General features: G+C 50.6%; 4 protein-coding genes across 6 annotated transcripts; 2 read left to right on the top strand and 2 right to left on the bottom strand.

Moving 5' to 3' along the window:
* Positions 1–10,296: 10,296 nt before the first annotated feature.
* On the bottom strand, positions 10,297–13,258 carry LOC140903230 (mast cell protease 1A). The gene is made up of 5 exons (XM_073324183.2): positions 13,180–13,258; positions 12,926–13,073; positions 12,612–12,747; positions 11,837–12,088; positions 10,297–10,428 (listed from the first exon to the last, which is right to left on the bottom strand). The coding sequence occupies exons 1-5, from the start codon at positions 13,238–13,240 to the stop codon at positions 10,297–10,299; spliced, it is 729 nt and encodes a 242-aa protein (XP_073180284.2). The 5' UTR covers positions 13,241–13,258.
* Positions 13,259–22,286: 9,028 nt separating this feature from the next.
* Positions 22,287–23,446, bottom strand: LOC140903405 (mast cell protease 3-like). Its single transcript, XM_073324689.1, has 3 exons — positions 23,357–23,446; positions 22,838–23,089; positions 22,287–22,421 (listed from the first exon to the last, which is right to left on the bottom strand). Exons 1-3 carry the CDS (start codon positions 23,444–23,446, stop codon positions 22,287–22,289), a joined length of 477 nt encoding a protein of 158 aa, XP_073180790.1.
* Positions 23,447–34,052: 10,606 nt separating this feature from the next.
* On the top strand, positions 34,053–39,492 carry S1PR4 (sphingosine-1-phosphate receptor 4). Its single transcript, XM_073324172.2, has 2 exons — positions 34,053–34,141; positions 35,223–39,492. The coding sequence occupies exon 2, from the start codon at positions 35,305–35,307 to the stop codon at positions 36,586–36,588; it is 1,284 nt and encodes a 427-aa protein (XP_073180273.1). The 5' UTR covers positions 34,053–34,141; positions 35,223–35,304; the 3' UTR covers positions 36,589–39,492.
* A 7,971-nt stretch (positions 39,493–47,463) lies between these two features.
* On the top strand, positions 47,464–68,003 carry NCLN (nicalin). 3 transcript variants are annotated; one of them, XM_073323724.2, is made up of 15 exons: positions 47,464–47,724; positions 52,893–53,083; positions 53,310–53,454; positions 54,255–54,349; positions 54,702–54,782; positions 54,994–55,097; positions 55,929–56,017; positions 56,863–57,002; positions 57,610–57,788; positions 58,091–58,178; positions 58,286–58,324; positions 58,437–58,597; positions 59,438–59,491; positions 59,580–59,658; positions 61,746–68,003. In XM_073323724.2, the coding sequence occupies exons 1-15, from the start codon at positions 47,544–47,546 to the stop codon at positions 61,803–61,805; spliced, it is 1,686 nt and encodes a 561-aa protein (XP_073179825.1). In that variant the 5' UTR covers positions 47,464–47,543; the 3' UTR covers positions 61,806–68,003. The 3 variants fall into 3 exon arrangements, with proteins under 3 accessions (XP_073179825.1, XP_073179824.1, XP_073179826.1); XM_073323723.2 differs by having other exon boundaries at positions 58,434–58,597; XM_073323725.2 differs by lacking the exon at positions 47,464–47,724 and adding an exon at positions 48,046–48,205 and having other exon boundaries at positions 58,434–58,597.
* The last annotated feature ends 838 nt before the right edge of the window (positions 68,004–68,841 follow it).

The following is a 68,841-nucleotide window of genomic DNA, read 5'->3' as shown; positions in this document are numbered from 1 at the left end:
GTTCCCACCCGGCGCCCTATCCTCTCTTGCGCAATCAAGAGCTTGACTCCCGCCTCCGACCACCCATGAGACCAGCCTCCATTGCCCATTTGTTATGCTGTCAGATAAGCCCCTTTGTGCTTTCTCCCCTGCTGCCCATCTCGCATGGGAGGAGTGCCCCATAAGCTTCCCCAAAGCCACCTCATCGCTCCCCTTCCAACACCTCCTCAAATTCTCCTTTGGCATGATGCTTACACAAACCTCGACGATACGGCTGCCCAGCATGCTGACCGAGTAAATACCGTCTCCTTTGTTTTCTTGTCCTCCCCTGTTCATCTGGCTCTTGTCTTGGACTAAGCTCTTTGGGCCAGGGCCCATCTTTTTGTTCGGTTATTGTACAGGGCCTAGCGCAACTGGGTTGGGGGTCTGTGTCTTGGGCCGGTAGGTACTACCACAATACAAATCTTCATCCAAGTCATGCTCTACAGGGCGGGGGTCTGTGCCCTCCATCCCAACAGCAGAGCCCAGATGATGGACCTAAACTGGCACCCCTGATCCAAACTCTGGGGAAAGGGCAGAGCCAGCTCTGCACATTGTGTCTTCAGCTCCCTTCTGGCATAAATTATCCCTGACCACGGCCAAGCACCAATCCTCACATGGTGCCCAGAGGTATGAACCTGGAAGTGAATATTAGCCCAACAAATCTGTTACCTTCAGCAAAAGGATGTCATTGGCTCGAGGACATTCTTTGTAGTCGGGGTGCAGGTGATAGCTTTGAACCACAAATGTTTGCTGGCAGTCCTCTTGCTTGTGGATATTGAGAGCTCCTAAGGTGACTGTCAGGTTCCTGAAATTGGCAAAAGCAAATCAATCCGCAATTGCTTTTCCTTTTCTGGCCTGCTCTGTAACCGTGTGGCAGCTGGTTCTGACACCCACCCACTAGCTGCCTAGAAAAACTGCTGCAGCCGTAAACCAAAGGAAACCTATTAACCAGCCTAGGGATTTATAGATAATGAACGTCTGTGAGCTGATTGCAAAGGGCCTTAAAGTGAGCACATGTTCCCCTTACACTGCCAGAGTAACTAACGGGTCCTTAATGCACTTGGGAATTGGGCCTGCGTCTGGGAGTTTGGGCATCAGGACGCCTGGGTTTTATTCCTGACTCTGCTGCTGACTCACTGTGTGGCTTTGGACACATCACAGCCCCTCCGTGCCTCAGTTTCCCTGGCTGCAAAATGAGAGTTAAGGGTATTCATCTGAGGGTTAATTAGCATTTGTAAAACCCTTGCAGGCTACAACAGGCAAAGCGCTATGCTGCTGTAATTAACCTGTGCTGGGTGTGTCATTGAGCGGGGTCTGTTTCCACTGGAGTCCCGCAGGGATTGGTTCTTGGCCCTGTGCTATTTAACATCAGTGACCTGGAAGCCAGCATAAAACGATCACTGATAATGTTTGCAGACGGCACAAAAATTGGGGGAGTTGTAAAGGCCCAGGAGGGACAGGTGGCTGATTCAGAGTGATCTAGGTTGGCTGGTAAACTGGGTGCAAGCAACCAATGTGGTTTTTAATATGGCTAAATGTGTCCATCTGGGAGCAAAGACTGTCGGCCATACTTACAGGAGGGGGGAGCTCTAGCCTGGAAAGCAATGGCTCTGCAAAAGACTACGTTGGGGCGTGCTGAACATGAGCTCCCAGTCAGTCTGTATCCAGAAGGGCTAATGCAACCGTAGGATGTATAGACAGGGGATTCTCGAGTAGGAGTTCAGGGGTTATTTTACCTCTGAATTTGGCACTGCTGCGACTGCTGCTGGAATCTTGTATTTGGTTCTTGTGCCCATAATTGAAGAAGGGTGTTGATGCATTGGAGAGGGTTCAGAGAAGAGCCACAAGAATGATTAAAGGATTGGAAAACATGCCTGATAGTGATAGACTCAAGGAGCTCCATCTATTTAGCTCAACCAAGGGAAGAGTAAGGGGTGACTGGATCACAGTTTATCAGTGTCTACACAGGGAACAAATATTTAATCATGGGCTCTTCAGTCTAGCAGGGAGAGGTCCAACACAATCCAGTGGCAGGAAGGTGAAGCTAGACACATTCAGACTGGAAATAAGGAATAATTTTTTCACAGTGAGAGCAATTAGCCACTGGAACAATTTACCTAGTGTCGGGGTGGGAAGTGGATTCTCCTTCACAGACAACTTTTAAATCTGCTTCAAACAGATCTGCTCTAGGGATTATTTTGGGGCAGTTCTTGGGTCTGTGCCATACAGGAGGTCAGACTAGATGATCACAGTGGTCCCTTCTGGCCTTAGGGACTATGAATCAATAGTTATAAATACTTTAATAATTCTGCAGTTAAGCACTATAAAGCGTTTTCAGATAAAACCAGATGAAAAGGCAAATCCTTCCTCCAACACGTGGCCTTGGTCTGGTGATCTCCCACCAGAGAGAATCTCCCTGCCACTCCCAGCTCTTTAAGTCAAAATGGGACCACTTTGTGGGTGCACTGTGCTCCGAATGTGAAGGAAGTAAGGGAGGGCAGAGATGAGTTACAAGCCTTTGAAGGATGATGCTCTACAGTAGAAGGTTTCAGATTGGTTTGGTTTTGTGTTTTCTTTTTCCCCCAAACAAGATTGATTTGGTGACACTGAAAGATTTTTGCGAATGTGTGCCCATTTCAGTGAATTGTTTTGGCCAACAGAAGCCCGAAAAAGTCCAAGTGTTCTTCAGTTCGAAAATGTCAAAACACGTTTTTTCGATTTGGGGGGAAGTCAAAATGACTGTTAGAGTTTTATTTCAATTTTATCACAATATGCAAACACCTGAAAATACCTCTCAACATCAAAACATTTTGTTTGACCCAATTTTTTTTTGAGAAAAATTCTTAAAAAATCATTCAGGTTGACCCGAAATGACTCCTCCCTGATCCAGCAAATGCAAACATGTGGATTTTTAATTCAATCTTGTGAATATTTTTTGGAGCCTGGCTCATCGTTTCTGAATGGTTGGCTGTTGTTTGTCAGTGTAACTTGTTTGTTTTACACGAAAAAAACAGAAAGACCATCCTTAAGCATTGTTCCCCACTAAATTTGTATAGCATCTCAAACCATCCACACGGCATCTGTGCAGGGGGGGTTTAAAATCTTAAAAGCAACTTTCCCTGCTCCCCTTCAAAGCTTTTTTTACCAAGCCCTGGTCTACACTAGGACTTTAGGTCGAATTTAGCAACGTTAAATCGATTTAAACCTGCACCCGTCCACACAGTGAAGCCCTTTATTTCGACTTAAAGGGCTCTTAAAATCGATTTCCTTACTCCACCCCTGACAAGTGGATTAGCGCTTAAATCGACGTTCCCAGCTCGAATTTGGGGTACTGTGGACACAATTCGATGGTATTGGCCTCCGGGAGCTATCCCAGAGTGCTCCATTCTGACCGCTCTGGACAGCACTCTCAACTCAGATGCACTGGCCAGGTAGACAGGAAAAGAACCGCGAACTTTTGAATCTCATTTCCTGTTTGGCCAGCGTGGCAAGCTGCAGGTGACCATGCAGAGCTCATCAGCACAGGTGACCATGATGGAGTCCCAGAATCGCAAAAGAGCTCCAGCATGGACCGAACGGGAGGTACGGGATCTGATCGCTGTTTGGGGAGAGGAATCCGTGCTATCAGAACTCCGTTCCAGTTTTTGAAATGCCAAAACCTTTGTGAAAATCTCCCAGGGCATGAAGGACAGAGGCCATAACAGGGACCCGAAGCAGTGCCGCGTGAAACTGAAGGAGCTGAGGCAAGCCTACCAGAAAACCAGAGAGGCGAACAGCCGCTCTGGGTCAGAGCCCCAAACATGCCGCTTCTATGATGAGCTGCATGCCATTTTAGGGGGTTCAGCCACCACTACCCCAGCCGTGTTGTTTGACTCCTTCAATGGAGATGGAGGCAATACGGAAGCAGGTTTTGGGGACGAAGAAGATGAGGAGGAGGAGGAGGTTGTAGATAGCTCACAGCAAGCAAGCGGAGAAACCGGTTTTCCCGACAGCCAGGAACTGTTTCTCACCCTAGACCTGGAGCCAGTACCCCCCGAACCCACCCAAGGCTGCCTCCTGGACCCAGCAGGCGGAGAAGGGACCTCTGGTGAGTGTACCTTTTAAAATGCTATACATGGTTTAAAAGCAAGCATGTGAAAGGATTACTTTGCCCTGGCATTTGCGGTTCTCCTAGATGTAGTCCTAAAGCCTTTGCAAAAGGTTTCTGGGGAGGGCAGCCTTATTTCGTCCTTCATGGTAGGACACTTTATCACTCCAGGCCAGTAACACATACTCGGGAATCACTGTAGAACAAAGCATTGCAGTGTATGTTTGCTGGCATTCAACCAAAATCCGTTCTTTCTCTCTCTGTGTTATCCTCAGGAGAGTGAGATATAATTCATGGTCACCTGGTTGAAATAGGGTGCTTTTCTTCAGGGACACTCAGTATAGCCCATTCCTGCTGGGCTGTTTGCCTGTGGCTGAACAGAAATGTTCCCCGCTGTTAGCCACAGGGAGGGGGGAAGGTTGAGGGGGTAGTCACGCGGTGGGAGGAGGCAAAATGCGACCTTGTAACGAAAGCACATGTGCTATGTATGTAATGTTAACAGCAAGGTTTACCCTGAAAGAGTGTAGCGACTGTTTTATAAAATGTGTCTTTTTAAATACCGCTGTCCCTTTTTTTTTCTCCACCAGCTGGATGTGTTTCAATGATCACAGGATCTTCTCCTTCCCAGAGGCTAGTGAAGCTTAGAAAGAAAAAAAAACGCACTCGAGATGAAATGTTCTCCGAGCTAATGCTGTCCTCCCACACTGACAGAGCACAGACGAATGCGTGGAGGCAAATAATGTCAGAGTGCAGGAAAGCACAAAATGACCGGGAGGAGAGGTGGAGGGCTGAAGAGAGTAAGTGGCGGGCTGAAGACAGGGCTGAAGCTCAAATGTGGCAGCAGCGTGATGAGAGGAGGCAGGATTCAATGCTGAGACTGCTGCAGGACCAAACCAGAATGCTCCAGTGTATGGTTGAGCTGCAGCAAAGGCAGCTGGAGCACAGACTGCCACTGCTGCCCCTCTGTAACCAACCGCCCTCCTCCCCAAGTTCCATAGCCTCCACACCCAGACGCCCAAGAACGCGGTGGGGGGGCCTCCGGCCAACCAGCGACTCCACAACAGAGGATTGCCCAAAAAAAAGAAGGCTGTCATTCAATAAATTTTAAAGTTGTAAACTTTTAAAGTGCTGTGCTTAAAGTGCTGTGTGGCATTTTCCTTCCCTCCTCCACCACCCCTCCTGGGATACCTTGGTAGTCATCCCCCTATTTGTGTGATGAATGAATAACGAATGCATGACTGTGAAGCAGCAATGACTTTATTGCCTCTGCAAGCGGTGATTAAAGGGAGGAGGGGAGGGTGGTTAGCTTACAGGGAAGTAGAGTGAACCAAGGGGCGGGGGGTTTCATCAAGGAGAAACAAACAGAACTTTCACACTGTAGCCTGGCCAGTCATGAAACTGGTTTTCAAAGCTTCTCTGATGCGTACCGCGCCCTCCTGAGCTCTTCTAACCGCCCTGGTGTCTGGCTGCGCATAACCAGCAGCCAGGCGATTTGCCTCAATCTCCCACCCCGCCATAAACGTCTCCCCCTTACTCTCACAGATATTGTGGAGCACACAGCAAGCAGTAATAACAGTGGGAATATTGGTTTCGCTGAGGTCTAAGCAAGTCAGTAAACTGCGCCAGCGCGCCTTTAAACGTCCAAATGCACATTCTACCACCATTCTGCACTTGCTCAGCCTGTAGTTGAACAGCTCCTGACCACTGTCCAGGCTGCCTGTGTACGGCTTCATGAGCCATGGCATTAAGGGGTAGGCTGGGTCCCCAAGGATACATATAGGCATTTCAACATCCCCAACAGTTATTTTCTGGTCTGGGAAGAAAGTCCCTTCCTGCAGCTTTTGAAACAGACCAGAGTTCCTGAAGATGCGAGCGTCATGCACCTTTCCCGGCCATCCCACGTTGATGTTGGTGAAACGTCCCTTGTGATCCACCAGAGCTTGCAGCACTATCGAAAAGTACCCCTTGCGGTTTATGTACTCGCCGGCTTGGTGCTCCAGTGCCAAGATAGGGATATGGGTTCCGTCTATGGTCCCACCACAGTTAGGGAATCCCATTGCAGCAAAGCCATCCACTATGACCTGCACATTTCCCAGGGTCACTACCCTTGATATCAGCAGATCTTTGATTGCATGAGCTACTTGCATCACAGCAGCCCCCACAGTAGATTTGCCCACTCCAAATTGATTCCCAACTGACCGGTAGCTGTCTGGCGTTGCAAGCTTCCACAGGGCTATCGCCACTCGCTTCTCAACTGTGAGGGCTGCTCTCATCCTGGTATTCATGCGCTTCAGGGCAGGGGAAAGCAAGTCACAAAGTTCCATGAAAGTGCCCTTACGCATGCGAAAGTTTCGCAGCCACTGGGAATCGTCCCAGACCTGCAACACTATGCGGTCCCACCAGTCTGTGCTTGTTTCCCGAGCCCAGAATCGGCGTTCCACAGCATGAACCTGCCCCATTAGCACCATGATGCATGCATTGGCAGGGCCCATGCTTTCAGAGAAATCTGTGTCCATGTCCTGATCACTCACGGGACCGCGCTGACGTCGCCTCCTCGCCCGGTATCGCGTTGCCATGTTCTGGTGCTGCATATACTGCTGGATAATGCGTGTGGTGGTTGATGTGCTCCTAATTGTCAAAATGAGCTCAGCGGCCTCCATGCTTGCCTTGGTATGGCGTCCGCACAGAAAGAAGGGGCGGAACAATTGTCTGCCGTTGCTCTGACGGAGGGAGGGGCGACTGACGACACGGCTTACAGGGTTGGCTTCAGGGAGCTAAAATCAACAAAGGGTGTGCCTGTACATCAAGGAGTATTTCAGGCAGGACTGCACGGAGGGTTCCAATAAGAAATGGTGCACCAAAGTTATCGTTGTTATTGGAACAAGGAGGTTAGCCTGGCCTCTGATTGATACATGGCTAGATTAACCTCGCTGCGCCTTCTCTGTGACTGACTGCAGTGTGATCTAGACAGGGGAGGAGGAAAATGAGTACAAAACAAATCTGGTCTATTTCTTGTTCTGACCCACTCCATCTATCCTTTACATCTTTGGCTGGCAGCAGACAAAAAAGGCGCGAAATGATTGTCTGCCCTTGCTTTCACGGGGGGAGGGGGGGTGGGAACGGGGTCCTGACGATATGTACCCAGAACCACCCGCGACAATGTTTTAGCCCCATCAGGCATTGGGATATCAACCCAGAATTCCAATGGGCAGCGGAGACTGCGGGAACTGTGGGATAGCTACCCACAGTGCAACGCTCCAGAAGTCGACGCTTGCCTCGGTACTGTGGAAGCGCTCCGCCGAGTTAATGCACTTAATGCACTTAGAGCATTTTCTGTGGGGACACACACACTCGAATATATAAAACCGATTTCAAAAAAACCGACTTCTATAAATTCGACCTAATTTCGTAGTGTAGACATACCCCAAATCTCCCTCCTTTATCAACCTACTTCCATTAGGGTTCTGGAGATAGAGGGAGCTAGATCCCCAGCTGGTATAAGTCTGCTTAGCTTTACTGAAGCCAAGGGACCTAGGCTGATCTACACTAGCTGTGGATTTTGCTGATGATTGTGAGGGAGGATGGGTGACTTGGGTGGAGCCTGAGAGTCTTAAACGTTGGGGTTTGGAGATAAAGTTATCAGCGATGGTTGTGATAAAGTTGTCATGTCTACATGTTGATTTTTCCATGGTGTCTCATTGTTTTTGCTGATACAGACTAACACGGCTACCCCTCTGAAATCTGCCATTTAGACTGTTATCAAAAGCCATGTGCCTTCTCGCCACTCCTGTGTTTGACTGACAGCTTTAAACCCAGTTAGAAAGGGATGAGTTTCGCTCTGTGGCACACGAGTGCCTCTAACTGACCATGTGGTAGATAGTGAGGGGCTCAGATGGGGGTGGGGTGGGTAACGGGGTCCAGATCATACCCCAAGTTCCTAGTCCACTGTCTTGTCTCTAACTGTGGCTAGAACCAGCTGCTTCAGAATAAAGCGTAAGAAACCCAGTTTTTAGATAAATTACCCCAGTGAAGCTTCTTCCTATCCCCCATGGTTAGCGCTGGGCTAGAAACTTTTTTACGAAATGGAAGCTGAGAAAGGAAAACACCAAGATGTCATGATATGCAATGAAATCATGCAAGTTGGTAAAGCTGGACCTGCTCAGCACTGGCCTAACTCTGCTCCGGCAGTGGGAGTTTTCCTCCTCTCGAGCTTTTTCTAGCAGCGATCAGTGACAAACCCAGGGCCACAAGAAAAGCACAAGGAGGCAGCGGGCAGTATGTGAGAGGGTCTGTATCTAAACTGAACGGCAAAGCTAATCAGGCGGCAGGTTTCAGAGTGGTAGCCGTGTTAGTCTGTATCAGCAAAAACAATGTGGAGTCCTTGTGGCACCTTAGAGACTAACAAATTTATTTGGGCATAAGCTTTCGTGGGCTAAAAGCCACTTCATCAGATGCAGGGAGTGGGAAATCCAGTAGCAGCACATGAAATCACAGCTCATGAAAAGAAGGGAGTTGTCTTACCAAATGGGAGGTCAGTCTAACGAGACAATTCAATTAACAGTAGGATACCAAGGGAGGAAAAATCACTTTTGTAGTGGTAATGAGAGTGGCCCATTTCAAACAGTTGACAAGAAGGTGTGAGTAACAGTAGGGGGAAATTAGTATGGGCAAAATTAGGTTTTGTAATGACCCAACCACTCCCAGTCTTTATTCAGGCCTAATTTGACGGTGTCCAGTTTGCAAATTAATTCCAGTTCTTCAGTTTCACGTTGGAGTCTGTTTTTGAAGTTTTTTTGTTGAAAAATTGCCACTTTTCGGTCTGTTATCGAGTGACCAGGGAGATTGAAGTGTTCTCCTACTGGGTTTTGAATGTTATAATTCCTGATGTCAGATTTGTGTCCATTTATTCTTTTGCGTAGAGACTGTCCGGTTTGGCCAATGTACATGGCAGAGGAGCATTGCTGGAAACATGATGGCATATATCACATAATCAGGTGGGTTACACATTCCCAGCAATAAGGACCAGGAACACCTACAGACTGTGCCCTTCCCATTTGCAAAGTTCCCTCTAGACAGGAGATATTAAAGGCTGCATAGTCTGGAACCAGAAAACCACATGGGTCTTTTTCAGTTCTCCTGGGGCACTTCCCCCTGTGGCCTGGGAAGTGGAAAGAGGGCTGTTCTCCTTTGGGCTGAAGTGCTCATTTACACCCATGCAACCCACTGAAATCAAAGGGCCTACCCCATTGCAACTGGGAGCAGAATTTGGCCCTTTGTGTTTATCTGGAGAATGATCAGAAACCCACTGAAAAGGGACGTTGTGAAGCTGGAGAATGAGACGCTGTGAAATGCAGATTGGCGTTTATTTTTTCAGGCTTGTTACATGCCCAGCATCGCAGCGAGCGACAGAGGAGGAATGGAGCAGTGACCGGGGTGAAGGGGGTGTGAGAACATAGCGTTGGGGAGTTGGGGACTGGCCAGGATTCAGACTCCTGCTGCTGCATGCTTTTGCTGGACCCTTTCCAGCCTCCGGATTTCTCTCCGCTTTGGCTCTGACAATGTGGCACCAGCTGAAATTGCCAGGGAGAGAAACTCCTCTGTAAACCCAAGTGAAGCCCAACCTCAGCCTGGGACTGAACCAGGGAAACAAACCAGGGAACGCCCAGGAGGGAGCGAGCACAGGTCAGAGCCTTCCCCTCCAGGTGGTCCAAAACCACCTCCTTGGACCAATTTCAACCCTCTTCAGTGCCCCCTGCTCTAGAATTATCTCTGGCTCTGCTCTGATGGTCTAGGCACATGCCGGAGACTGGGCAGCTGTGCCCTATTTAAGTCAACTGGGACAGAAGGAATCCTGAAGACCCTCAGAACAGCAAAGCCCCTGGCTCGTATTGAGCCTCTGCTTCTTCAGGGGACCAGTCAAGAGACTATTCACTCAGGGGGCTGAAAACTTGACATTCCTCTCCTGAGCCAACAGAACCCAGGTGACAAGGGACCTGCTGGGCATGCAGGCCTTCAGAGCTACAGTAACAAGGCCATAGAGGCACCCAGAGAGAGTCTTGTCCCCTACGGTTTCATACAACACCAGGAAGGGAGAAAAAGCCAGCGGATGCAGTATAAGGGAAAGCAGCACGGGTCTCCAAGGCAGAAGATGCTGGAGGAGAAGCTGGAGCATCTCCCTCTCCGGTCCTCTAGCCCATGATCTTTCTGATCCACGGAAGGTAGTTGGCAATACGGGTGTAGACGGCAGGAGGGAAGCTGTAGCCAAAGGAAACAATTCCCTGTGCCACCCCGTTGCAGATCAGAGGCCCCCCGGAATCCCCCTGCCAAACAGAGAAGAGGAGAGACTTCAGAGGCCCTCCAGACACAGGGCCAACTTAATCCAGGGGTCAACCCGTTGAGTTGGCTGCTCTGTGCAAAGCCAATGTGGTAGCCCCATGTCACAGGTACTGCAATCACTGGGTAAGACTGCGGCTCACGAATGATGTTCCCAAGTCAGCATTACTGCGACATTGCAGTTGCACCAGTGTAGGGTGTCCAAACCCACCCAGAACCCTAGGTCAGTGCTCCCAGGGCTAGCCCGTCCTGCTGCGGCTTCACGGCTGTGGTACCCGAGTCAGCTAAATTAAAGCCAGCTCGGCTACATGTACACCTGGCGGCGATCGCCCCCCTGTGACCGCGGCAGAGACGTACCCGCCAGCATGGCCCAGAGCGGTCTGGGCGAATGATGGCGTTTTCAGCTTGCGCCAGTTCCAAACAGCAGCAAGGGGGAAAAGGGTCTTGGCGAAATGAACCATGTCCTTGGGGTGTCGAGCTTTTTCAAGGAAAACGGAGAGGAATTTCTGAAGGGCGAGGCGTTTTGAATCGAAAAATCAAAACGTTCTGTTTTGAAAAGGTGTTTCAATTTTGTTCAGAAATTTGGGGGGGGGCAGGGAGGGAGTTGTTTTTTTCACCGAAACCATTGTGTGAATTTAACACAACTTTGTGCAATGTTTCGGTTGACCTAAATCTGCATGATTTTGCCAATAAATAAATAAATAAATAAAAACGGGGGTTGAAAAATTTTGCCCAGCTTTCCTGTAGATGGGACTCATGAAGGAACCCGTCGGTGTCGGGCCATATGCTTCCACAGATCTCCGGGCTCAGCAGAAAACCCTCCTCCAGGAGCTGAATGCAGGGTTTGTGTCAGCCTGGGTAGCAAGAAATAGGGTGACCAGACAGCAAATGTGAAAAATCGGGACGGGGGTGGGGGGTAATAGGAGCCTATATAAGAGAGCTACCCAAAAATCGGGACTGTCCTTATAAAATCGGGACAGCTGATCACCCTAGCAAGAAACCACATGGGGGAAACCCTTACAGGAGACACATGAGCTGGCAGGAGATTTGCATCCATGAAAGTCCCTCCTCTTAGAGTTCAGAGTAACAGCCGTGTTAGTCTGTATTCTCAAAAAGAAAAGGAGGACTTGTGGCACCTGAGAGACTAACCAATTTATTTGAGCATAAGCTTTCGTGAGCTCCAGCTCACTTCATCAGTATGCATCCGATGAAGTGAGCTGTAGCTCACGAAAGCTGATGCTCAAATAAATTGGTTAGTCTCTAAGGTGCCACAAGTCCTCCTGTTCTTTTTCCTCGTAGAGTGGAACCTAAGTAGCTTGCCTGGCAGTCCCAGCCCAGGAGCTGAGGTCCCGGTGCCTGTACTTCCACCCGGTTGCCGGTGTTTCCAGTACTGACCTGGCTGGAGTCCTTGAGGTGGTGGAAGCTGCCGGCACATAGCATGCCATCGTTGAGGTTGGGGTAGATGCTGAGGCATTTCCTGCGGCTGTAGATGGTGACGTTGGTCTCAAAGAGCCGGTTGGTGACCCTCTCTTTGTCAATGTAGCCCCATCCTGCCATGCTGCACCTGGTGTCGGTGGGGACGTCGCTGCTGGTCTTGGGCAGAGGGATGACCTGGATGTATTTATTCAGCTTGGCCTTCGCTGTCAGCTGGGTGGGAGGAAGAGAAGGAGTATTAAGCCCCAAGCAGTAGTCAATGGAATCTGGAGGCAGGGGTGAGAATGGTTCAGAGAGAAGATGTCCAGTGGCCCCACCTGGCCAGGTGATGGGAGAGACTGAGCAACCTACAGCATCAGGCCCTGAGCACTTACACTAACTAAGCAGCCTAGGGGACAGGAGGGAGGCAATACTGGAGAACATGCAGCTTGCAGGGGATGTGGGACAGTGAGGCTGACACTGGGTGATCTATTCTGAGCGGGGCTGAGTGCTCCTGACCCCCAGGGAACTCCAGGAAAGTTGAGGTTGCAGGATCTGCCCACGGTTTCCTTTCTCTGGCTGGACCATCTCAAAATAATAAAGCCCAGTTTGAAAAGTGAGCTTTGACTTCTCCCCACAGCACAAGACGTAAAATTCTCTCTCTGTTCTGAGCCATCCGCACTTAGCCCCTCAGCCCCCCCGCTCCCCCGAAGCAGCTGTCAGGGGGACCTCCCACCGCTGCAGACAAGTCACTTACCTTTAGCAGCAGGATGTCATTAGCTATCAAGATGTCGTTGTATTCAGGGTGGTTGTAGTAAGTCTCAACCCCCAGCACCTGCTGAGACTCCTCTGGCTTATGGATATCGTGAGCTCCCAGGATCACGGTGATATCCCTGAAATGGGCAGGAGACAGCGTGGGTCACTTTCCCTGGCACAGCCCCTCTCCCCTCCCCGAGCAATGGGGGCAAGGATGCAGAGACATCTGGCTTCACACAGACTGCAGACGAATCCTGCTTTAAAATTTATTTTGTCAATCAGTGTGAGAAGGACAAACCCGGCGACGGTACCTACCCCATGCAGTGAGCGGCGGTCATCACCCAATCCGGGGCCACCAGAAACCCCCCGCAGCCGAAATCACCCGAAACCTTCAGAGCTGCCATGTAGGGTCTGGAGTGGGGCTTGGCTTCATGCCCCCCAACAATCTGATTCCGCAAAGCACCTGAAAGACACACGGACTCCTGATCAGGAGGTGAGGGGATGGCTCCTTTCTCACCTTGTGCATAGACCCTGGATAGTCACCCTAGCCCATGGCTTCCTCTACTCACCAGCATGGGCCAAGGGGTAGGACAGGGAAAGCAGGAGCAGGAGACATTGGGGCCGCTCCATCTCTGAGTTCACAGCTCCTCGGGTCCTCTTCCAGGCTGGGCGCCAATCTGAGCCTCCTGCTGTCCCATGGCTGGTTTTATAGCCTCAGACCAATGAAACTCGGAAACCAGGAAACCGCCTGCGCTGGGCTGATCTAAATGATCCGGGCACAATCAGATCCTTGTGCGTCTATCTGCTATCTCCTCTCCGCTCGCCTCTGGTCACTTGCTTCAGATGCTCGGCAGCTGGCCCGATCACCAAGTTGACCACTTCTGGGGGGGTGCAGGACAATGCATCTCCTGTTCCCAGCGGGGCAGCCAGTCAGGAGAGAGCAGTCGCTGTGTTAACGGGCCCTGCTTAAAACAAACACAAACCTGGCTCCATAAAGCACCTTCCCCAGGATCTCAGGGCTGATGCCCCAGCATGCACTGTGCTCATGATAAATGCCCCCCCCCCCATCGCTCAACACTGGGCATGGGGTTTTCCTGTGGGGCATGGAAAGCATGGGGCCTACACAGTGTGCGACAAGGAAGACAACGTTTGCCCAGTGATTGGGTGCAGGTGTAACCTCCGCAGTGAGTGTGTTATAGGGTCATGTGGTGCCCGATCCACTTCCTAGCTCAAGCTGCGGCAGCTGGTGCTTTTCGCTCCGGAGGTCTGTGATGTGCTGGCGAAGAGGGTGGCTGTCACCCGGCCAGCAGGGGATCTTCTGGGGCTAGCAATGGACAGATGGAAATGTGCTCTGTAGAACAGGCCCCAGTAGGCTGGTTAGATTGGAGTGGAGAGGCCTCGGTCCTTCTGTACCAGTCCTATCCTATGTCTATAGCACGTCTCACAGGCACAGATCAAGGCACTTAAAAAGGCAGGCCAGTACCGTTATCCCCATCTTACAGATGGAGAAACTGAGGCCCGGGAAGCGGACGTTACTTCCCCAAGGTCACCCTGGGATGATGCAGTGCTGGTGTCAGCAGAGATTACATGTGGGTGCAAGGAAAAGGCTACGCACTGGGACCAGCCCTCTGCAGTGAGCAGGAGTCGTTCCCAAACGCTGGGCCGGCCGTGTCCTCTATTCCCAGGAGCAGGGGATTAAAAATGGGCTGGATATGGGCAGAGACATGGGGTTAAGTGTGAGTCTCATGCCCTGTCAGCCCCCATTTGCTGCATGTGGGGTCTTCAGCTCACGCTGTAGCAGCTTGTGTGTTTAGCACTGTAGGTGCCGAGTTCAAACCTAACGCGTTGACCAAGAGGGTGGTTGTCACTGTTGTAACCCATTTGGAACTTGCAGTGGGTGCAGCACTGGTCTGGGACCCAGGAGACCCTGGTTCTGTTCGTGGCTCTGCCACTGACCTGGCTGGGTGACTTTGGGCAAGTCACAGCCCTGCTCTGTGCCTCAGTTTCCCCATCTGTACAATGGGGATAATAATATTCACCTCCTTTGTAAAGCACTTGGAGATTCATGGCTGGGATGTGCTAGACAAGAGCTAGGAGGTGGCATTATTATTATTATTTTATTATTTATTAAGACCTATGACTGAGTAGTTTAAATTGTTCCCTTGCGTGTGTCTATGTTGAGTTTCATCTCCCGTCAGGTAGCCAAGTCCTGAAGGAATTCCTCATGCTCCCCCTTACTCTGGGTTAATCTCACTCGTTCTGTGGCAACACCCGGTGTGGCCATCTCATTATTAACCCTCTGGTGCAGGCTGTTAATAAACGATGTGGCCTGCACCACTGCAAAGTCCTGCGTCGTGGGAAACCCCGCTCCGCTCCTCTCCCTCTGAGAACCATCTGTTCGTGTCACGGACCTCGCATGACGGCTGGAACCAGCAATAGCCGTAACCATTCATGTGAAGAGCACGAGAAGGTGGCGGGTGGTGTGGGAGAGGATCTGTATCTCCTTTCAATCGTGACGGGTTCTGTGCCTTCCTGGAGATAACGGTCAAGAACACCAGCCGCCTGAGAGTGTCCTTTCTGCTGTCATACATTTTTCCATTGGGCAGAAGGCGCTAACGGCTGCCCAGTCTGTAACCAAAAACCACACAGGCCTTTGCCATTTCGTTGGGGGCGGGGGGGGGGATACTTCTCTCTCTGCGGAGAGCCCACATAAAGCTCGTGCACCGCTTGGCTCGGATGCTATCGTCACAAGCGCGGTATTGGAAGAGGAGAGACTTAAGGCCTTGCTTAGGCCGAGAGTTTCTGTGGAGACGCCGTGAAGGGGCCCGATTTTCAGCAGGTAACTGCTCGGCAGTCTGTGAAAATCAGACCCTTCCAACTGGGCTCCCAAAGTCATTAATCTTCCTTGGAAATCTTGGCCTTAATGTCCTGAGGTTGATGGCGTCAGTGGGACATGGAGGAAGAGAAGATGCTTCTCCCCTCTGCGCTCCACCCCGGACGCCGCTGAGTCCATCCCTGGCATCTGCCCAACAAGAGCAGCAATCCGAAGCAGGAGCTACCAGAAGAGGCTCTGTTACCTCCTTCCCACTGCAAACACCTTCAGCAGGAGGACAGTTAGCTGGCGCTGCTTGCTCAGTGCCTGGTCTGCAGGGGCTTGATTCAGCCCATACCCATAGATCCCAACAGGAGCTGGCTCAGACCCTAGGTAAGAAGAGGACCTCAAGTCTTAGCAGACAGGGAAGTTGTCTAAAGAGCCCACTTGCCTAGAGCTCTGCTCTAGGTTCAGTGTCAGACCCTTTGAGGGAAGGGTCTCTGGAATTATCCCTGGTTCAGTTTTGTGCCGTATTCTCTGTGGGGGGTCAATGGGGCCATAGCTGCATTTGACATCAGCTGAGCGTGTGGCTCTGGGACTCAGTTTTGTGACCCCTTGCCAAGATGGTCAGGGAGGCAACCCTACGCTCTGGGAGGTCACTAAACCTCTGATTGCCAGAAGCTGGGACTGGATGACTGGGGATGGCTAACTCAGTAATTGCCCTGTCCTGCTCATTCCCTCTGAAGCCTTTGGCAGTGGCCACTCTTGGAGACAGAATTCTGGGCTACTTGGGCCATTGGTGTGACCCAGTATGGCCATTCTCACATCCACAGGTACAGACAGAATCCTGAACCCCCCTGCTAGAGACCCTCATGTCCTCCAGGGGACCAGTCAGGGGACTCTTAACTCAGGGGATTTAAATATTTAAAGAGCACATTTTGCATATCTCTTGGCAGGCTAATGATGCCCCCCCTAATCTCTGCTCACACAAGGGTGTGTTTGTCCCCAGGGAGAAGAGCCTCTTCCTCTAATGATGATATTTAAGAGCGGAGAGCCTGTTAGTTCCTTGCCCTGGGGAGGAATTAGGGGCCTTGTTTTATCCCTGTAGCTTCATACAACACCCCTAAGGGGGGCGCACACACACAGAGCAGAGGCAACATCAGGAAAGCAGCACAGGTCTCCAAGGTAGCAGATGATGTAGGAAATTGGCACCTTTCTTTCCTGTCTTCTATCCCACGGCCTGGAAGGGAATGTAAGTCAATTGGAAAGTATAGGGAACTATACACACTGCTGTGTCTGTGCACATGGTCCAGCCATTATATAGGGCCCTCTAACAGGCTGATCTGCCCCTTTCAATGCCTGGAGCCAGCCAGCCTTCTTCCATTATCAGACCCTGCTGAGAAGGGGGGTCAGGGGCTTTCTATGAAGGGCTCAGAGAGTTATAGGTGGGAGAGGCGCTCATGGAGCATCCTTCTTTCAGCACTGAGAGGCCATGGCAGAAGCTTGTAGGAGCTGTAACTCAGGGTGGTCAGAGGAACTGCTTCTGTTTGGCATTTCAAGAACACAGCTGTGTCCTAAGGCAAGGGCCTGGGAGGCTCTGGCTGTGGCGTGAGTTGGGGCTGGGGAGTGTTGTAATAATTGGGGCCGAGCAGACCCACCCCGATTGGGAGCTGGCCTGGGAAAGTTGGAAGAAGGTTATAAAGTGTTCCAATCCCCGGTTGCAAGAGTTGATGGGAGAAGGGTGACAGAAAGACTAAGTTAGACCAAACAAAAAGGCCGACTGGTCTAACTGAAGGACTGGGCTAAGACCATGGCTGGGGAACAAGAGGTATGTGGGACCAATCAATGAACCACAATTGGTGTGTTGGAAATTAGGCCTAAATGGTGGACAAAATAACGAGACGATTGGTTATTCCACCCCTCACTCCCTTCTGGGGTCCTTTAAAAAATAACTTTGGAGACAGAGAGAGCTGGCTGGCTGGGAGACAGGAGAATGGAAGGAGCAAATGAAACCCTCATGGCTGCTATTCTCACCATCTCCTGGGACTCACTGTGACACCGTTAGGCCTTTGTCATCCTGATCCTGAGACGGGTCTTGGCTAGGACTGGGGGAATAATGGATTTTTTGGTTCGCTGGCAACCCTGAAAAATAACATAAAAGTTTTTGTTTTGGGTTGAACCGAAAACAAATTTTTCAGTGAATCGCAAAGTTGGAGAAATGCCATGTCAGGCTGAAACAGAGCGTTTTGTGCAGACACAAAATGGTTTGTTTGGATTTTGGGCATTTTGACCAAATATCCTAGTGGGGAGGGCACTGCCTTTTTATAGCCTTTAGCCCAGCAGGTAGGGAACTCACCGAGGCTGAGGGAGACCCTGGTTCAATTCTTCTCTCTGTCTGATGTGGGGTCTTCCATGTTGTAGGAGCATGTCCTAGCCACTGGACTACAGGTTGGCTCAATCTTGCTGGTTGAAGCTGTTCTGTTGGGCCAGGGAAAAAGAGCACAGATGACTCTATAGCCTAGTGGTTACAGCCCGCCGTTAAAACAGGGGAGACCCACGTTCAAGTCCCTGTTCCGATGACTAACTATTTAGGGAGAGTAGAACAGCTTCAAGAGAAGGGACTGAGAGTGAGGTTTGTGCCGAGAGGCCGTATCTGACCCACAACAGAGATACAAGGGGAGCCCTTAGATAAAACTCCAGCTGCATTTTGGAGATAAGAACTCAGCCTGCTGCAAAGTGCTGGCCACTCAGCGCGGTTCCTCCACGTGTGCTGATCGCCCGCTTGCCACGGGGATTGCTGACGGCTGCCCCTGATTGCTACTCATAACCACAGCGGTCAGTAGCTGGTGGTTTCACAGCAGAAGTGGAGGTTGTTGGGTCTGACCCATCCTGTTCATAAGCCTAGATCCCTAAGGGAACACACACGTTGCCAGGGCTGGATTTAGGCAGGGTCTGGGCTTCAGACTTGGAGAGTTTCCCCCCAAATCAGGGAACGGACAGAGGCGGAGCAGCAGGTAGGAGATGTGGGGATTTGATGTGGGAGGAAGATCAGAGACTCAGGAACTGGAGGGCGGCTGGCGGAGCCCATCTGTAGGGGCTGGGAGGAAGAGTCTGTTTTAAGGTGGGTGAGGCAGCAGGAAGCGGGGCGGTTGTTGAGGGAGCATGATTGAGCCTGGCGGGAATGGCGACAGTGCTGAGAGAACGCTCTCCAGGCCGGGGAGCGACTGTGCCCAGGAAGCAGGGGAAAGATGGGAAAGGCTCTGTGGCGAAGGCCAAACTTCAGACAGAAGGTACTGGGAAGCAGACAGACAGGCTGTCAGGGAGGAGGGGGCTGGGCTCAGCTGACCTGGGGTCCAGGCTGCGTGGGTTTGTGGAGGGGCTGGGGCCTGGAGGGTTCTTAGAGGAGCCCTGAAGAGGTGGGATGGCCATTGAGGCAGAGTGCTGTAGAGTGGCTTCTGGCCAGGGGGAGGTGCTCACGAGGCAGTAAACGGTCAGGGTACTGCACAGCCCTATGGGTGACCATGGAAATCCAAATGGGAAGCTCAGTTAAGTGTCAATCCTTCGCTACAGCAACGCCTGCTAGCCCAGTCCTGGGCTGGCACACCCCGATCCCGCCCCACACCGGTCCTCTGACTCTGCTCCTGGGCTCCCCACACACATGGCTGTGGTAATGCACCTCAGCCCTCCTGACCCACAGCCCCCTGCCTGCTCCGCTCTTGTGACAATTGGGGTGGGAATCTCTCTGTTCACCATGTCTGGATTCTGGTGGCTGCCATGAACTTCTTGTTATGGAATTGTTGGAGTGAGGAATGCCTCTGGGTGGATGTGGAACCCACCAGCAGCTGCAGCAGGTACTTACTGGGCCAGGGACAAGGCCGCGTCGTTAACCTTAAGATCTGTGCTCTGAGCAGACAATGGTCTCATGTACTAAGGGGGTTGCCAAATCTCTCTGGTGAAGTGGAGAGTGGAAAAATCACCGTTAGTAGCATCTAGAGGACCATATTGTGCTGAGTGCTGTCTGAACTTGCAGTGAGAGAGATGCCCTGCCCCAACCAATTTACAGGAGGGGAAACTGAGGCATGGAGCGAGGTGAAGTGACTTGACCGAGGCCATGCACCACTGAGACCTGAGCCAGGGATAAAACCCAGAGCACCTAGTCCCTAGACCAGTGTCTTACCTACTAGAACAGCAAGCATCTTCTGCTTCAGTTGGGAGGAGAAACTCTAACCACAGAGAGGTGTGCCTCATCAAAAGACACAAACAACTCTGTGGGGTTTTTCGGCTGCAGGCACAGCCCTTCCGTTGTGGGGCAGGAAGTGCTACCTTCACCTTGTATTCATCTCAGGACTGTGTTTACACCAAGCCCTCCCGGCCCACTTCCTGCTGTTAGAGCCGATTCTTCTGTGTTGATCAGTTTGTCACCAACAGTTAAAAATCGTGTCCTGCCAGGGCAGTGAGAACAAGACAGATCCTCTGCTGGTGCAAATCAGCTCTGTGGGGTTACGGCCATTTCCACTGGCTGAGACTCTAGCTCGGTGTATTAAGAGTTGGGGCCTGTTGTGTTAAGTTTGATGGAACAAGGGGGCCCAGAGCCTCCAGAGTGTTAACGTGACCCTGTCACTGTACAATAGTAAAGAGTTAAACAAGTCTGGAGGTCAGAGACCTCGGCCTGCTTAGCTCCGTGGCAGCACAATTCATGCCAAAGTTTGCAAATGTCTTGAGCAGGCTGCATAAAAGAAAAAGAAGTGGCCCGAGACATAAAGCCCTTTTTGGAAGGGAAACAGAGCGATTGTACAGACCTAACTTAGCCAAACCCTACCAGAGTCCCCTTTTCCGAGAGAGGGTGTTGGTCAGTGTCTCTTATTTTTGTCAGACAGCCTTTCTTGGGAGGATGTTGGGGGAGGAAAGGGTTGATGTGATGGATGGTCACTCTCCCTGCTTTGGACAAACAGACGCAAGGGGGAGAAGTGGCAGGGGCGTAAAAGTGGTGCATCCGATGAAGTGAGCTGTAGCTCACGAAAGCTTATGCTCAAATAAATTGGTTAGTCTCTAAGGTGCCACAAGTCCTCCTTTTCTTTTTGTGAATACAGACTAACACGGCTGTTACTCTGAAACCAGCCTTTGTGGCCATTCTGAAGATCCGGGCTGGCTGCTCAGTCCCAGATGGTGCTGAGTCCCTCAGGGCGGCTCTTCTCTGGGCTCTGGCTCGGTGTCACCTGGCTGGTCTGATCCCTCTCCCTGGCTGGTCTTTCTCCAGCTGGGCAGAGCTGGATGGGCCAGCTCATCTTGCCGCTGGGCTGGTGTGGCGTAGCTGGTCTCAGAATCCGGGGACAAGCTGCGAGAGGGAGAGGCGACAGGAGGCAAAGAGCCGGGGGTGGAGAGGAACACAAAAGGGAAGGGGAGAGAGAGCAGGTTGTGTGCGTCTCAGGCTGGAGTCTCCACAGGCGCGGTGCTGAAACAGCCCTATTGTGCTGAGCTCTGGGAGTCCTTGTGTTCTGGACAGTGTGTGCAGAATCCCCTTTCAGGGCTGCTGCAGGTCCCGGGATGAGCGTGGGGAAGGCTAATAAATGCGTACATGGCAGTAGGTGCATGGGGTGGGAATGGGAGGGGATCAGGGTTTGGCTGATCCGAGCCCTCTGGCTATAAAGGAGACCCAGTGTACTCTCTTTTCTTTCTGGTTTCAGAGTGGTAGCTGCATTCGTCTGTATCAGCAAAAACAACGAGGAGATGTCCTTGGGACATCTTAGATGCTTTTGTGGGCTAGAACCCACTTCGTCAGATGCATGGAGTGAAAAATACAGTAAGCAGGTATCCCTTTTACAACAATGAGCAGAAACAAACTTCAAAATAAGGCAGGAGACTTTACGAAATGCAGGAGCTTGTTTATTGTCACTCTAGCACTGCAGGGACATAGAAGGAATGGGGCAGTGAGGGGGAGGAAAAACAGAATGGGGGAGGAAATGGTGTTCCGTCCCACCAGAATTTTCAAGGTCTGTGGGGGGAAGGCCCGTCTCAAATTGGGGTGAGTAGTGGGACTCTTGCGGATTTTTTCAAACTGATAATCTGCAATAAAAAAAATCAGATCTGGTCAATGGAAGCAGTTTGGTTAATTTCAAAACATTTCATTTTTTGTTTCAACCCTTTAAAAAAAAAAGGTGCCTCGCCTCGCCTTGCCTTGCCTTGCTTTGCCTTGCCTTGCCTTGCTTTGCCTTGCCTTGCCGTTAATTCAAATTTCAAAATGAAAAGTGGCCTCAACCCCAAACCCAAATGAGCCATCTAGAAAATGTCAAAATAGCCAGTTTCCGCAATCCAGAAAAAAAGACAACCCCTAATATTTTCTGTTGGGAGCGTCCTCAAAGCCAGCCCTGAGCCACAGACCCTTTGGGTTTTGATGAATCAGCATTTCCCGACAAAAAGCCTTTGAATTGGGTGTCTGAACCCCATCAAAATCCCTGTGCTTTGAAATGCTCCCCGGCACGGTGGGATTCGTGTGTGTTCTGAACCAGGAGGGGGCTGCTTGGCTGAGGAAAGCTTTGTTCCAATCTGTTTGGGCCAAAGCTGAGTTCCTTGCCATGTTTTCGCTCCCTCCTCACCCAGGCTAACCTGGGAGGTTTGCCCGCATGCAAACTTGGCGAGGGGCTCAGGATTAAGCCCTGTGTGTTCTTCCTGCGGGGAGAGGCGGGAGAAAAGTTCTGATCCACTAATGATGGTATTTAAATGTAGAGGAAAAGGCAGCCCAAAAGGAGGAGTTGGTGGGCATGGTTATCCCTATAGTTCCCTGTAACACCCCGGGGAGAGAAAAGCCAGTGACTGCAGCATAAGGAAATGAAGATGCTGGAGAAGCTATAGCATCTTCCTCTCTGGTCACTGCCCCATGGTCTTTCGAATCCAGGGCAGGTAGTGGGCGATGCGAGTGTACACCGAGGGAGGGAACTGGAAACCATAGGAGACAATCCCCTGGGCCGCCCCGTTGCAGACCAAAGGGCCACTGGAGTCCCCCTGAGAAAGACACGGGGAAATAGGGTTAAGTAGAACATAGGCACTGAGAAAGCGCATTGTGGGCTAGCGGGCACGAACGCAGGATACAGAGCCACTGATGGCTACTTCCAATCCTGGCTCCACCACCGTGTGACCCCAGGGGACTGGCTCAATGGCCCTGGTCTTGTGTCTACTAGGGAATATCTTTCAGGGGCGTGCGCAAGGGCGGGGAAGCTCTGCTGGGGCAGGGAAGAGTCAGCTCCTCTGGCTGCAGGGGGCACAGAAATAAAACGAGGACAATGTTTCTGAGTGCCCCTTTGGTGCCTCTGTGGCTCATGAGTGAAGAGGGCCATTAAGGTGGCTGGGGATGTCCCTTCCCACCCGCTGACCTCAGGGCAGCATGGCTGGGGAGGACGGGAAGGGATGGAGAGACGTACGTAGTTGACGTCAGTGCACTTGTGGTAGCTGGCCGCACAGACCATGCCGTCGCTGAGCTCTGGGTAGGATAGGAGACATTTCCTCTGGCTCAGGACAGTGGCATTGGTCTCGAAGAGCTTGTCCATTGCTACCTCTTTGTCAATGTAGCCCCATGCCGACACGATGCACTTGGTGTCCACGGGGATGTCGCTGCTGCTCTTGGGCAGGGGGATCACCTGGACGTATTTATTCAGTTTGGCTTTGTGGCTCAGCTGTTATGGGAGGGGAGCCAACATGTTAGACCCTGCAGGAGATGAACAGGAAGGTTTTGGGGTTTTGTTTTTCCAGGTGCTTGCTCATCAGGAATCTGCCTGGGAGCAGGATGTAGAAATGGGGGTGATACCAGGTTGGAGGTTGAGCCCCAAAGCTAGACATGTCCTGACAGTCACCTTCTGATGTTGGAACACCCACATCCTTGGGTTGTGTGATGCCAGCCCAGGGACGGAGACTGGGCAGCGTCACTTTCCTTGGCCAGCTACTTCCCTAGATGGCCCGTGCTCATCCACTGGGAACGGGCTGTCCTGGGATTGCGTCATGATGTCACGCCTGTGCGGCCACAACAGGTCCATCGGCGTTTGAGTCTGCGGAGCCCAAACCCGTGAACGTGCCACCTGGTCACCTCTGTGCCAATCCACAGAGGGCGTGAATAATGCTGCCCTCACTTAGCCTGACCAGATGTCCCGATTTTATAGGGACAGGCCCGATTTTGGGGGCTTTTTCTTATATAGGCTCCTATTACCACCCCACCCCCTGTCCCGGTTTTTCACACTTGGTGTCTGCTCACCCTTCCCTCGCTACAGAACCGCAGCTCTAGTTACAGCAGCCCGTGAGGTTTGCTCTGGTTCAGTCCCTGCTGTGGTAGTCGAGAGGGCGGCTGTCACACAAGGACAAAGCCCAGAGAGGTGGATCTAAATACCAGAGGCCCTCTGCAGCAGATATAACCTACAAACCCTAAGAGTATGTCCACACTGCAATAAAACACCAATGGCACTTGGGGCCTGGGGCAGCTGGCTCAGGTGCAGGGCTAAAAATTGCAGCGTAGAGCAGGGGTGGGCAAACCCCCGAGGGCCACATCTGGGTATGGAAATTGTATGGCGGGCCATGAACGCTCACAAAATTGGGGGTTGGTGTGTGGGAGGGGGTGAGGGCTCTGGCTGGGGGTGTAAGCTCCGGGGTTGGGCTAGAAATGAGTTCAGGGTGCAGGAGGGGGCTGGGGCAGGGGGTTGGACGTGTATGGGGGAGCTCCAGCTTGGGGTGCAGGCTCTGGGATGGGGTTGGGGGTACAGGAGGGTCTCTGGGCTGGGACCAAGGGGTTTGGAGGGTGGGAAGAGGAGCGGGGCTGGGGGTTGGGGAGCGGGAGGCGGTCAGGGGTGTAGACTCTGGGCAGTGCTTACCTGAAGCAGCTCCCGGAAGAGGCGTCATGTCCCCCCTCTGGCTCCTACGCAGAGGTGCGGCCAGGTTGCCCTGCGTGCTGCTCCATCTGTGTCCCCCCGCCCTCGGAGTTGACTCAGAGTCGCCTGCTCGGGGTGGGGCGGGGGTTTGCCATGCACCTCCTCCCCATCTCCGGCACAGCAGCCGCCTCAGCCTGCCCCCAGCGCCGCTCCCTTGTAACCGGCAGCGGCAGTGGCAGGCGAGGAAGCGCAATGGGGAGCTCCAGGGTGGCCGCCCACTGCCCAGGGGGCAGGCAGGGACGCTCCGGGGTTGGGGGAGAGACCCAGCCCCAAACATTGGTGGAGCCGGGCCCCCTCCCGGGCCCTGAATTTGCTGGAGCGCAGGTACCACGGGCTCATACAACTCACCGCCCCTGCAGCTCATGGCTTCCTCTACTCACCAGCACGGGCTGAGGGGTAGGACAGCAGGGAGAGCAGGAGCAGGAGACATTGGGGCTGCTCCTTCTCTGAATTCACAGCTTCTTGGGTCCTCTTCCAGGCTGGGAGCCTCCTGCTGCCCCAGGGCTGGTTTTATAGCTTCAGACCAACGGAAGTCGGAAGCCAGGAAACTATCTGAGCTGGGCTGCCCCTGCTGCATCTCCCATCTCCTCCTGCCTAACCACTGAGCAGCACGCGCTGCCATCTCATGCAAACTCCCCATTTCCCGTTCCCCTCCTCCCGGCAGGTGCGTGCCTTGCTATGTTGAGACCTACGCAGTGATTTCTTGACCCCTACTGATATCTCAAGATATAAATGACTAATGCACATCCACCCAATGCTGCTTGGGTGATTAGGGGGATCGGAACCAGGGACCTCCTGCATGCAAAGCAGGGGCCACAACCACTTGAGCTAAAGGGTAAGTTGCCTTTGTTGTCAGCAGTATCAGACTCCTCTACGGAGCAGTCACTAGAGGTGGCTGAAGACCCATCCTGGAAGAGGAAGGGTTACATACCCAGGTCTTTTTGTGGAGCGGGCAATACAAAGGCTTTTCCAAAGCTTGGTGCCAGTGGGATTTTTCTATGAAACATGCCCTGACTGGAACGAGGATGGACAGGTCTCAAGGGAGAATGCAGTCAAAGATGCAGATTGCTGGTAAAACTCAACCAAAGGTTCGTGTGACTTATGTCTGCACGCACACGTTGCTGCTTGAGAGCCTGAACAAGTCTGAGACTTGCCCCTGGCTCTTGTGAGCAGATGCCCAGTTATCAAGGCATCAAAAGCAGATTGTGAGATTGGCTTGAGAGGAAAGGACAAGAACTGAAACAGGTGATAAGGAGGAGCCCTGAGATAACACTCAGGCTGTGTTTGCAGAGACAGGGACTTGGAGCATCACCGAGTGATGAGGACGAAAACTTGGCTCCCACCCAGGCCGAGCTCTGGAGATGCTAACAGCTGCTTGTGACCGTTGCCCATCACTGCATGTGTCGATTCCATATGGCTCACAGTTGGGTTGGTGGATTTATTGCTTCTCGGAAGAGCAGAGTTTCTCCATCACGTGAAGCCAAACATGAGCTGTGCTGGCCACCTGAAGCGGCGTGGATCACCGTCACCTTCAGCCCCCAACTAAAACCCCTCCAACGCATTATTAAGGATCTACAACCTATCCTGAAGGATGACCCAACACTCTCACAAATCTTGGGAGACAGGCCAGTCCTTGCCTACAGACAGCCCCGCAACCTGAAGCAAATACTCACCAACAACCACATACCACACAACAGAACCACTAACCCAGGAACCTATCCTTGCAACAAAGCCCGTTGCCAACTGTGCCCACATATCTATTCAGGGGACACCATCAAAGGGCCTAATAACATCAGCCACACTATCAGAGGCTTGTTCACCTGCACATCCACCAATGTGATATATGCCATCATGTGCCAGCAATGCCCCTCTGCCATGTACATTGGTCAAACTGGACAATCTCTACGTAAAAGAATAAATGGACACAAATCAGATGTCAAGAATTATAACATTCATAAACCAGTCGGAGAACACTTCAATCTCTCTGGTCACGCAATCACAGACATGAAGGTCGCTATCTTACAACAAAAAAACTTCAAATCCAGACTCCAGCGAGAAACTGCTGAATTGGAATTCATTTGCAAATTGGATACTATTAATTTAGGCTTAAATAGAGACTGGGAGTGGCTAAGTCATTATGCAAGGTAGCCTATTTCCCCTTGTTTTTTTCTACTCCTCCCCCCCCCCCCCCGACGTTCTGGTTAAACTTGGATTTAAACTTGGAGAGTGGTCAGTTTAGATGAGCTATTGCCAGCAGGAGAGTGAGTTTGTGTGTGTGTGTGTGTGTGTGTGTTTCCGGGGGGTGGGGGGGTGAGAGAGCCTAGATTTGTGCAGGAAATGGCCCACCTTGATTACCATGCACATTGTAGGGAGAGTGGTCACTTTGGACGAGCTATTACCAGCAGGAGAGTGAGTTTGTGTGTGTATGGGGGTGGGGGGGTGAGAAAACCTGGATTTGTGCTGGAAATGGCCCACCTTGATTATCATGCACATTGTAGGGAGAGTGGTCACTTTGGATGAGCTATTACCAGCAGGAGAGTGAGTTTGTGTGTGTGGTTTTTGGAGGGGGGTGGGGGGTGAGAGAACCTGGATTTGTGCAGGAAATGGCCCACCTTGATTATCATACACATTGTGAAGAGAGTGGTCACTTTGGATGGGCTATCACCAGCAGGAGAGTGAGTTTGTGGGGGGGGGAGGCGCGGAGGGTGAGAAAACCTGGATTTGTGCTGGAAATGGCCCGACTTGATGATCACTTTAGATAAGCTATTACCAGCAGGACAGTGGGGTGGGAGGAGGTATTGTTTCATGGTCTCTGTGTGTATATAATGTCTTCTGCAGTATCCACGGTATGCATCCGATGAAGTGAGCTGTAGCTCACGAAAGCTCATGCTCAAATAAATGGGTTAGTCTCTAAGGTGCCACAAGTCCTCCTTTTCTTTTTGCGAATACAGACTAACACGGCTGTTACTCTGAAACCTGTGGATCTCTATGTGAATCCAGGTGGGAGCTCAGACTGGGATTCTCAAAGGAGACTGACTAGAGGCCCAACTCCTGTTGAATTTCAGTGGGGCCTGGATCCCGAATTCCCCTTGAAAACCCCAGCCACATTCAGTAAATGACCTGGCTTACTGGGAGGCAGATTGTGCTGCTGGGGACGCACGGGGAAATCTGGTTTTCGGGGGGTGACTGACAGCAGAATCTGGCCCTGAGGATGGAGACATTTTGAAGTAAAAATCAAGTCACAGTGGATCAGACACAATTATTAGCAGACATAAAACAGCACCAGGAAAAAGAGAGGCCAGGCTGTGGCTGTGTTTTCAAAAGGAGACCCCAAAGGCCTTTTGATTGTCCCGTAGCCAAGGGACTACGGTTATCATTTTAATTTGTATTACAATAATGCCTTAAGGCCCTGGCCCTATTGTGTGTGGTGCTGTACATACACATAGCAAGAGGCTGTCCCTGACCCAGAGAGCTTACCGTCAAAGCAGACAAAGCGTGGGAGGGGAAACTGAGGCACAGAGCGGGGGAAATGACACGCCCAAGGTCACCCAGCAGGTCAGAGTTGGGAATAGAATGCTGGTCTCCTGACTCGTAGCCCATTGTCCTAATTACTAGGCCACACGCCTCCCCAAGGGCAGGCCCGCCGACAGCAATTCCGGGCCCCAGGGCAGAATGGTCAATGGCCCCCCACGCATGCACAAGCCGCGCCTGCGCAGACGCGGTCCACCTGCCATTTGGGCGGTGAGGCGCCTGTACTGATGGTGCCCTGCCCCTTCTCCAAGGCCCTGGCCCCTGCTCCCTCCATCCCCCCCGCCCCCCCCGTTGCTTGCTCTCCCCCACCCTCACTCACTTTCACCTGGCTGGGGCAGGGGGTTGGGGTGAGGGGTGCAGGCTCTGGGAGGGAGTTTGGGTGCGGGAGGGGGTGAGGGGTCGGGCTCTGGGAGGGAGTTTGGGTGCGGGAGGGGGTGAGGGGTCGGGTTCTGGGAGGGAGTTTGGGTGCGGGGGGGGTGCGGGGTGCAGGCTCTGGGAGGGAGTTTGGGTGCGGGAGGGGGTGAGGGGTCGGGTTCTGGGAGGGAGTTTGGGTGCGGGGGGGGTGCGGGGTGCAGGCTCTGGGAGGGAGTTTGGGTGTGGGAGGGGGTGCGGGGTGCAGGCTCTGGGAAGGAGTTTGGGTGTGGGAGGGGGTGAGGGGTCGGGCTATGGGAGGGAGTTTCGGTGTGGTAGGGGTGCGGGGTGCAGGCTCTGGGAGGGAGTTTGGGTGCAGGAGGGGGTGAGGGGTCAGGCTATGGGAGGGAGTTTGGGTGTGGGAGGGAGTGTGGGGTGCAGGCTCTGGGAGGGAGTTTGGGTGCGGGAGGGGGTGAGGGGTCAGGCTCTGGGAGGGAGTTTGGGTGCAGGAGGGGTGCGGGGTGCAGGCTCTAGGAGGGAGTTTGGGTGCGGGAGGGGGTGAGGGGTCAGGCTATGGGAGGGAGTTTGGGTGCGGGAGGGGGTGCGGGGTGCAGGCTCTGGGAAGGAGTTTGGGTGTGGGAGGGGGTGAGGGGTCGGGCTATGGGAGGGAGTTTGGGTGTGGGAGGGGGTGCGGGGTGCAGGCTCTAGGAGGGAGTTTGGGTGCGGGAGGGGGTGCGGGGTGCAGGCTCTGGGAAGGAGTTTGGGTGTGGGAGGGGGTGAGGGGTCAGGCTCTGGGAGGGAGTTTGGGTGTGGGAGGGGGTGCGGGGTGCAGGCTCTGGGAAGGAGTTTGGGTGTGGGAGGGGGTGAGGGGTCAGGCTCTGGGAGGGAGTTTGGGTGTGGTAGGGGTGCGGGGTGCAGGCTCTGGGAGGGAGTTTGGGTGCGGGAGGGGGTGAGGGGTCAGGCTATGGGAGGGAGTTTGGGTGTGGGAGGGGGTGTGGGGTGCAGGCTCTGGGAGGGAGTTTGGGTGCGGGAGGGGGTGAGGGGTCAGGCTATGGGAGGGAGTTTGGGTGCGGGAGGGGGTGCGGGGTGCAGGCTCTGGGAGGGAGTTTGGGTGCAGGAGGGGTGCGGGGTGCAGGCTCTGGGAGGGAGTTTGGGTGCGGGGGGGGTGCAGGGTGCAGGCTATGGGAGGGAGTTTGGGTGCGGGAGGGGGTGCGGGGTGCAGGCTCTGGGAGGGAGTTTGGGTGCGGGGGGGTGCAGGGTGCAGGCTCTGGGAGGGAGTTTGGGTGCGGGAGGGGGTGCAGGGTGCAGGCTATGGGAGGGAGTTTGGGTGCGGGAGGGGGTGAGGGGCCGGGCTATGGGAGGGAGTTTGGGTGCGGGAGGGGGTGAGGGGTCGGGCTATGGGAGGGAGTTTGAGTGCGGGAGGGCGTGCGGGGTGCAGGCTCTGGGAGGGGTTTGGGTGTGGGAAGGGGTGCGGGGTGCAGTCTCTGGGAGGGGGTTTGGGTGTGGTGGAGGTGTGGAGTGCAGGCTCTGGGAGGGAGTTTGGGTGCGGGAGGGGGTGCGGGGTGCAGGCTCTGGGAGGGAGCCTCTGAGCAATTGCCCTCTTTGTCCCCCACATCAGTGGGCCTGCCCAGGAGCTCCATTCAGGCAGACCATCATAATTGGAACTAAGTTGTCAGCCACCTCACACGGGGACAAAGACTGTACGTTCAGAAACCCGGACTGGTGCCCACTGACATGGGGAAGCTTGCCCTGCCCCTGTGGGTAGATGGAGGGCTCTGTTCTCCTGGAGAGGCAGATGCCACAGTGAGGAGCCACTTTCTAAAGACCCAGCCAGATAGTGGAATATGTTTGCTGATGATGGACAGATAGGTAGATTTGTACGTTCACAGATCTATAGATTTTTTTTTTTTCCAGATCAGAAGGGATCATCTAGTCTGACCTCCAGCACAACCCAGGCCATAGGACTTTCCTGAATTTACTAGTGTTTCAAGTGCAACAGCTGTGGGTGTGGCTGAACTAGGGCTGATCTTTTAGAAAAACATCCAACCATGATTTTAAAATGTCCAGTGATGAAGAATCCATCACAGCCCTTGGCAAGTTCTTCCAAAGGTTAATTACCCGCACTAGTAAAAACTGGCACCTTATTTCTCGTCTGAACTTTTCTACCTTCTGTTTCTAGCCGCTGGATCTTGTTAGACCTTCGCAGGCTAGACTGAAGAGTCCACTATTATGAAACTTCTGGTTCACATGTAGGTATTTATAGACGGCGCAAGTCACCCCTTAAACTTCTCTGATAACTAAATAGATTGATCTCCTGATACGAGGTATGGGTTCCAGTTCTTTCATCATTCTCCTGGATCTTTGGTGCACCATCTTCCGTTGATCAACATCTGTCTTGACTTCTGGACACTATAACTGGACATGGTATTCCAGCAACGATCACACCGGTGCCAAATACTAAGGTAATAACCTCTCTACAAAGACGTGATATTCCCTTGTTTATACACCCAAGGTTTGCATTAGCCCTTTTGGCCACTGGATTGCACTGGGTGCTCATGTTCAGCTGAGTAGCTACCGTGACTCCCACATCTTTTCAAGTCACTGCTTCCCAGGACAGAGTCCCCCATCCTGTAAGTGTGGGTGATGGTCTTTGTTCCTAAGTGTATGATCTTATATTTGGCCATATCAAAACATGCATAGTTCGCCTGCGCCCCTGCTTACAGGGCGATTCAGATTGTCTGTGTCGGTGATCTCACTTCATTATTTCCCACTCCCCTAATCTCTGCAACAGCGATAAACTGGATCAGCAAGGATTTTACGTTTTCTGCCAGGTCATTGACAAAAATAAATAGCAGAGGGCCAAGAACTGGTCCCTGTGGGATCCCACTAGAAATCGACCTGTTCCACAATGGTTCCCCGTTTACGACTACTTTCTGGCATCTGTCAGGAGCCAGACTATAATCCATGTAATGTTGATGATTGAGTGACAGATCGATAACATATCTGTCGATTGTAGACAGATCCAATCCAGCACTTTTCACGAGCATCTTTACTACCGCCCTTCCCACCCCCCAATTTTTAAATCTCTACATTTTTACAACACCGTTTCCTTGGTGAGGTTTTATTCTCAGTTGTCTCATCAGCCGCTCCTTGCTCGGGGAGGTGGGTGGAAACGGAAGCTCCTAGTGCCAAGAGCGGGATTTCCTTGCAAGTTTCCACACCGTGGCTGACATGTTGCACAGCACCAGCGTGGCTTGCGTGAGGCAGAAGCAACTAAGTGGGAACACAGAAGCCCTGGGTTGGCCTTGACATGAGGGGGTTTCCCTTCTCAGAGGTGCAGGGGGCCAGGTGGCACAGCTGTGAGTCAGTAACTGAGAAGAATGAGATGCAAATCAACCTGTATTGAGCAAGCAGCGAGAGAAGGACCCAGCTGAGTTTAGCCCGTTTGCCTGCAGAAAGCCCCAGCAGGAGCGAATGGGTCCCTGATGGGACAGCCCCTTCCACGCCCCCTTGTAATGCTTGGGACTCCTCTCCCGTCAGGCGTGTCATGTTGGAACGGCGCGGAGTGGGAGGGTTTCCTAGGCTTGCTTGCAGGCTCAGGGCCTTGGCAGGAAAGGTGCCAGCAGAGTCAGTCTGGGAAGAGCACAAAGCCGGGTGAGATATGCCTCTCTGCCTTACGGGAGGGCTGCGATTTTGCTGTGGCCAGCGGTACCTGCCGGGGGCAGAAGGTGGCCCCTGTCCTTTCAACGCATGGCCTGCAGCTCCGCCCCAGGCCATCTCCATTCTCCTGCCCAGCTGCTGGTGCCAGCGGGATTCTGCGGCTCTCAGCACTGGGACCGCTCTGCCACTGGGTGAGTTGACTGCAAGCCGGCGAGTGCCCCAGCTGGGCATGACTGAGCAAGGTGCTTGGGCACTGCCTGATTCTCAGCCCATGACCAATCGTCTTATTTGTGGCCAGCGGCCTCCTCAAAGAATCCCCGTTACAGTCAGGGGACCTGGGTCCTGGGTCTCTTCTAGCTCATGGCAGACCCCCCCATGCCTCTTACTACTTGTGACAGGCCTGATCCCGCAGGCATTACTCTGGAAGAACTCCCCTGACACGGGGAGAGACCCCCCTGCTGGTACCGGGACACTTCTGCCTTTCAGCCCATGCCGAGAACCTCGATCTTCCCTGGGCCATGCAGACACCGGAGCAGCCCCGCCCCATGGCCCTATCCGAATCCAGCTTTAGAACGGCATGGGGTGAACTTCCTAACTGCCCTGCCCCATGCTTGGGCTCAGCTCCACCTCCTGGTCTCTTGTCCATATACGGACTGGCGAGAGGGTGTGGTGTTGGTGGGGGAGATGCATTGTGAGGGTGGGGTGGGAATGGGACGTCTGCAGGGAGGCAGGAGGGCGATGCAGGTGCCTAAGGCATAAATTGATTCATAAATGATCTGGAGGATGGTGTGGATTGCACTCTCAGCAAATTTGCGGATGATACTAAACTGGGAGGAGTGGTAGATACGCTGGAGGGGAGGGATAGGATACAGAAGGACCTAGACAAATTGGAGGATTGGGCCAAAAGAAATCTGATGAGGTTCAATAAGGATAAGTGCAGGGTCCTGCACTTAGGACGGAAGAACCCAATGCACAGCTACAGACTAGGGACCGAATGGCTAGGCAGCAGTTCTGCGGAAAAGGACCTAGGGGTGACAGTGGACGAGAAGCTGGATATGAGTCAGCAGTGTGCCCTTGTTGCCAAGAAGGCCAATGGCATTTTGGGATGTATAAGTAGGGGCATAGCGAGCAGATCGAGGGACGTGATCGTTCCCCTCTATTCGACATTGGTGAGGCCTCATCTGGAGTACTGTGTCCAGTTTTGGGCCCCACACTTCAAGAAGGATGTGGATAAATTGGAGAGAGTCCAGTGAAGGGCAACAAAAATGATTAGGGGACTGGAACACGTGAGTTATGAGGAGAGGCTGAGGGAGCTGGGATTGTTTAGCCTGCAGAAGAGAAGAATGAGGGGGGATTTGATAGCTGCTTTCAACTACCTGAAAGGGGGTTCCGAAGAGGATGGCTCTAGACTGTTCTCAATGGTAGCAGATGACAGAACGAGGAGTAATGGTCTCAAGTTGCAGTGGGAGAGGTTTAGATTGGATATTAGGAAAAACTTTTTCACTAAGAGGGTGGTGAAACACTGGAATGTGTTACCTAGGGAGGTGGTAGAATCTCCTTCCTTAGAGGTTTTTAAGGTCAGGCTTGACAAAGCCCTGGCTGGGATGATTTAACTGGGAATTGGTCCTGCTTCGAGCAGGGGGTTGGACTAGATGACCTTCTGGGGTCCCTTCCAACCCTGATATTCTATGATTCAAGGGCAGGGAGAAGGGAGTGCAGAGAACCAGACAGGGCCTGTAACTTTGCACTGGACCCTGCAAAAGCCACTGCCATCCCTGCAGCATGGGGAGCTTTGTATTCTCCTCTTGTGCCCAGGATGTCTCCCGCCGTGGGTGCGTCTCCGCCAACAGCCTTTGCACCTCGGTCCGTGGCTTGCTGGCAAGAGCGGCCCTTGCTGTCCGTGGGGAAATGCTGCTGCTCTTCACCTGGAGCCTGCAAAGCAGCTAACCCCGCCCCCGGCCTGTCGCGAAGAGCTCCGGGACCATGAGCATCAGGGGAGAGCAGGGAGGCCTGCCGCTGAACTCGAAGATGCCCTCGGTTGTTTTGCGCTTCCTCCACCCACCTCTCAGCTGCGCTGGGTGGGTCCATCCTGCTAAAAATGCGGTTAGTTCTCGGCGTGTTGCAACTTCCCCTTTTCTTTCTCTTCTGCTAGGTACAAGTGCCACGCACCCTGCACGAGCAGCCCTCACTGCCACCTCTGCCAGGACCTCCTGCTGAGAGCCAGCCTCGCATCCAGGCTCGGCAGCAGAGCCTCCAGCCCCTGCCTTCCAGGTGAGTCCAGCCAGAGCTTCATGGGGGTAGTGGGTGGTGAGGGGTGGGGGGCTGTTCCCAATCCAGACCTTCCTTGGTTTCAAAAGCAGGTCACGCATTAATACCAGCATTGCAATGTGGCCAGGACTCCTGGGTTCTATTCGTGGCTCCCTGTGGGTCCTCGGGCAAGCCACAGCCCCTTTCTGTTCCTCAGTTTCCCTGCCTGTGAAATGCGGGTGATGTGACTCATCTTTGTAAGGTGCTTTCAGAGCCTCCTATGGCAGAAGCAATGTCCGTGCTCAGTATTAATGCAAGGTTTTCCAGCAGACTCTGGGCTCCATCCTCGCCTTAGACCTGCAGGTACCCACGGCTAGTGCACCTTGAAAGGGTTCTGTACCTTAGGATGCCCAGACAGCAAATGTGAAAAATCGGGAGAGGGGGTGGGGGGTAATAGGAGCCTATATAAGAAAAAGACCCAAATATTGGGACTGTTCCTACAAAATCGGGACATCTGGTCACCCCACTGCACCTCTACGTGTCCGTGCACAAAGAAGCACGTTGCGCCAAGCACCCCCAGAAATGAGCTAATGTATCTGAGACCATACGGAGACTGGAGGGCTTCTCCTTGATGGATGCAAGGAGGGTGTCTGGGCACTGGTGGCCGAGGGAGGCTGGAGATTAGGGAACAAGCTCTCCATGCAAGGCCAGGCATTGGGAACACTTTAACAGAAACGCTGAGATCCCAAAGTAGAGGACTTTGTGTAGGTGCAGGAATGGCAGTGCCCCCTTGGCTAAGGAGCTTTCCCTCAGCCCGGAGCGACACCATCCAACCAGGTTAGCTAGAGTCACCATCAAGCCAGCTGTGGAAGCAGAAAAGCCGGGCTATTGCTACATCCATGTTCTATCTGCACGTGTTCCCGTTTACCAATGAACCGGCGGACAGTAGCTCAGCCCTCACTGCTGAGAAATGATTTCAGCTGAACTGGGCAGTGGTGATGCTTTCACTCACAACAGGAAACCCTCTTGAACAACAGGAAGCCTTCACTATCATGCCCATACAACTGTGAGCATTTCAAAACATCTCACGTTTACTCTCTTGCAGAATCCCGGGCTGCCAGACGGGGGCGCCGGCTCTGACCTCTGCTCCATCGGCTGGACGCGGGGCCAGCTCCTGTCCTGTTTTCATGCCTTCTCTAGCTCTGGGCTTTGTCCTTCCCCAGGGCTTGCCGGTTCCTCAGAAGATGCCTGCTCCAGGGCTAAGCCGTTCAGTAGATCCCTCTTTTCCTCCTCTCCTAACTGTCAGTCCCGAGGCCAGGGTGAGCCTGCTGTACAGCGTGGACTCCTGTCTGCAGCTGGCAGCCAGGCAGAACATCAACCTCATCCTGCAGCACTACAATTACACGGGGAAGCTGGGCAGCCGGCGGCCCCAGGAGGACAGGATGGGCCTCCTCAAGGTGGCCTTCATCACCATTAGCTGCCTCATCGTGGTGGAGAACTTGCTGGTGCTGATGGCCATCGTGAGGGGCCTGCATGTCCGCCGGTGGGTCTACTCCTGCATTGCTAGCATCACGGTGAGCGACCTGCTGGCCGGGGTGGCCTATATCTGCAACATCTGCCTGTCGGGCAGCAGAACCTTCCAGCTGACGCCTGAGCTGTGGTTCCTTCGGGAGGGCGTCCTCTTCATCGCCCTGGCCGCCTCCACCTTCAGCCTGCTGGTGACGGCCATCGAGCGCTACAGCACCATGGTGAGACCCATTGCCGAGAGCGAGGCCAGTAAGACCATACGCCTGCGTAGTCTCATCGTGTCCTGCTGGGCCTTGGCCATCCTCATTGGGATGCTGCCTTTGCTGGGCTGGAACTGCCTGTGTGACTTCCGCAGCTGCTCCACCCTGCTGCCCCTCTACTCCAAGAACTACATCCTCTTCTGCGTGGTCATGTTCAGTATGATCCTTCTGGGCATCATCGGCCTCTACGCCTCCATCTACCACCTGGTCCGGGCCAGCTCCCAGCAGGTCATCACCCGCCACAGCCGCAAGAGATCCCTGCGGCTGCTCAAGACCGTCCTGATGATCCTGGGGGCCTTCATTCTCTGCTGGAGCCCGCTCTTCGCCTTGCTGCTCCTCGACGTCTTCTGCGAGTCCCAGACCTGCAAGCTCCTGAAGGGCATGGACTGGGCCCTGGCCCTGGCCTTGCTCAACTCAGCCATCAACCCCCTCATCTACTCCTTCCGCAGCCTGGAGGTGCGCCGGGCCGTGCTGTGCTTCGTCTGCTGCTGCTGCATCCGCCTCGGGCTCCGTGGGCCCGGGGACTGCTTGCTCATGGCCGATATCAACTCGGGATCCTCGACTGAGAGCTCCCTGCGGGCTCGCGAGAGCTTCCACCGCTCCATGGTGCTCAAACCCCAGACCCGGTCTAGGGAACCTCTCTCCAGCAACTCCAGCATGGTGAGCAACCTTACCAGTAACTGAGGGGACAGCGGCAGGCTCCAGGAGGGGGCCTGCCCCTGGGGACGTGCCCTCTTGGCCAGGACTGGGTGTCAGGAATAAGGCCCGGCAGCTGCTCCTGCTCAGGTTCCTCATGGGAACAGCTGGGCTGCATGACCGCCCCACCTGACTGGCTGAAGCAGCTGGCAGGCTTGCTCTTAAGCCCAGAAGCAGCAGCAGAAATTATGCTGGCTGCTCAAAGCATTTGCAACGGCTTCTGACCTGCCGCCCTCACTCCAGATAACCTGGTTCTGACCCTCGGCTCTGATTCCCGACTTCTGACTCTAGTTCCGATCCTGGGCTCTGACTCCAGCTGTGATCCTTGGTTCTGCCCTCTGGCCTCTGACTTCAGCTGATCTAACCACTAGACATGGCTGCCCATATCCTGGTCCCTGACACTGGGCACCTGCTTTCAGAAGGGGTGGGGGGAGGCATAAATGAGACGACTGCAGAGAACTAGATGTCGGTGGATCCGGTGCCGGAAGGAGTATGACACCCCTAAGACTTGGGCTCCGCACAGCCTAAGGCTGTCAGCAAGAACCGGCTGAGCTATAGTTTCAGTGTGTCTGGACTGTGCATGTAATTATGGGCTGGACACTGCGTCTAGGTGTAGGCTGTGCCCACAGTTATAGGGTGGGCACTGCTCCAGGCTCTGGTGCACCCAGGGCTGAGGGCAGCTTGCTTGCTCACAGATTATGGCGAGCAGTGACTCTCCCTCCCTGCGATGCAGCTGATAAATTGGGGAGCGAAGCCATCCAGCGATTTCCCATCTGTCTCGCCAGGCCGATGCAGCCCCGCAGTGAGAACCCGGCCGCCTGGCAGGGCGCTTGAATGCAATGGATCAGCCATGTAGGTGCAGCCCTCAGATTCATGGCGAGCAGCCAGTGAATCTGCGAGTGTGATGGGGTTAACCACCCCTGGCGGGGGCATAGCTGCAGCTGCTGGCCTGATTCCACGCCTGTGGGCCTGGGGCTGTGCCAGGGCATACGGTGCATGTGTCACAGTCTTGGCAGCAGTGACTTACAGGCCTGCAGCGCCTCTGTCCCACGGCGTATGGTGCATCTGCAGTTAGGGGCCAGACAGTGTTCCAGGCTGGATGGGCTGCCCACCACGCTGGATGGGAGACCAGTGACAGCCCTGGCACCGATCCGGGGGGTGGGTGCAGCTGTCACTTGAAAGGTCCAGCTCGGGACGTGCCCCTTTAGCGAGGTCGGGCGCTCTTCCAGCACACCTGCCAGCCTGGCACCCGCTCAGCTATACCCAACTATACTCAGCTAGGCAAAGGACTAGCCCTGGTCACAGCAGAGGAGCTGGCTCCGGGTGCTGAACTGCGGATGTGTGAGCTGCAATGGACGAGCAGGGCACTTACTCCCCGGGAGTTCCGTGGGCTTTGGGTTGGGCCCTTAGGGACGTGGCTCCATTTCCCCTTCCTCTCCAACCTGGAATGGAAATGACAGCGAGTGCCACGCTGCGTCTTTCCAGGAACCTTTTGCAAACAGGGTTTTGCAACAGGCAACTTACAAGACTTGGTGCAATGGCCTGGAGCAGAGTTCGCCGCACCAAGGGACCGTGTGTGTGTGTGTGTGTGTGTGTGTGTGTGTGTGAGAATCTGTGCCCCAAACGTTGCGATACATTGTGTAGGGCGAAAGAGAGAGGCATTTATGGGCCCAATCCTGAGGACTTTACTCAACCCTCTGCCTCCCCTGAAGTCAATGGGAATTTGCCTGAAAGAAGCAGTACAAGATTTGCTCAGGTAATGAAGGCCAGTCCCCAACCTACAGAGGGGAAACTGAGGCTCCAGGGCAGGGGTGGGCAAACAATGGCCCGCATGCCGGATCCGGCCCACCAGCCATTTTAAGCCAGCTCTGGAGCTCCCGCTGGGGAGCGGGATCTGGGGCTTGTTCCGCTCTGGTGCTCCAGTTGGGGAGCAAGGTCGGAGGCTGCTCCACGTAGCTCCTGGAAGCCTCAACATGGCCCCCCTCCGGCGCTTCAATGAGAGCTGCAGGGCAGCGCCTACAGATGGGGCAGCGCGCAGAGTTGCCTGGCCACGCCTCCATGTAGGAGCCAGAGGGGAGACATGCCGCTGCTTCTGGGAGCCGCTTGAGATAAGCCCTGCCTGGAGCCAGCACCCCTGAGCCCCTCCCCATGCCCCAAACCTCTGCCCCAGCCCTGATCCCCCTCCTGCCCTCTGAACCCCTCGGTCCCAGCCTAGAGCACCCTTCTGCACCCCCAACCCCCTCATCCCCAGCCCCACGCCAGGGTCCACACCCCCAGCTGGAGCCCTCACCCCGCCCCTGCACGCCATTCCCCCGCCCCAGCCCGGAGCCCCCTCCCACACTCTGGCTGCTTGCAGCAGGGGTCCATCATGCCAAGCGGACATGCTGAAGGACACCACAGGGGGTGTTTCCCCCCTGTTGGCAGCTGAGCATGGTGGTGTCGGTGGTGCTGATGGGGGAGAGGGTTCTGGGGTAGGAAAGCAAGTCTCTGGTGTGGTACTAGTGGGCAGAGAGCTCTGTTCTGCATTGCTCCAGCAAAGCAAGGTGGGACTGTGCCTTCTTGTAGCTACTATGAGAAGCAATGTGCGGAGGGTGGGGGGGATGCATTTCTTCGGGGGAGACCTGTCTTTCTTACTTTCCATTCCCTGTTGCAAATGAAAGAGGAACCAGCTAACCTTGTTCGACCGTAGAGGCTGAGAGCATCCCCGCTGCCAAAGAAGGACAAGTTCCTGCAGCATGAAAAGCAGGGTCTCCTCCTTGCGTGTGACTTGATACACTGCTCTGAGGGCTGCTCTCAAGAGACTCCAGCTGGCCTGAGCAGCCTCTAACGAAAGCGGGGCAGGGGTTTTGTAAGTCCACTTCTTCTGCAATAAACTTTTTTACAAGAAAGTCACTCATTTGGCAACACCTCCTTCTGTTCTCCTCCCATCAATTGAGCAGCACATCCCACAGGAGAGGTTTTGACCTAGGAGGGGGAAGTGAACTTGGTGCTGGTGAAAGGTGCCACTGACTTCCCGTGTCACCATGGGCAAGTCACCAAAGGGGGGGGCATTTCCAAAGAGTTCCTGGGCAGATTTTCAAGTGCCCTCAGGAGGGACTGGGTTTTCAACCCCCCTCCACTACCACCTCCAGGCTCCCCCTGTGATGTCCATGGGCAGTTTTTCAAAGAGTTTGGTGCTCAGCTTGCTTTTGAAAATTTGGTCACTTATTTTGGTGCCTAAATGAGAGCTGAGCCCATCTGAAAATTGAGGCCCCTACGGGCGATCTTCAGAAATACTTCGCATCAATCTAATTCAGGCGAGTGCTGGGCCCTTTGGAAAACACACTCCTGACTCTCTCTGGGTCTCAGTTTCCCATCTGTAAAATGGGGATCAGACTCCTTCCTTTTTCCCACCCTTTGTTTGCCTTCTCTATTTCGGCTGCAAGCTGTTTTTGGCTGACACCATTCCTTCTTATGTGTCTGCACAGGCTCAAGGAGGAGTAATGGTCTCAAGTTGCAGTGGGGGAGGTTTAGGTTGGATATTAGAAAAAACTTTTTCACTAGGAGGGTGGTGAAACACTGGAATGCGTTACCTAGGGAGGTGGTGGAATCTCTTTCCTTAGAAGTTTTTAAGGTCAGGCTTGACAAAGCCCTGGCTGGGATGATTTAGTTGGGGATTGGTCCTGCTTTGAGCAGGGGGTTGGACTAGATGACCTCCTGAGGTCCCTTCCATCTCTAATATTCCATGATTCTATGATTCTTAGGGGACCCTGATCTCCACTGGACTCTAGAGGTGCTACTGTGATGCAAAGAATAATCCCTCCTGCAATAACACATTCATGTATCTATGAAGCATCCCCGATGCAGAACATGAAGGAGCTACCCTACCCTACCTTTCCCTAATGTCTTTCATCTGAGGCATCAGTTAAGCCTCACAAGCCCCCTGCGCTGCAGGGAAGTATTAAACCCCATTCTACAGAGAAACCGAGGCAGAGAGAGAGGCGCGAAATTTACGGTCACACAGAGAATCAGTGGCAGAACCCAGGACTCCTGACAGCCTCTCACTAAGCATTAGACGAGATGGCCTCTCATGGGACAAATCCTCCAGTGCCCTGGGCTATAGAAGGACGAGGGATTATCCTATTGCTAATTGAGCTGGGAAAGGCCTTGGGTCTGGTCCTGAGCTAACACAATGTTCCCAGCCAAACCACCTAAAACTCACCTGGTTCTGGCTTCTGTTGCAAACCTGGAGCTCTGGAAAGAGTCACCAAAGCCCAGGGATCATTCGGGGAAATCTGGGGTGGTTTTACGGCTTCCCGTGCAAACCACATGATGGCTTCGTGAGTTTCGCTTTGAAAAACCAGCACCTGAAACGTCGAAGGGTGGGACGCCAACCTGGCAGCACTGCTGTTCCCACCCCACCTCCCTTGAGGTGCTGCTCAGATCTGGCCTTTGGCTGAGGAGTCAAACACACCATGTGGATTGTAAGGGCAGGAGAGGAACCACCGTCCGTACATCATATTCCTCAGCATGTTGGAGAGCCTAAATTTTCAACTTTGAGGCTCAGTGGCCTTTGGTGCCCCCTTGTGGGTTTGGTATGGAATCATCGAACTGTCGGGCTGGACGGGACCATGAGAAGTCATCACCCCCAGTCCCCTGTGCTGAGGCAGGACCAAGTAAACCTAGACCGTCCCTGACAGGTGTTTGTCCAACCTGCTCTTAAAAACCTCCCATGACGGGGATTCCTCAACCGCCCTGCTCCAGAGCTTAACTACCCTAAAATAGAGCTAGAAAGCTTTTCCTAAGATCTAACCTAAATCTCCCTTGCTGCAGAATCAGATTAAGCCCATTACTTCTTGTCCTACCTTCAGACATGGAGAATAATTGATCACCAGCCTTCTAACAATCTTTAACATCTGAAGACTGTTAGCAGCTGCCCTCTCATTCTTCTTTTCTCAAGACTAAACGTGCCCACTTTTAACCTTTCCTTATAGGTAGGGTGACCAGATAGCAACTGTGAAAAAACGGGACAGGGGGTGGGGTGTATATAAGAAAAAGTCCCAAACAATGGGACTGTCCCTTTAAAAACAGGACGGATGGTCACCCTACTTATAGGTCCGGTTTTCTAAACCTTTGATCACTTTCGTAGCTCTCCTCTGGACACTCTCCAATTTGTCCACATCTTTCTTAAAGTGCGGTGTCCAGAACAGGATAACTCCCCCTCGTGTCTTATATGCAGCCCTTTTCATAACCACATCACATTGTTGACTCATCTGCTTTTTGCGATCCACCGTAACCCCCAGATCCTTTTCAGCAGCAGGATCACGTGGACAGTTATTTCCCATTTCGTAGGTGTGCATTTGATTTTTTTTCCCCTTTTTTTCTCCATTGCGGGTTAGGTTGGCAGAGCTGTTTCTCTCAGGGCTGTGCATTTTTCACACCTCTGAGCGACGTAGTTAAGCCAATGTAATTTTCTAATGGAGACCAGGCCTCATATAGTCCCTCTGGAAGCTCCCTAAACTCTCTTCTGGTTCTAAAGCTCTGTGGAGTGGCAGTTCTGGGGCCCGGGCACCTGCAAGGCTGGTGGCCCCCCAGCTGCATAGCCACACTCAGTCTGCTCTTTCAGAGGACAAAGGACTGGGAGGGTCACTGAGCCCAGTCCCAGTTATTGCAGGCAACCCCTTCGTATAATCCCGTTCAAAAATGTATCAAGCTCCACTTTTAAACTACGCAGGTTGTTTGCCCCCACTACCCTACTGGAAGGCTATGCCAAAGCCTCCCTCCTCTGATGGGTGGAAATCTTCTTCGCACACACACCTGGGCAGGAATAGAGCTCAGATTCTCTTTTTCCAACTGACATTCCCCCTCCCCAGCTTGCAGTAAAGGAGAGAATCTCCATTCAGCCCTTAGCAGTCTAGGGCACGTGGCATGCAGTTGGGCAGTTCTGATCCCACCCAGTAGTGGGCTGGTGCTGGGGGGGTCTGTGTCCCAGAAGCGAGAGGGGAAGGTCTGGTTACTCTTGGTTGTCTGATGCTCTGAGTTATTTTCTGTGCCATGGTAAGTGGTGTCATTCTGAATCACTGGCAAAGCCAGCAGGTGAAAACTGAGTGAGCATCAAGGCTAGCCATGTTTGTATGACAGGGTGTCTCAGGAACAGCTCTGGATCTGGATCAGGGCCGTGAGAACGGAACTCTCAGCTTCACTTCAAAAGGATCTGTAAGTGGGAGCCCTGCAATGGAAACAGAGGGGGCCTCAATAATAATACAGACTCTCTCTGCCTGTCTGATGCACCACTGCCCTCTACAGGGTAGAATCAGAACTGCCTTCCTGTGTTTCATAGGCTCTACACTGCTACAGCTGAGGGAGATTTTCTATTTGCTCAGGTGGAGGGCTGTCTTTTGCAGAAGGGGGCTTTGGAGTTCCATCTGTGGTGTCACTGGTATGTTCTCAGAGGTTGGGGCACACAGCGTAGTCACAGCCATGGACTCAAGGCATGGCAATGAACTTGTACCACATTACACAGCGATGAAACCATTCATTGCTCATCCATCTTATTAACCGGAAAAATAACAAAACAGCAACCACTCTGTGAAGACGGAGTGTGGGTCTGTTTCGATGCCCTGGGTGGCTCTCACCCATTTCCTAGTGGACAGGCACAAAGACCCTCACCACTGTTGGCCTCTTTGGTGGTATTATAGGCAGAGTAGCCAACATGTGATAATAACAGTTACCTCTTTTTGCCATAGACTCCAAAGCACTTTACAAAGGCCAATCCCATTATCCCCATTTCGCAGATGGGGAAAGTAAGGCACTGAGAGGGAAAGCAACTTGTCCAAGCTTAGGGTGGAAGCAGAGTCAGGAATAGAATCCAGATCTCCTCAATCCCAACCTGCTGCCCTATCCACTAGGTCACACTACCAATGGGTCATTGAAACTGAGCTCCCCACTTACACGAGAGTTGGGAGGGTCCCTCCAGATCAGGACTGGAGCAGGCAGGCAGTGTGTGTGGGAAGTCTTCCCTGGATTTGGCACCCTTTCTCAGTCATACTTTCTATTAGGGTTCCATATATAAAGGACTATGAAATGATCAATAGCTGTTACAAGCATGTGCAGGTCATATGTATTCTAGATAATAAGCCCATCAGCAGAAGGTGTTAAAGATGCTTCTAAACTGTGCTTGTAAGTAACCTATTGGACTCTATAACAATCTATAACAGTGGATTAACCATTTATGAAAGCTGCTATTAATCCTCCATTAACTATTTATAAAGTGTGACTTATTCCTCCAGCTGCAAATGCACACAAGAAAGTGACCAATAAATAAATAAAGCTGTTTCCTTTCTTCCCGTCTCAGTGCACAGAGGTCACCTCTGCCGCTTGGATGGATCAAGCTCCACAACACGAGATACCCACAGTAGGCACAATTACAGCAGCCGGATTGTTGGGCTAGTCAGTACTGTGGCTGGCTGAGCTGACCCCCAGGGCTTTATCATACCCATTGTATGGCTGGTGCATGAGAAGTGGTCTCCTGTTGCTTTATATACCTTGGACCCCTTACAAACCCAGATTATCTTGTCACCTATGGCTGTTTTAGATTCCCCCTCTTTAAAATGGGGACCTCTCACAGGGATGTTGGGAGACTAAATTCATTAAAGGGGTCAAGTCTTGAGTTTTTGACTCAGACAAACTACAGTTGACTTTCACCTAGGCTAAGAATTAGTAACTGGTGATCTGTTTTGTTTTTCTAATCAGATTACATTAGCAGCTGGGATCCCCAGAAAGAAACTACAGCAAAATCTGATTTGAGTGACTACTCAACGGACTGACAAAAATCAGCTGTTTAAATAAAATTGGCCAGTTAAATCTCTCTCTGTCGCAGGGTTTTGTATTTAATACCCATCGCGATCTGATCATTACTTTAAAGGGGGGTGGCAGAATGATCCTTAGTGTGTTTTAGAACTACTCTTTAGACAGGTGGCAGTTTACTGAGTGTTTTCTTTCATGGGTTTCACCGTGTATAACCTCCACGAATTATCATAGGCACAGCTGCCCAGAGGATGGGATGACTCAGGGGACTGGGAGACAGAGCCCTTCCCTGTTGGGTCACTGGTCAAAACCGGCCCAGCTTGTAAATGGACAATCCCTGCCATCTGATGGCTGTTTGCCACTTGTGTGAAATGAGTATTTAGTGGGTACTAGTGTGATGGACTGGTGCTCCCATTGCTAAAAACACACCTCCACTAACTAGTCCTCATTGTAAGCTGCCACTAACTGGTCCATGCGGACTAATGATTCAGCCTTGGCCCTGGAGCTGGTCTCTGTGAAAGAGAGGTGAGGCCTAGAGATAGACAGGCCATTTGTCCGGTTTGAAACTGGACAGTTCTGCTGTTTGTCCCCTGTCTGATACTCAGCCAAAACTGGCTGTAGTTTTGTCCGGTGTCAAATGGGGGACGCCATAGTGAAGAGCATCCCTCCGCCGGTGTGACCTTGCACATGCCATCCATGCCAGGTCATTCCAGCAGGGCTGTCTTCAAAAGGGCACCCCTTCCGTGTGGCGTGACCTCATACACACCCTGTGTGAGATCAGAACAATGAGGTGGGGTCAGGCCGAGGCTGTTCCTGGAGATACTGGAATGTGTGAGTGGCCACCCTCCCTACTGGCAAGTTGGTGCATTGTGCGTGTCATGCAACTGAGGCGGGGTGACTGAGTGGTTGAGGCACTTGACTATGCTCCTGAAGGTTGTGAGTTTAACAATCTCATACTGAAAGGCCACCTCAGTCCACCCCGCTGTGAAACGGGTACCCGATCCATTGGGTTAGGGCAGCCAAAGGGGGACGGATGGGATGCTGACCACATCACACTCTCCTGTGCTGTTGGCTATGAACTGAAGGTGGCTTAACGAACTGAGCCAGTGGGTGGGGGGAAACTTTGATCGCATAGAAACTAGAGAAGAACATTAAACAGAGAAGGTTGTGAGAGGACTCAGCGGCCCTTGCAACAGATCCTGGAAATACTACAACTCCCAGCAGCCTTTGCAGCTCTCTATAAATATTTTATTAAAGCTAATGTTAAAAAATTAAGAAGCAGACAAGTTAAGAAACGAGTGTCTGTACATCTGGGTAGAGTGCTTAGATTATCCACAAATACAAAGTTCATTTTTAAAATCATAAGATGCATATAGTGAATAATCAGCAATAACTCAAATTTAGGTGAATACATTTAAGAATACAGTTTGGATATGAGCATCCAAGTTTTCAGGTACATCACTCATGAAAAGTGATATGGAGAGTTGGTTGTTGGAAAGCAAATATAGCAACGAGTGGAGATTGTCCCTCAGGGATTGCGACGTTATGGCAGGTTTCAGAGCAGCAGCCGTGTTAGTCTGTATTCGCAAAAAGAACAGGAGGACTTGTGGCACCTGAGAGACTAACAAATGTATTTGAGCATGAGCTTTCGAATAAATGTGTTAGTCTCTAAGGTGCCACAAGTCCTCCCGTTCTTTTGGCGTTATGGTAGCTTGTCCCTTCAGAAAATACAATCCATGAGGGAAGTATTTCAACTACAGGTTTCAGAGTAGCAGCCGCAAAAAGGACAGGAGTACTTGGGGCTCTGAATTTGTTCGTCCCTAAATAATGACAGGTTTCAGAGTAACAGCCGTGTTAGTCTGTATTCGCAAAAAGAAAAGGAGTACTTGTGGCACCTTAGAGACTAACCAATTTATTAGAGCATAAGCTTTCGTGAGCTACAGCTCACTTCATCGGATGCATACCGTGGAAACTGCAGCAGACTTTATATATACACAGAGAATATGAACCAATACCTCCTCCCACCCCACTGTCCTGCTGGTAATAGCTTATCTAAAGTGATCATCAGGTGGGCCATTTCCAGCACAAATCCAGGTTTTCTCACCCTCCACCCCCCCACACAAATTCACTCTCCTGCTGGTGATAGCCCATCCAAAGTGACAACTCTTTACACAATGTGCATGACAATCAAGTTGGGCCATTTCCTGCACAAATCCAGGTTTTCTCACATCCCCCCCACCCCCATACACACACAAACTCACTCTCCTGCTGGTAATAGCTCATCCAAACTGACCACTCTTCAAGTTTAAATCCAAGTTAAACCAGAACATCTGGGGGGGGGGGTAGGAAAAAACAAGAGGAAACAGGCTACCTTGCATAAAAGGTACCATGCAAGGTAGCCTGTTTCCTCTTGTTTTTTCCTACCCCCCCCCCCAGATGTTCTGGTTTAACTTGGATTTAAACTTGAAGAGTGGTCAGTTTGGATGAGCTATTACCAGCAGGAGAGTGAGTTTGTGTGTGTATGGGGGTGGGGGGGATGTGAGAAAACCTGGATTTGTGCAGGAAATGGCCCAACTTGATTGTCATGCACATTGTGTAAAGAGTTGTCACTTTGGATGGGCTATCACCAGCAGGAGAGTGAATTTGTGTGGGGGGGTGGAGGGTGAGAAAACCTGGATGTGTGCTGGAAATGGCCCACCTGATGATCACTTTAGATAAGCTATTACCAGCAGGACAGTGGGGTGGGAGGAGGTATTGTTTCATATTCTCTGTGTATATATAAAGTCTGCTGCAGTTTCCACGATATGCATCCGATGAAGTGGGCTGTAGCTCACGAAAGCTTATGCTCTAATAAATTGGTTAGTCTCTAAGGTGCCACAAGTCCTCCTTTTCTTCGTCCCTAAAGGTGCCCCAAGTACTCCTGCTCTTATTTCAACTACAACTCCCAGCAGCCCTGGCAACGAACGCGCCTCCAGAGGACTACACCTCCCAGCAGCCCCCGGGGCGAGGCCTCCAGCCCCCCATCCGGGCCCCGCCCCCCTGGCAGGACTCCATCTCCCGTGAGCGCTTGCGGGCGAGGCCCCCCCCGCCCCGTGCCGGGCTGTCCGAGCGGTGCCTGCAGGCTGCGGCGGGTGGCCGGGTGCGAGGCAGCCGGGGCGATGCTGGAAGAGGCGGGCGAGGTGCTGGAGTCGGTGCTGAAGGCCTCGTGCCTGCCGCTCAGCTTCCTGCTCTTCCTGCCGGCCGTGCTGCTGCTGCTGGGGCCGCCGCCCGCCGCCGAGGCCGCCCACGAGTTCACGGTCTATCGCATGCAGCAGTACGAGCTGGGCGGGCAGCCCTACGGTGAGTGGGTGGCTGAGCCCCGGGCCGGGCCGGGCCTGGCTTCCCCCCCCTCCCCGCCACAGCCCCGGGGCAGCCCGACGGTGAGCGGGTGGCTGAGCCCCGGGCCGGGCCGGGCCTGGCTTCCCCCCCCTCCCCCCCACAGCCCCGGGGCAGCCCGACGGTGAGTGGGTGGCTGAGCCCCGGGCCGGGCCTGGCTTCCCCCCCCTCCCTCCCCGCCACAGCCCCGGGGCAGCCCGACGGTGAGTGGGTGGCTGAGCCCCGGGCCGGGCCGGGCCTGGCGTCCCTCTCCCGGGCCCGGCCTGGCTCCCCCCTCAACCTCCCGGCCCTGGCCCGGCTTAACCCCCTTCCCCTCCCGCAGCCCCGGGGCGGCCCTACGGTGAGCGAGCGCCGGGCCTGGCCTGGCCTGGCTTCGACCGCTTTCCCCCGGGCCGGGCCTGGCCTGGCTTCGCGCCCCCTCCCCCAGCCTCGGGGCGGCCCTGTGGTGAGTGAGCGTCAGTTCCGCCCCCCTCCCCCCCCCCCCGGGGCCCGGCTTGCGGGGTTCTCTGCGCCCCCAGCCCGCCCTAGGGTGAATCTGGCCCGGCCTCCGTCCACCCAAGGCTGCGCTTCCCACTGATCTCCGAGGCCCCCCCGCCAGACTGACTGGGGGCTGGCGTCTCCCATCCCGAGGCCTGTCCAGGTTGTGCAAGTGGGGTGGCCTGCGCTCCCCGCCAGGGGCCGGACCCAGCTCTGCTCCCTGCACCGGGCCGGTGGGTGCAGGGCCTGGGGCGGGCGACACCCCACCGGGTGCTGGGCGACGCTGGCCCGGACCTACATCTCAGAGACAGTGCTGTGGCCTGCACCCCCGCTGCCTGCGTGCTCCTTGTCAGGGCACCTTGGCCTGCGGCTCCCTGGAGCCCTGCCCCGCCTCCTCACTGCCCCCTGATCTGTCTGTCCTAGCCGTGCCCCGAGGCCCACCCGGCCTGTCACCATGGTATCTGCCTTGGCACATCCTGCCGCTCCCCAGGCTGGGGATCCAGAGCCAGGTCTCATCCCATGGCAGCCTTGCTGCACCTGGAGCTCCGTCACTTTTTCAGTTGACTGCATTGGCCTAATGAAACGAACAGGTGTCCCTGGGCATAGAGGGCTCTGTCAGAGGACGGGGCAGTACTTCAAGCACCAGCTTCTGGACATGGCTTTGCGTTCTAGTGGCTGTGGCCCAGGCAGGAAACCCCTTGTTTGGCAATATTCTCTCCAGTGAGCACATGTGGGGGCTTCTCTCTTCCCTGCATCCACCACCCATGGGCTTTAATCGCTGTCGCACATCAGCTGATGTCCTGTCTGTGCTGCTAACTTTATTTAGCTGAGGAACCCAGCTTAGATTTAGCATCTGGTTTCCAGTGAGGTTTTTACTTTTCACTCAGATTTATAACTGCTTTCACAGAAGCCGGGAGAAGGGTTAAGGGCATCTCCGGAGGTCACCGAGAAAGTGAGCGCAGGCTGCATGGCCACAACTGAAGTTTCCTGTAATGCTGCACCAGGGTGCTTCTTGCACAACACTTCAGTGTTGCAGTTAGCTCAGTTCTGTGATTACAAAGTTCTTCTCCTGCTCCTAGGGCTAAATCCAGCCCGGATCTGGCTTCAGTAGAGTTGCAGTCTCTTACGTTGGAGAATTTGGCATCTAAATTGTTCTGTTCATGTATGCCTTTGACTTTTCCTCTCCTTTCTGTTCAGAGGTCAACTTTCCTCCTTCCTGAGCTATTCCGTTTTCACTTTTTCCTTCCTCCTGACATATGCATCACTGCTCCCTGGTCTGAAAGTTCTAGTCCCTTCTCCAATCTATTCCCCAGCCCTTTCTTCACATTACATTTCCCTCATCTTTCTCTTAGTCCTGATGTTCTTGAACTTTACGTTCTTATTGGTTGCTCAACATCTTGTCTTGAGTCAGAAATATAATATCCGGCATGAATTTCTTAAATGTTATAACCTTTCCCCTTCTCATATGCTGATTAACACGGCACCAAGTATGGTTTCTAAGGGCTCTGTTCCTAGCCAAATTAGGGTTTATATTCTGCTCCTGTGTGGATCTTACAATTTTTTGTCATTGTGCAGTAGTCTTCACTGGCAGGTTTAATAATTGCCAGTGTTCAAACCTCCATTCTTGAGAACTTCATTAGCTCGTAGCTGTATTCTCTCATGGAGTTACCGAGCTAGATCTCTTCAGACTGCAGTAGTCTTCACTGGCAGGTTTAATAGGAGGCACTGTGCACAAATTTCAGTTGGCCTTGACTTCAGCTATAAGAATATTAAATCCAAGCAAGTGTTCACAACAGCTCTCTCTGATTCCAAGTTCTTGGACTCTTAGAAAAGCAGCATATTGATTTTTTAGATGCTTGCGATTAACTTTTAATGCTGTTTCTTTTTCTGGTTATCTAAGTGAATTGTGTATTCTCTTTATCCCTTGCTAAATGCTTTGGGTAGCTAATGTTCCCATTCTGTGTGTGTTCTGAGGCCAGATGTCCTTTGGGGCAAAAGCTTTTTGTTGTTCCAAACTCTCAAATTCCTTTCCAATGGGATCAATTAGGTTTTTTAAAAGATGGAGCCTGAAGCAGGTTAAGAACAGAGTTTGATTTGTTTCTAATTCTATTAAAATAGAGTCCTTCAGATTATGAATAACGATATACATATTTAATTTGTCTGAGAAATTATAAAAAGTAGCTCTTTCTTGTAGTATCAACAGAAAACAATGTTGAGCTCACTCTCCAGCAGCATCTAAATTGAGGTCCATGCTGGGAACAGAATATGCTAGTTACAAGCCTGTAAACAGTCATTGCTCTTGGGATTGTTGCATGGTTTTCCCGATGAGTGTAGGCAGATGTTTGTCTGGGAGGTATATTCTAGATATAGGCCCCTCTGATCATGCAATCTGATCCACTGGTGTAGATCCCTGTGTCTGTGTAGGGGCAGAGATCTGTACTAGTTGGGCTCAAGCAGGGGTAACTTGTGTTATATGGAAGCCCAAACTAGATGATCCTTCTGACCATAAACTCTATGGATCTGATTGCGGGACTGAGGCTGCATTACACACTACACTGCGTACCTTCATGCAGTGGGGCACGAAGTGCAGCTCTCGGGAAGAATGAAAATTCGTGTTCCCGCTGCTCAGGGAAACTGTGGCAGAACTCCACTAACAAAGACCATGTTTAAACACTGTTGTGTAAAGGTCTAATGCGGTTCCTGGATGTGCTGCTGTCATTGGGGCCTAAACAGTAAAAAACAAAAAACCCTGTGCTTACATTGTAAAGAGGTTTGGCCTTTCCTCTGTAAACAAGTAACCATGTAAGCCGGGCTAGCCCTGACCTTCATGATCCATGCAGGCAAGACTAATGTGAATTGGGGTACTGCCACGTTCAAGCATGTTGACTGACTTAAAAATACATTCTCCCATCCTATAAGAATGGCCTACATTCTTTGTTCTTAGATGTATACATTTACCCATACTAAAACCCATTGTTTGCTTGCACCCAGTGTACCAGATGATCCAGATAGCTTTGAATCAGTTAACTGTCCTCTTTGTTATTTACCACTTCTCCAATTTTTGTGTCGTTTGTAAATTTTATCAGTGATGATTTTTTTTTCCTTCCAGGCCACTGATAAAAATGTTAAATAGCATAGGGACAAGAAATGGTCCCTGTTGGACCCCACTGGAAACACACCCACTTGATGGCAATTCCCTGTTTACAATTAATTTTGAAACCTATTTGTTAGCCAGTTTTTAATCCATTTAATGTGTGTCACGTTAATTTTATATCGTTCTAGTTTTTTAATCAAAATGTAATGTGGTACCAAGTCAAATGCCTTAGAGAAGTCTAGATATATTATATCAACACTGTTATCTTTGTCAATCAAAACACTGTCAATCAAACTTGTAATCACATCAAGAAAAGATATCAGGTCAGTTTGACAGGATCTGTTTTCCTAAACCTATGTTGATTTGCATTAATGATATTATCCTCCTTTAATTCTTCATTACTCAAGTCCCATATTAGCCACTCCATTATCTTTGTCTAGGATCAAAGTCAGGCTGACAGGCCTATAATTTCCTGGGTCATCTCGTTTACCCTTTTTAAAAATTGGCACATTAGCTTTCTTCCAGTTTTCTTGAACTTCCCCAGTGCATCGAGACTTATTGAAAATCAACATTAATGGCCCCACGAGCTCTTCAGACAGCTTTTTAAAAAACTTTTGGATGCAGTTTATCTGGACCTGCTGCTTTAAAAATGTCTCACTTTAGTTTAACATCCTCCAGAGATACTAATGGAATGGAAAGTGCTATCATTTCCATATGATGAGACTGGATTATGTTTTTCCCCAAATACAGAATAGAAATATTTATTGAACACTTCTGCCTTCCTGTATTTTTATTGACAATTCTATCAATTCCATCTAGTAATGGACCAACGCCACTGTCAGGATTCTTTTTGTTCCTACTACAGTTAAAGAACTCCGTTTTGTCCTTAACTCTGCTGGCCATATATTTCTCCTTGTGTCCCTTTGTTTCGCTTATCAATTTTCCACAATTTCAAATTTCTGATTTTATATTCTGAATAAGTTATGCATGTATAACCAACACCTTTTCATATATTATCTCAGACTGCTGTCTATTAGCATTTCAGTTCAGCTTGAGCCCTGTGCTCTCAGGGAAGCTATTTGCAAAGCCAGAGGATGCAGCTGCCTGAACAACCTGCTGCCCAGATTTTCCCAGAAAGCACTGATACAGACATAGGTGGTAGATGCAGAGTAGCAAACAGATCTCATGTATCGTTGTGCTGTGTGGGTTTGACTGTACTATATCAGTAATGGGGTCAGGTGAGCATGTCAGAATATGGTTCCACAAATGTGGTTGTAACCGATGTAGATGAGTGCACAGTGACTGTCTCTAACGTGCCCATCATGGGCTTAGGAACCCAGGGGCAGATGATTAGTGTATCCCACAGGGGAAAGGGGGGAAAACTGAGGGTGCCCAAAAGGAATGGGAAGGGAGAAAGGAATAACTTAAGTGATTACAAATACCTGTCTCTGCTGATGACTGTGGAAATAGTCAAGGCTGTTTAGCATGGAGAGTGTTCTGGGAACCGGATGCTGGTATTGACGAGATCTAGCCGATGGTCTTGTCCTCTCCTTCCCTGCAGGCACCAGGAATGCAGTGTTAAACACAGAGGCCCGCACTGTAGAGGCGGACGTGTTGAGCCGCCGCTGCGTGATGATGCGGCTAGTGGATTTCTCGTATGAGCAGTACCAGAAGGCTCTCCGCCAGTCAGCTGGGGCCGTGGTGATCATCTTGCCCAAGGCCATGTCAGCAGTGCCGCAGGATGTTGTCAGGGTAAATATCGCTCCAGACAGAGAGATGATGTTATTGGAGAAAGGGAGCAAAGATTCAGGTACAATATAGTGACTGAAACTCCCAGTTGTGGTTTGATGGGGTTTTTACTCTGTCAAGGTTAAGTTTAAAACTTTGATTTATGCCCCTCTGCTTTGGCCATTAGTATGCCTGTCTTCTTGCAAGTTCAATGGAGCCTAAGTGTGCCCCTCTCCTTCTAAATTCTCAGCAATTCATGGAGATAGAGCCAGAAATGCTGGCCATGGAAACCATTGTGCCGGTCTATTTTGCAGTAGAGGATGAAGAGCTGCTCTCCATCTATGAACAAACACGGGTTGCTTCTACATCACAGGGTTCGGCTTCAGCTGCTGAAGGTGAGTTGCAGCAAAAGGGGGGTTTAAAAGGAAGAAAACTAGCCATAATAATGTTCCTCAGTCAGGTGTCTCTAAGAATGGTAGGCAAAGGTTTCCACAAAATTCTGGAGATGCAGTGTGATCTAGTGGCTAGGGTGGTAGACCCCAGGAGTCCTGAGTTTTCTGCCCAAGTGACACATTAGGTGAGCTGGGAACATCACTTAATCTTTCCTTGCCTCACTTTCCCCATCTGCAAATTGGAGATAATGATCTGTGGACGAACAGGCTATATAAGGGCTAAGTTATTATTTTACTTGGAGTGACATGATTTAGGAATATAGTTCCATAGAAATCCTTATTTCTGTTTCATCTCATTTGCAACAGCCTAGGGGCCAAATTCAGTAAAATTTGGTGGAAAGTTGTTTTTTCTAAGTGGTTATAGCGGGTTACTGAGTCTCACAACTCTTTGGCCCTATTCCTGGCTCGGCCACTAATCACTGTGTTTGGGCAAGTAACTTAAACACTTAGTGCCTCAGTTTACTCCACTGTAAATGGCTTTAATATTTACCTATCTGTCAAGAGTGTTGGGCTTAGTAGTTTGTAACATCTTTTGGATCCTGGGGTGAAAGTTTCTGTAGAAGTTCAAAGTATTCAGATTTTTGTACAAAATTAAAATGCTTTGTCACTAGATGTGGAAATTTAAACAGTGAGGCAGAGAAGTTATGGGCTTATTTGACAAAGCTAGACTCTTTGTGAATCAGCTATCAAGGGAATTAAAGGGACAAGATTTTTTTCCTCCCAGTATATTTCTTTTTTTCTAGTTCTGCTGCACACAGCGACTGCCAACGGCTTCCAGATGGTTACGAGTGGGGCTCAGAGCAAAGCTGTCAGTGACTGGCTCATAACCAGCCTGGAGGTGAGTTCTAGATGGATCAGAACTGGGATCTGGGCTGGTAATGTTTATAGGAAAGCCCAGGAATTCACTGAGTGGTGCGTTGCTAAAGACTGGAAGTTAAAGCCTCTTCAGAGGAAATCAGAGATTTTTCAGCCATGTTGGAGAGGCAGCTTTTCTACCTTTCTGGATTCAGAAACCAGAAAGCAGGTTAAGGGCTCAATACTGGAAGTCAGTGGGAGTATGATTCAGCACTGGGGCTGTTAGAAATTGACTGGGTGATGGTTAGGAGTGGTCTGTTGTGCTCCTGTACTCCAGGCAATAGAGTGATGCAGGAGGGGATGCTAGGTAATGCTCCTGTGTGTTCCATCCCTAGGGGAGGCTGACTGGTCTGGGAGGAGAGGATCTGCCCACCATTGTAATAGTTGCCCATTATGATTCTTTCGGTGTGGCCCCAGTAAGTATTATTTTTTCCTGCAGCTCTCTGTTTCTGTTAATGGGTTACTTCCTGGGACCTGTATCCCTGTCTCTTCTCCACCCTCTTGCTAGTGGGGTGCTTTCCACAGGAGCCTGTAAAGTCAGTGTGTTGCAACGGAAGTTGTTCTCTGTGGGGTGGGCGAGCGCTGTCACGTAGGCTTGTCTTTACATCTCCCGTTCTCTTCCTGCAGTGGCTGTCTCATGGTGCAGACTCCAACGGCAGTGGCATCTCTGGGCTACTGGAGCTAGCCAGGCTCTTTTCTCGACTCTACACCTACAAACGTACCCATGCTGGGTAAGAAGCTGCTCTCTCCACTGGAGAGCATGGGCGGGAGTGGGCACGTGGAAGGGGTTTTGGCTGTAAGAGGGACTCGTGAACAATCCTGCACCTGTGAAGTGTTATACGTGCAAAGTCCCTTAGCACAGTGACAGGGCTGGCAGGGTGAAACCAGGCTGCCTGTATGCTGTTGTCACAAGCTCTGTTATGAAATAAAACTAAAATTTCATCTTTTTTCCTACACATCTGCTGTTCATGAATTATCATGCTTTTTCCTTTCTTCTCCTTGGAGTGGCTTATCAGTTTATGCTTTGTGCAAGGCAGAGGCTGCATGATCTAGTGGACCTGAGGGTAGGATAAGAGCCAGGAATTCTTGTGCTCTGATCCCTGCTCTGCCACTGTCTTACTGCATGGCCCGTGGCAAGTTCCTTAACTTGCGTGTCTGGGTTTCCCCATCAGCAAAGTGAGGCTAGAGATACAAGGCGATTGGGAGAAGGGATTGGTTAATGTGTGTAGAGTGCCTTGGAAATGTAAAGTACAGAAGTGCCAAATATTCAGTAAGAACTGTGTGTTCCAGCAGGCATTTCCTTGCCTTCTGTTAGTATGTGGATTCTGTCATATTCCTGTATAGATGTTGCAGTCAAGTGCATATGGTATATAAAGGAAAAGCGCTCATGATTTTACTGAGGGATACAGCTCATAGTAACGAGCAAAAGTTAGTCTTTGGGCAGAGTTTGACTTGGATTCTATGCTCTGTCCTTCTTTACTTCTCCCAAGGCTGGGCATGCTGCCGCCACAGCCAAGGAGTCAATTCTGCTAACTATATTTTCCCTGTTTCTTGGTGGGCAGGTATAATATGTTGTTCTTTGCATCTGGAGGCGGTAAATTTAACTATCAAGGAACCAAGAGGTGGTTAGAAGACAACTTGGATCACACAGGTGAGACAGACACCTAGGATGGGAACAGTTTACTGCAAGCTTAGCTGGGTGGAGCAACTTCAGCCGTGAAAACATCCGCTATCTGTGCTGTGATAAGTTAGGATAGGGAGTGGGGTGGTAAACTAACTTCAGTGGCTGTGATGCCATTTGCAGGCCAAAGATTAGATCACTGTATGTGTTCTGTGCTCTCTGGAGGGAATGTGATTCTCTTGGGGCTGTTTGGTTGAGGAACATGTCGGGGACATGAGAAGTATGTGCGTCAGGACTAGGAAAATGGACCTGCAGTGAACTCCTCCAGCAAATGTACATTCCAGAGAGAAACTGTTATCTTCTGTGCGTATGCACAAAGGAATCCCAGACTAGTGTTTAGAGCATGACTTGGGACTGGGAGATCATTCTCTTCCTGACTGTCACTGACTCGCTGTGTGACATTGGATGGGTCACTTAACTTCTCTGCTTCCGTTTTCCCCTCTAAAATCAAGATAATGTTACTGATGTATCCCTACAGGATTATGGGGATTAATATTTGGGTAAGGTACTTTGAGATCCTCAGACGGAAGATATCCGTTATTGCCTGTGTGCATGTTCTGTTTGGTTGGATGGGCTTTTAATATCAGCTGAATCCATACTGACCCACTATAATAAGGTATATATTGTAAAGTGTCTTCCATGCTATTTGTATTGCAGCTGTTGTAAGAGGAGTTATAGGGTGCATACTGGCCTCCTTACTGTGCATCTGTCATATCTGACCATGCTGGGAGATCTCCTCTCCATATGTCCTGCACATGTGTCTAGCCCCGAAAGCGTGGGGTGGAGTTTCATGGGTTTGGATGCATCTGTTTCAGATTCCAGTTTGCTGCAGGATAATGTGGCGTTTGTTCTGTGCCTTGACACCCTGGGCAGAGGGAACAGTCTTCACCTCCACGTCTCAAAACCTCCTAAGGAGGGGACCCTGCAGCATGCTTTTCTGAGGGAGCTGGAAATGGTAATGAAAAACGTCAACTTCATTGGGCATGTTGGGGAGGGTGGGTCGTGCACGTGCTCATGGATGGGCATTTGGGGGTGAGTTGCTATGGGGAGCTCTTCTGCTTCTATAAAGGATAGAGGGTGTGAAATTAACGTGGCTAAAAGTGATGAGGGGAGGAAGCCCTGATATCATCCAAGCCTCATTTCTGGTGGCCTTGATTTGGTGCAAGGAGTTATCTATCATTTGGGAATCCCCCTTTCCTTAAAACAATGGCTTCTTTTAGAGCTTCTTGCTTGTACCAACTGACTAGCCAGCTCCTGCCGCAGACGGCTGCCTTGGCAGCTTGGGGACTGTAGAATGTTGCTTTAATATTGTAAGCCAGGTTTTCAGGGTTGCTACATATTTTCCGGATGCATCTGGCTTAACCAGCCCTTCCTGAAGGACGTTGGCAGAAACATACCCTTGCTGGAATACGCCCGGGGGAGGGAAGGTGTGACCATCTATAACACTAGAACTCCAGCCTGGGTTTTGAGAAGGAAGGATGGGGAATGTGTTCTAAAGTGATGGGATCTGTTCCGTGACCTCCGGGTCACCCTTTTCGTGGGCTGCTTGGCTTCTCCCACAGGTGGTCGCAAGCCAGTTTCCAGAAGTGAAATTCTCCATGGTGCACAAGAAGATAAACCTGGCTGAGGATATGCTCGCATGGGAGCATGAACGCTTTGCAATCCGCCGCCTGCCTGCATTCACCATTTCCCACCTGGAGAGCCACCGGGATGGCCCACGCAACAGCATCATGGACATGAGGTCAGTGGCTCTGAGGGGAAGGCGCCAGCAGATCAGTTGTCGAATGGACATGTGGGCTAGAGACACTTACAAACATGGTTGTTCCGGTGTCTTAACTTTTTCAAGTCGTTAACACCACATCAGGAACACTGAGAAATCAAGACCAAGAGCTGGGAGTGTTGGGTCTATAACTGTGTCTTGATTGGGCAGCCTCTTCTTCCTCCTTTATGGATGACGTTTCACCATAGTTGTATGCAGTGAAAAGGGCTTTCCTGAGAGAAAGCTGTTACCATAGCCAGATTTACACCTCCCTTCTCTTGTAGGTCACGAGTTGACTCTAAGACTCTAACCCGTAACACCAGGATCATTGCTGAGGCATTGACTCGGGTCATCTACAACCTAACTGAGAAGGTAAGACTGTCCCCCCACGTGCACCCGCTGCCCGTTGTCCAGGCTTTTCGGTTCTCCTACACCACCATGCCTACTTTTGCAACTGCGTCCCTTTTCTCTCTTCACAGGGAGCGCCTGCTGACCTGCAGATCTTCACAGAGCAGATGGTAAGGGAGCAGGGGGGCATAGATGTAGCCTGGGGGGAGAGGGCTCTGGAGACCTTTGATCAGCAGCATAAGTTTGTCATCTTCTCTCTCTGGCGTCCTCTTTCTGCAGCAGATTCAGCAGGAGCAGCTGGAGTCTGTGATGGACTGGCTGACCAGTCAGCCCAGAGCAGCCCAGCTTGTAGATAAAGACAGCACCTTCCTCAACACCTTAGAATATTACATGAGCCGCTATCTGAAGGATGTCAAGCAGCATCATGTGAAGGCAGATAAACGGTAAGCGAGGCAGGTGAATGGGGAGAGGGAGAAAATGTGGTATGTTCCTGACATGCTTAAACTGACTTCCCCCTTATTGCGTTCCTGTCTCCAAGAGTAACAGTTTCTCAGATGTTCTCCTCAGTGTGTGAGGTGCCTATACCCCCCATTTCCTGCTGCACCTGTACAGTCTGGTCACATGTTTTTTACACTCTTAACAGGACGTTCTGCCTTCTTTAAGGAACTCCCAAGAATTCCAGTGGGCATAATTACAAGTCGTATCTTCATCAGTGAGAAGAGGGAGGGCTTGTTTTTTCACTGTTCAGCCCCCTCCTTCCCCAGAAGTCCACCTTGTTAAATACTGCGGTACCCTGTCTGAAGGCAGTGAGAGAGGAGCAGCAGTCTTCTGGCACCAGGAGAGCATTGCCTGCTTTTAAAACAAAGGCAGTCTCTCATCCTGATTTAGCTGCTTGGCATGAAGATGCTTGTGAGCCCAGTGAGGTGTCTCCAGGGCACCGGCTCTTTGAGACAGCTGAAAATTTGTGTGGAAATGGAGGACAAATGGTCTTGTTCTTGTGTGTAAATAAACAGCATTTTGCCCCACCCCGGGAATGGGGTTCAGCTTTCCAAGGTTTCCTCTCTGGTTGGGATAGGAGATGAGTACTAGTTTATCCGGGTACCTGCTGAGAGCTGTAAACTGGTTTAAAGGGGTATGTGAGGCTGTCAAGCTTGCCTGTCGCTGGTTGATTGCTTGTGTGACGAGGGGGACAGGAGATGAGTGAGTTCTGGGGCTGTTTTTATTTCCTCTGGAACCAGCGCCCGGAAATGTTGCACCATCTGAAGAGCTCATTCTTTCCACAGGGACCCTGAGTTTGTTTTCTATGACCAGTTGAAGCAGGTGATGAACGCATACAGGTATATATTAAGGCAGGGGTTGGATATTTCATCTTTCTCTAGGGTTGTAACTCCTTTGGTGACCTCACCCTTTGTTGATCCATTTCAGGGTGAAGCCAGCAATCTTTGACCTGCTCCTGGCTCTCTGTATAGCAGTCTACCTCGGAGTTGCCTATGTTGCAGTCCAGGTGAGGAAAAAAGGAGCGATCCTTCTATTCCTTCACTTCCTCTTTAAGCTATAAGAATGTATGAGCCAATTATGCTCTGCTGGCATTCATGTCAAATTCAGAGTGTGAGAGAGAGAGACTCTTCTCTGGATGAGAGAGGACCCATGATTTTTGAGACCCATTAACTCTTCTGGTGCTGGTGTTTTCACCTCCATGGGTGTCTTCACAGTGTTATCAGGCTCATAATTCAGCCCCCTCCCGCAATGTGGAGAGGAATATACAACAGCTTTCTGCCCCGAGTTATGACTCCCACAGACGGAGTGGGAAAACAAGTTTTTTAACTACAAAAGTCAGATTTTAAGTGATTATAAGGCATAGCAAACGCATCAAAGCAGATTACCTAGCATATAAACGAAACATGCAAACTGAGCTTAACATACTACGTAGATCCAATATGAATAGCAAATCCTCACCCTAAGTGATGATACAAGCAGGCTGCAGATTCTGAAGGGGCAAGCTGCACTTGTTTATAGCTTGGAATCCCCAGGTGTTCAATTCACAGGCTAAAAATCCCTTTAGTGGGTCCAGCACCCCCCCCCCCCCAGTCCAGTCTTTGTTCCTCAGGTGTTTCCAGGGGTCTCTTTGGGTGAGGAGTCAGCGAAGAACCAAGATGATATCACTTCCCTGCCTTAAATAGTTTTTGCATATGGCAGGAACCCTTTGTTTCAAAGCTTGGTTCCTACACCAGTCAGTGGAAAAGCACTGATACCCCAAGATGGAGTTCAGCACCAGGTGACCTGGTCAAATGTCCCTGTAGGGTCACAGCAGCCATGAGTCGGAGTCTGTCTGCAGCGTCCTCAGGAAGGCTCCCAGGTGGGAGATAAGCTTCTTCTAAGGCCTGTTGTTTTCGCTAATGGCCCTTCCCCACTCAGGTTTTCAGAATGAAAGCATCTTGACTAGTGGGCATTCCCCAGGTGTAAACACATTTGTAATACTGATACATAGTCAGTATTTCTAGCTTCAGATACAAAAATGATACGTGCATGCAAATAAGATAATCATATTCAGTAAATCATAACCTTTCCAATATCTCACATGACCTATCTTGCATAAAATACATCATAATTATGCCATAATCGTATAATATCACCATGAAGAATATGTGGTGCTGTGTCACAGAGACCATTGTGAGTCTGGCTCCTGATCTTGGGTTAAATGCTCAATAAAAGGTAACCATGTTGGGTCACAGTCCTCTTGTTTCATAACAAGCTTTTTCTTTTATTTCTTTTTTTAAGTTAGATGCTTCAGGAAATGCCCACCATTTGATGAATGTCTTTTATATATTAACAATAATATTAAATAGAAAGAAAAGCACAAAATACTGTTGTATAATTTAAATGGTCCTGTCCACCCATTTATTTCTTATTAGTTAGCTAGATTGATGAGGGGTCATTTGGAGGCTGCTGTTAAGGTTAGGGTTTGTAACCAGGGTTTGTTGAATATCTGCAGAGATCATTTAAAAGAAAATAGGAATCACATGGGTTTTTCAATGATTTTAAAACAGCAAAAAATAAGACCAGTGTTAAAGGATTAGCGGTTGGCCTTAATCTGTGGTTTTACCTGTTTTGCAATCCCCAAATCACTACAAGCCAAATGTTACTATCAGTGGGCCAGATCATGTGCACTGAAGTCAGTGGGAGTTTTGCCATCCATTTCAATTGGAGCAGGTTCCAAAAGTACTGATTGCAGATCAACAGCAAATACTTATGGCAATTCTCCATGAAAACAGGAGTTGATAATGGTACTGCGGGCAGGCCCAGTGAGTGTTTCTGTAGGTAATTCATTGTTCTTTCCTCATAACCCTGGCTTCACTTGCTGTACTGTAACAACTGAGCCTAGTTTGCCAAGCCCCAGAAGGAGGCAGAGTTCTCCTTAGGGTAGGGATATGAGTGTGAACTCAGCCCTGAGTCAGATATTGCATTTATATGCTAGCACTGCCTCCAGCCTCCTAATGAGCTGCTTCTTCCCTGTGAGCAGAGAAGAACACACATTGCCAGTTTGCTAGCACTGTCATGGACTCACTACTCTTTCCCCCCTCCCTTTTCTAGCACTTTGGTATCCTTTACAAGACGGTACAGAGATTATCCCTTAAATCCAAGCAGCAGTGAAGTGGCAAATCACCAACCCATCGAGCAGCACTGAGCCACCGGTGAGCCCGGCAGGAGCTTCTGCCTTCCACCGGCTCCTGCCATTTCTCCCTCTCTCCTCTAACCATCCTGGAGGAAAGCAGAGATTAACTGAACTTTCAACTCTTGTGCACTGTTTTTTGGGTCTCCCCCCAACTTGTCCATTTTCCTTCATTTTGTGGCGAGGGAGATGCGCAGAGACTCAGTCAATCCCTGCAGATTGTTTAAACACTGAATGGCTGATGCAAAGTTCCCTCCGAACAAGAAGTTTCTGTAAGTGTGAAGGTGCTGAACCTGGTTTCACAGGCATGTGCCATACAGCCAGCTTGGAGGCTGAATCCACGGGGCAAGCGGATGGACAGCTCGGCCCAGCCAACTGGACTCAGAGCACTCGTTTTTTAAAAAATGTGCACATGTAAATTAAAAGATAATTATTAGCGCGTTTCATACTGCACCTCTTCCTTCTGCTCCCTCCCTGGAACCAGGAAGGGAGCACTCAGCAAGCAGTGTCTCCAGCAAACCGCTTATTGTATTTTCTTTGGACAGTGCAATAACCGGTTCTCCTTTTGGAAGTGCACTGTAAACGATCTTGACTGTTAATCTGATTGGGAAATGAGAAAGGATCATTAACTGGTTGCCACAGTAGGATTCCTTCCATAGCATGTTTTGCTCCCTCAGCTGGAGGCTGCATTCCGCTGTGCCCAGGTTCCTTTGAGGTTGATATCCCTCAGTTTGATGCTGTTGCCACGCTGTGCTTAACTCTCACTGGTGTGTGCAGGTGTGTGGTGTTCGTTTTTTTTTTTAAGGGGTTCCTAAGTTTATAGTTGCTGCCGGATTAGGTCTCAAGCCATTCTGTATATTTAAACACTTCGATGGTTAGATTAATAATATAAGCAGGAGCGACCTAGTTCCTGCCATGATCTCTGGTCAGTAATCCATTTGCTTCCATTCCTGTCTCTTTCCACTTGCAGTTGGGCAGATTTTAGTCCTGTTCACTTTCATCTCAGGGTCTTGTTTAGCATTTCTCATCACTATTCTTTATAAAACACTGGTCCTAGCCTAATAGTATTGGTAACTTGCCAAGGCTCTGTTGTTGCTTCCTTTACATGCACCCTGTGGTGTGTTTGGAGGGAGGTGGGATGTTAGTAGTGATTTTTAAGAAGGTTTTATGAAAATGTCATTAAACGTTACTGTTTTCAGATTGTAGCTAAGAGCACGTGTTACAGCTGGAGCTCACCTGTTCTCCAGTACTTTTTTTCTCAAGCAAGATCTTACTTCTTCTGTTTGCTAATACATTACGTTGGGGAAATTACACTGTTGCCCAAAACTGTTGTTAATGCATGTGCAGAGGCCTGGGAATTTTCCAGTCTAGACAGACAAATGCCAAAGTGTGCTCTCTCTCCATTTTTAAACCCCTCTGAATTTCACAGCCTCAGGTAAGTGGAACACTGTGTCTTGCAATCATTTTCTGATGATTCCCCAGGCTGCTTAGCAGAGTAGGTGCATCAGTGTGGTAACCACCATGTTCCTACATGGAAACCTCTCAAGACCTTTCCCAAAAGTTGTAAGTTAATGGCATCTGTAGATGGCACTTTAAAGACCCAAATCTCCTGCAGGCAACAGCAATCTAACATTTAAAATACTTTCTGTAGTTACTGACTTCCATGCATAGATCTGGTACTTCTACAAGCCAAGATGACTCTCTTTATTTAAAATACCACTTTCCATTTGAGGCTGAATTTCGATCTTTTGTGGCTTGGAGTTGAACTATCCACCTTCCTGTAAGCAAGAAAAACATTAGCTGAGTGTCCTCATTTGCATTATTCACTGAACATGGATTAGCTAGGAAAAAGTGGTGGATTGTGGCCAGGTGCCCTTAGTAGTATTGTCCTTTGGATAGGGATTGAAACCCTTATTTTTCAACCATCTTTTTTTTAAAAAGCAAGAGAAAATGCACCTTGCCCAAGGCTCTTCATGCTATTGCCAAGCTTTCCAATCCACAATGGCTCACTCTGACGGGCCTGATTAGCAGAAGCGCTTGCTGAGTTACTGCAGCTCCCAGTGACATTCGATTGGTATCATAGGTGCCCAGTGCTTCTGAAAATCAGGCCCTCGAGAGACGTGCCTTTTGCTAGCTCTTGGGTGCTTCCTTAAAATAGGTTCCACTGTGTGTTTGGTGGTTTTAGCATCACCTCTGGACAAGCCCTTCCTAATGGATTTGAAGCCTGTTTCCTTCTTGCTTTGGAATAGTTGGAGGAAAAATTTGCCTGCCCTTAGCTTTTATGCCTTGTAACATTTTATGCCCTGCGTGCAGCAGCTGGGAGGAGCAATTGCACGGAGAGTCCTGCTCAGCCTTAGGATGGAGCATGCCCATTACAGATAGGAGCATCTACCTGTCAGACTAAGATTGTAAACCCTTACTGAGCATGTGCAAACGAAGACGGTTCAGAGGCTTATAACTGTGTTGCAACTTGCTAGTGCTCTACACCCCAAGGAATGTCTCCTTTAACCCATCCCAGCTCATTACTGAACCAGGCTTGCTGGGACACCGTTACTCCATTTAGAACAGCTAATACGAAGTAAGTTATGAGCAATCCTGCTTTAATTCACTTTAATATAAGTAATATTTACTAATAGTGGGCAGAAGCGAACAGAGCCAGCGTACTCGCATACGCACTGAAAAGCCCATTCTGGCGTCTTCAAGACAAGAAGAGACTGAAGCTCATAGGTGCTGGAATTAGGGGTACGGGGGTGCCACAGCTTGAAGTGGTTTCCATCATATTCAGGGTTTACAGTTCGGTTCAGTGGCGCTCAGCAGCCTGCCTATACAAGTTGTTCCAGCATCTGCTGAAGCCTGAGAGTAACAAACATCTCCTCCACCAGCGTGAACAATTGATTGCAGCTCTGATCCCTTCAAGGTTGTAGTATTAAACCAACTGTTTACAGCTCCTTACATGGTGGGAAATCAATACCAGAAGTTCCTGATAATGTGAAATAACATAGTGGCAGTTATCTTAAACCAAGGAGGGTAGGGCCACATGGTTACAATGCATATTCAAAGGCGTTGGTGGAACAATGACCTGTTCTCTCCAGAGTCAAAGCAATTTACCCTGTTATCTCATTTAGGCATGCCTAGCCCTATCCTGTCACTATAGAAAGTAAGTTCAGCTCATGGTAATTATTGCAGCTAGGGGCATTGCATTGCTGATCAAAGTGTTCCTGCTGATACCAAAGCATTCATATATTCCTCAATGTGCGATAGCAGAATTACAGCCTCCTCACAGCTGAAGCAGAAAGTGGCTGCCACTTATTGATCTATTTAAATCAGGTGTAAACGTTTAACAGAGAGGGTAATGAACCCCTGGAACAATTTACCAAGGGTTGTGGTGGATTTCCCATGACCACTTTAAAATCAAGATGGGATGTTTGTCTAAAGATCTGCTCTAGGAATTATTTTGGGGACGTTCTCCGGCTGTATACAGAAGATCAGGTTAGGTGATTGCGGTGGTCCCATCTGGCCTTGGAATCTATCAGTGTATGAATGCAGTCTTGTACTCTCATCCCACTATTGCAGGTCGCTGAAATTAGAATGTCTTATTGCTGGGAATTGTCAGTTTTGCTGGGTTCCCCTTGCAAAGTCAAACTGGAAACTTCCAACCAATCCGTGTGCCGTCCCTTGCGTTGTTTTGTAACAACGAAAAGTGATGATGCTGCACCAGGCAGTTTCAGATTTCACAGTATCTGCTTAATCTTCCCAACCATAAAATACCATACAGGAAGAAATCCAGCCAGCGTTTGTCTGAACGTAATAGATTCCAAGGCCGGAAGGGACCACTGTGATCTCTCAGGTATTTCTGCAGGGCATGGGCCATGGCTTACCCTTAGCCTGCCCATGTGCCCTGTCTCTGCTTTTGGTTTGCAAGGATTTTGGTTTGCCTGGCAGAAGTAATAATTAAAATAGGTAACCAAGTTCATGCATGTGGGACAAGATTATGCCTTAGCTAAAATGCAGCTATGGGACAGTGCTGCTAGCATCCTTCTCAACCTTCCCTGCTATCGTAAGGCTATGAAACTCAGCACTTACTTATGCTTTCCAAACAGGCTTTGTCTATTGCCACCATTTTTCAGTCTCTCCACTCACACAGACTGCTGGGGAGGCTATACGCATGTAACTTGCTCCCGTGCAGCCTGTGTTACTACATTTAAGAATTTTTTTATTTTAACTTCCCTATTTTGCACACAAGAGAATCAGTCCAGAGTGATTAGGTTTGAGGAGGATAGATTCCTTGAACAATAGTGATTGATTTTTGCCAGTAGAATTAGTAATCCCCACACTGTTTTTGAGTTTATAATCTCTGCAAGAAGGGAAGAAACTCTAGAAGTTATCACCGCAGCTCTGTCCTGTGGAGTCTGGTGTATAATAATTGCGGTAGAAAAGGTTTACATATAATGGGCCAAATTTTGCAATCTTGAATTGAAACTCAGACAGCAATGCATTAAGATTTAACTAATCCCTTTAAGCAAACTCCCCTTGAATTCAGTAAGAATTTTGCTTGACTTAAGGATGGCAGAATTTGGCCAGGCAAGAGAGTTTACTGTGCTGAAAAGCTGGCTATCTTGAGAACCTGCCACATACACACTACCTCCAATACTTAATCCTATGCTTGTTCCTTCTAGTGTTACCAAACTTAATACTCTGCACGTGCAAAAAGGACTTTTCAAACACTGAGCTTGGTTATATTTAGGTGCAAATTGAAAGGGGGTTCTATTCATTGAGGATGAGCCAGTATGAACATTTTAAATTGTAGATTTCTGCTACTTTTTAGGGAGAGGGGGTGAGCAAAACAACCCAAACAAACCACCAACAAAAAACAAACAGAAAATCGATAACACGCACCAAAACAAATGGGCTTAAAATGAGCAGTGCATGCTTTTTTTTCAGCTACCCATAACACAAAAGAATCTGGATACATTTTTGCTTATAAATTCCAAAACGGTCTCATCTGTGTTGTGATGAAGAATGGATAATTTCAGCTGAATTTATCTTTTGAGCATGTAAAAATGAGGTTTAAATTAAAGTCTTGATGGTTGCCTCAACTTACTTGGCTCATTACTATAATTCTTTTTTAGGCTTTGAGCAATTCACTGGCTTTTCTGGCTTCCTAAATGAAGCCCCCAGAACTCATTCATCTAGGATAACCCAACTACTGGCCGAGTCATCAATTGCATAAAGACTTCTTCCATCTAGCAGATCCAGCACATTACCTGAAAGGCCAAAAAGAATGCTTAAAGGTGTTAGTTAAATCTTAATGCCGTTCTGTTTGAGTCCTGGGGCTAGCCACAATGTATTTTGAGTGCTTAACTTTCTGTTGTGGCTTTGCCGGTTGCTTTTAAAAGTAAGCCTCTCAGCTACCCGTTGGACGTGGGTCTTCCAGCCTCCAACCGAAAGCTGCATGTTGTTTGCCCCATATAATTCAGTAATTGAAGATCCTGTCCCTGCTTGTGAAAACCCTGAGCAACACCCTGATTTTTCTAACATCCTACATCTATTAACGCTTAATCTGTATCTACCAATTTGCCAGTTCAGGAGTAACCAACATAACCTTCCACCACCTCACCTTGGCTGTCTTGGAGCAGCTGTCAGTGAGCCACGGGAGGCATTGCTCTCTTCCTGTCAAGGCATGATTAGAGGCACACTAACATTCTTAGCCCCCTATAACCTGCAAACCCAAATCTGGATTTCTTTGCACATAAATGGAAAAGGTGCTAGGCCACCGGCCTGCTTCTCTGCAAGTGCAGAGCACTTAGCTCTAGTTCATCAGACTATTCCTGTGCTACCACTACTAGGCTACAGAGCTGTTCCACAGTAACACTAAAACTGCATTTTTTGTGTGAGCCGGTTTTCATGATAACGGTTCTTCTAGACTTGTGCATCTGTTGTTGGTTGGCAGGTACCACTCAGTTCTGGCCATTCTCCATTGGAGGAAGGAGTACAATGAATACACATAGGCACAATGGTGAATTTTTATTTTCACTGCCAGAGATGTTTTTTAATTTACTGCAGAGACTTGTTGGGTTTTTTGTGTCTCTTTCCGGAATCACTCAATGCATTTAATTAGGGGACGTGCATTATGGAGAGAAAATGTTCTGGAAAAGAAAAATAAAATCATTATCAGTAGACATGTCTGTTTACTCTTTGTGTGCCTAAGGGGTGAGCCTGTTGCCTGTGGCAATGTCTGGTATGGTGAAACAACCAACGAGCAGGAGGTGGTTGTAACCAAAATGCATAGCAGACCAGTGCAGTCAGCATATGAAACTTTTTGCCAAAAGGCTACAAAGAGGAGCAGCTGCAACTTTCCATTTCTGCTGCTGTAGTGTGTATATGAGCTGAGGACTTTAACTCTGCTACAGCAGCAAGCCTCTGAGTTTATATGGCAATAAGGCTTCTGGGGTTCGTTGAAGTCAATGTGAGTCTTTCTATTGACTTTAGTGAGCTTGTGTGTTTTGGGCACTATAGGAGTGCTAGATGTCTTTAACCACCAGTTTACTTTTTAATATAGTGGAGAAACAGAGACCATGCAGCTGGAGTAGAAGCAGTGCAGTCCCTGAGGTTAATTCTCCTTCCTCCTAAGGCCCATCGGTCATGCATCTGGGTACCCAGTACAAAAAATATTTTACAGCATGGCCCTCCCTGGGCTTCCACTGTAAGGAGACACACACATAAACACCCGCCGCCAGCAATATGCTGCTCTAGTAAGATGGGCTGTGCACCATGTGCTGAAGATCAGTATAAACTGGTTTACTGGGCCCAGTATAAACTGGGGGTTAGTGGGTACTGGTTTTGCATAGAAAGACTGAGCAAAAGTGTCTTAATTGTCCTGATGATGCCTGGTTTGTTAGGTTAGGAACTCCCTGAGTTGTGTTTCCAGTTCTGCCACTTTCTTATTCTCTAGTTTTGGGCAAGTCATGTAAGTGTGTGAATGCCTCCGTTTCCCCCTTTGTAAAACAGGGATGTTAA

This window comes from Lepidochelys kempii, chromosome 25, assembly GCF_965140285.1.
Source record: "Lepidochelys kempii isolate rLepKem1 chromosome 25, rLepKem1.hap1, whole genome shotgun sequence".
NCBI classification, from domain to species: Eukaryota; Metazoa; Chordata; order Testudines; family Cheloniidae; genus Lepidochelys; species Lepidochelys kempii.
The sequence above is the reverse complement of the archived record's forward strand: the minus strand, read 5'-3'. Positions and strand labels throughout refer to the sequence as shown.

What these genes read in the sequence shown, in the direction of transcription:
- LOC140903230 (XM_073324183.2), bottom strand. Translation starts at nt 13,240, where the DNA reads ATGGAGCGGCCCCAATGTCTCCTGCTCCTGCTTTCCCTGTCCTACCCC. An exon ending in ACCGCCGCTCACTGCATGGG is followed by an intron (nt 12,748 to 12,925) that starts GTAGGTACCGTC and finishes TGCCCATTTCAG; the next exon opens with GGATATCACCGTGATCCTGG. An exon ending in ACCTCAAGGACTCCAGCCAG is followed by an intron (nt 10,429 to 11,836) that starts GTCAGTACTGGA and finishes TCTGTTTGGCAG; the next exon opens with GGGGATTCCGGGGGGCCTCT.
- LOC140903405 (XM_073324689.1), bottom strand. Translation starts at nt 23,446, where the DNA reads ATGGACCTGTTGTGGCCGCACAGGCGTGACATCATGACGCAATCCCAG. An exon ending in AGCACGGGCCATCTAGGGAA is followed by an intron (nt 23,090 to 23,356) that starts GTAGCTGGCCAA and finishes CTCCCATAACAG; the next exon opens with CTGAGCCACAAAGCCAAACT. An exon ending in AGTGCACTGACGTCAACTAC is followed by an intron (nt 22,422 to 22,837) that starts GTACGTCTCTCC and finishes TGTCTTTCTCAG; the next exon opens with GGGGACTCCAGTGGCCCTTT.
- S1PR4 (XM_073324172.2), top strand. Translation starts at nt 35,305, where the DNA reads ATGCCTTCTCTAGCTCTGGGCTTTGTCCTTCCCCAGGGCTTGCCGGTT.
- NCLN (XM_073323723.2), top strand. Translation starts at nt 47,544, where the DNA reads ATGCTGGAAGAGGCGGGCGAGGTGCTGGAGTCGGTGCTGAAGGCCTCG. An exon ending in GCTGGGCGGGCAGCCCTACG is followed by an intron (nt 47,725 to 52,892) that starts GTGAGTGGGTGG and finishes CCTTCCCTGCAG; the next exon opens with GCACCAGGAATGCAGTGTTA. An exon ending in CAGGTGATGAACGCATACAG is followed by an intron (nt 59,492 to 59,579) that starts GTATATATTAAG and finishes GATCCATTTCAG; the next exon opens with GGTGAAGCCAGCAATCTTTG.